The sequence below is a fragment of the Phoenix dactylifera genome, chromosome 7, assembly GCF_051530095.1.
Source record: "Phoenix dactylifera cultivar Ajwa chromosome 7, Ajwa_hap1_PhDact_Kaust_v1.1, whole genome shotgun sequence".
Taxonomy (NCBI): domain Eukaryota; kingdom Viridiplantae; phylum Streptophyta; class Magnoliopsida; order Arecales; family Arecaceae; genus Phoenix; species Phoenix dactylifera.
Genome location: NC_143196.1, coordinates 28045062 through 28116431, shown reverse-complemented (window position 1 = coordinate 28116431; position 71370 = coordinate 28045062). Strand labels below are relative to the sequence as shown.

General features: G+C 41.0%; 4 protein-coding genes across 15 annotated transcripts; 3 read left to right on the top strand and 1 right to left on the bottom strand.

Moving 5' to 3' along the window:
- Positions 1–870: 870 nt before the first annotated feature.
- On the bottom strand, positions 871–7624 carry LOC103720314 (uncharacterized). Of its 5 annotated transcripts, XM_039119943.3 has the most exons (6): positions 7480–7617; positions 6354–6781; positions 6087–6266; positions 5879–5932; positions 5558–5742; positions 871–1271 (listed from the first exon to the last, which is right to left on the bottom strand). In XM_039119943.3, exons 2-6 carry the CDS (start codon positions 6721–6723, stop codon positions 1185–1187), a joined length of 876 nt encoding a protein of 291 aa, XP_038975871.3. In that variant the 5' UTR covers positions 6724–6781; positions 7480–7617; the 3' UTR covers positions 871–1184. The 5 variants fall into 5 exon arrangements, with proteins under 5 accessions (XP_038975871.3, XP_038975869.3, XP_089780521.1 ...); XM_039119941.3 differs by having other exon boundaries at positions 6087–6781; positions 7480–7624; XM_089924395.1 differs by having other exon boundaries at positions 6087–6784; positions 7480–7604.
- An 11254-nt stretch (positions 7625–18878) lies between these two features.
- LOC103720313 (uncharacterized) lies at positions 18879–24371 on the top strand. Of its 4 annotated transcripts, none has more exons than XM_088701473.2 (5): positions 18879–19666; positions 22711–22835; positions 23059–23373; positions 23516–23685; positions 23849–24371. In XM_088701473.2, the coding sequence occupies exons 1-5, from the start codon at positions 19370–19372 to the stop codon at positions 24241–24243; spliced, it is 1302 nt and encodes a 433-aa protein (XP_088557599.2). In that variant the 5' UTR covers positions 18879–19369; the 3' UTR covers positions 24244–24371. The 4 variants fall into 4 exon arrangements, with proteins under 4 accessions (XP_088557599.2, XP_088557598.2, XP_088557600.2 ...); XM_088701472.2 differs by having other exon boundaries at positions 18880–19666; positions 23056–23373; XM_088701474.2 differs by having other exon boundaries at positions 19526–19666; positions 22706–22835; positions 23056–23373.
- A 25462-nt stretch (positions 24372–49833) lies between these two features.
- LOC103720311 (putative WD repeat-containing protein C2A9.03) lies at positions 49834–58623 on the top strand. Of its 5 annotated transcripts, none has more exons than XM_008809955.6 (10): positions 49834–50207; positions 50546–50705; positions 50789–50956; positions 53217–53303; positions 56815–56949; positions 57030–57140; positions 57217–57308; positions 57397–57502; positions 57620–57706; positions 57802–58623. In XM_008809955.6, exons 1-10 carry the CDS (start codon positions 49837–49839, stop codon positions 58213–58215), a joined length of 1731 nt encoding a protein of 576 aa, XP_008808177.4. In that variant the 5' UTR covers positions 49834–49836; the 3' UTR covers positions 58216–58623. The 5 variants fall into 5 exon arrangements, with proteins under 5 accessions (XP_008808177.4, XP_008808178.4, XP_038975863.3 ...); XM_008809956.6 differs by having other exon boundaries at positions 49940–50207; positions 50540–50705; XM_039119935.3 differs by having other exon boundaries at positions 49956–50207; positions 50494–50705.
- An 8568-nt stretch (positions 58624–67191) lies between these two features.
- LOC103720309 (ethylene-responsive transcription factor ERF060-like) lies at positions 67192–69290 on the top strand. The gene has a single exon (XM_008809953.6). It carries the CDS (start codon positions 67886–67888, stop codon positions 68933–68935), a length of 1050 nt encoding a protein of 349 aa, XP_008808175.3. The 5' UTR covers positions 67192–67885; the 3' UTR covers positions 68936–69290.
- The last annotated feature ends 2080 nt before the right edge of the window (positions 69291–71370 follow it).

Genomic DNA, 71370 nt, shown 5'->3' with positions numbered 1-71370 from the left:
CTTCACTATAGTAACATGCACTTTTTTGCTGAACTAAAACTCATTTGCTATAGCTCAACATCAGAAGGCTCCTAAAAACAGATTAAGATTTAGACTGCTCCAAGACACCATTCAATAAGTTGACATGATGGAGTTTTAGATACAAAAAATTCAATCCATTACTAATCATACATACGTGAGTTCACATCATTGGCTCCTTGATAAAGCAGTCTTATATAAATTAAAATGCTTTTTATTAAGAGAAAAGAGCAAGTTAGCAGAGAAATGATTGCAGAAAGAATACGGAACAGCATTGATGAACACAAATACTAGATTTTAATACCCATCAACCTATTATAAAAGATATTAAATCTGAAAAAAGAAAAATCATCTCTTGGTGGAAAATAGTAGATACAAAAAAGGCAGTTCTGAAAAAGCATTTATCAATTTCATAAGGCCAGTCCCTCCAGAAGCATCTGCTGGGATTCAACGAAACTCTGAAGCAATCTTGACACAAACAAGAACCTTAAGCTTTTTACAAGGTAAGGCTTTCGTTGTGGACAAGGGTAAATATTGGATGTCTAGATGGAATGATGTCTATGATGAATTTACAATATATCTTATTGGTGGTGCTGTAGATATCTAACAGCAGGTGACGGGAGCTTGTGTCCATGATAGAAGTTAAAGGTCTCTTTGGGGAAAATCATCTTCAGTGGAAGTGCAAGATTACGTTTTATTAAGCTGGCAGCTGATGACCTAATGACCAGGAATGTGATTTGCTCAGAGTATCATTAAACTAACAAATATACAAATTGCTCCAAGTTCGATAAGGCACTGATAGAGCTTTTCAAATATTGGAACGTGATTATTCTATCAGAAAAAGGCACACTATTTACCATGCAACAGAACTTTTCTGATTTACATTGAAACACCAAATTGATTACAAAAGTAGAAGTTGTGGTGTAATAAATGAAGAACAGGAATTTAGTTCAACTCAGTAATATCATCTGCTAATCATAATTGCAGGAAATATCAAATGACTGGCTGTGAATTTTCTACACATGAAGGTACCATTTGCAGGTGGAAAATTTTAAATCTTAATTAACCCTCTCATTTTCAACAAACATCTCCTTCCAAATAGCATTCTATGAACTACACCTGGACAAACAACTTGCAGATGATACCTCAGAAGCAACGTACGGTAATCACTTCTCAGAACGTACCATGCTAGTGACCTCCAAATTTCTCTTGCAATTCTCCCTCAGTTCCTTTAGCCTAAGAAGAGCAGAATGCTGTCATACAGAAAACAAAATATTCATATCTAGTGAAGAATTTAAGGATGGAAACAATCTCCAATGTCACCTACTCTATCTTTAATACAAGAAAAAAAACATAATTCAAATAGTGGAGAAAAGGAAAAACTCTAGCAGTACTGCCCTTTATTAAGCAGATGATAACTCAGAAAAGCCTAATTAAGATATCTCACTCAGAAAAATGAATCGCCAACATAGCTTAGTTTCCTATTGCTCCTCCATTATCTGGCACCATACAGGCTGCCTTTCTCAGACCAACTGCCATACACACAGCATGTCATTTTTGAGTGAAATTTCTTAGTCAGTCATTGCCATCATCATATGACAGACTGAACCTTGGGCACTTGGACAAAGAACTGCAGAGTTCAAAAGAAATCAAAACAACACAACTCTTCAAACCATAATAAGCAAGCACTATCCCAACTTCTGGGGTCTGCTTTATGACTCTTAATTCACCCAGCATCCCCCATTAGTCTTTGCCTTACCGAGCATGCAATAAAAGATGTTCATGGGAAAGGGAGATGCCAGAGAGGTGAATATAGATAAAATGTTTTGTTCGTGATTAGAAAGGGAATGGACAAGAAAGTCATTTACTTTCCTAAATTAAGAGGTCAATTTTGGATTAATTGCACTACTCACATGTCCTGAGGATGTTATTGACAAATTATCCAATTTAAAATGCAACAGTTAATTGTAAATACAGTAGCAGACTTGGCTTACATACATAGACAATGATACCACATCATATGCACATGCTTACCTAGACAAAATACACAGTAATGGAGACTGGAATATCATATGCATGCAAATACATACAAATAATAAACTATAGCAGAAATAGTGACAATCAGGCTAACATGTAAACAAAATTACTGCTGTAACCTGGTTCAAACGAATGAATCATGCCAAGATTTTCGTTCCTGAGTTCAACAAGAAAATTGAGCAGACCTAACTACAAATGGGTCAACAAGAAAATTGGTCAATCTAACTTGATGTGCACCACACATGGAAATGACTTAAGCATGTAATAGAGAACAACGGGACTACCAAGAGGAGCCACATAAAGCACAGGCCTGACCATGACCATATAAGCTGCATTAAAAAACAAGGACCCCAAGATAGAAAGTAATGGGAATGTGGTTTACCTATAAGAAAGCCTTAAGAGATAACACAGCTTACCAAGTCAACCATTTAGTCCATGACGCGAAAGCAGCATTGCTTACAGGTTGACAAGGTTGATGAAGTAAGGTACTAACATAGTGATTAAGAAAACTAGATGACAAAGTCAAAGTTAACCCAAATGTTGCAAATGATTATAGGCCAAAGTTGGTTTGTTGAATTCTTTAACTCCTATCTTATTTCTTATTCTTACTTCGTGATCTTTCACATCTAGCAACCTTTTGTAATCCTGCCCTCATTGCAGTTGGTATCCTTGGTCGAAGAAGAGTTTTTCTCTTTTTCTAAGAGAAAAGACAGAAGAAAATTTGTTCTCTCTCCCTCTTTTCCAAACTTGCCACATCACCCCACTCCATTTGGATCATAAGGATTACTTTTCTTTTCTTTCTTTCCTTCCTTTTTCTTTCTTTCTTACTTACTTTCTTTGTTTCGTGGATAACAAGGGTTAGTTTCGAGGAGCCTCTAGTGACTCCAACTCTTTCTATATAATCTTTCACAACCTGCCATCCTGTACATAATTCAAGGGCTGGAAACTACTAAAATAATGTTCAAACCATTATGATAGGTTCATTTTAAATTTGAGGGAACATAGAACATTGTTTTGCCAAATTATTTCATAAGGTAATAACCAGCTTTTACAATACAACCATCAAATCACTATAAAAAAAACACATGGCAAGGAGGCACTTTATTGGCTTCAAATTTTGTCAATAGAACCAAGTCTACTTTAAAAGGGTTGTGCATATGGAAAACTGAGTTCTTTCTTCATTCACAATAAAGATCACAGCAACAAACACTTAGATGAGCTACTTAGACTCCACCTTACTTAGGTGGCCACCAAAGAGCCTAAACTAAAGCCTGACGAGCCTATAAAGGTAGGGCTAGAAATGGGCCCATCGGGCCGGGCCGACTTCATGTCCGACTACGGGCTAGGCCTGAGGAATTTCAGGCCATGTTTGGGATTAAATATAGAGCCCATTTGTTTTTCCGGCCGAGCTCGGTATATCATTGGCCCGGCCCGAGCCAGAGCCCGAACAAGGCCCGAAATGGAGCCCAAATTCAGACCCAAACAAGTCTCAAACCCTTCATCATCCTTCCTTAAATCTTTGGGCTCACAACTATTGAATAATGGTGTTTTCAAGCCTCAGTAGAATCTTCTGAAGGCATAATAGTTGGATGTGATTCAAGACATCTGAAAATGATGAAAACTCTGAATTATCAATAAGAAAGCCATTTGTGACTCAATGGACAACATTCCACTCCACAAATTTAAGCTGGCCCAATCCAATTTAGGTCAGGCCCCCAAGCTTGGGTTTTTCAAAAACAATTGGAGCCTAAGCCCGGCCTGAAGCTCGAAAAAAAAATCTAGTCAGGCTTAGGTAGGGGTATGGCTAGGCCTAGCCCAATCCATTTCCAACCCTATATATAGGTTATTACTCCCAGGAAAGGGACATAGGCAATCGGAGCCACTTATGCCTCAAACAAACTCCAATGTCCGATACACCTACACCCAACCCACTAAGCATATTCTCTGAAAAAACTTCATGGATCTAATGTCCATAACACAATAACCAATCTCCTAAACTTACTCTTTAAGCTCATTTTACCTAACCCCTTACACTGCTTAGTTGGAATCTCCTTAGCCTCAGGGCACTTGACCAGATATTGGATATCCTCTTGGTTGCCCATCTACCATCTAGAATGTTTTGAAACACTAAGAACAGAATCTCTACAGTTTTGGAGATTATTTAGAACTGAGCAAATATAAATATGGAACCCAAGTACACCCCCAAAAATATGATGACTGCTGCTTCTAGCCTTATACCGTAAAGACATCAGGCTTATAAGCAAAATAAGAGCACAAGGAAGTTCATTGAGAAAGTGTTTCATATATCTTCTGATACAAAAAAATGGATGTGATGAAGTGAGTGGTGAAATCCATATCAAGTAATTCTTAGGGCATCATATAGGATGCTCCAATTTTAGTTATTAAACAATTCATTTCATGATTGTTTTACTTACACATAATTTCAAGTTATTTAATTTCAACCATTATCAGTCCAACTTACCATTCAATTAAAGCAACACAAATATGAATTCCAATACTTTCGGAAGTAACAGCTATGGACAGAATCAACAGATCAAGAAAATTATTTGAGTTAGAATTTACTTTAGACACCAAATTAGTTTTGTGAAGATGTTATAACGCCAGATGAATTTCTATTTCAGATTTTCAGACTTCTTCAACAACCTGTAAGTCCATCTCTGCCTACTTGTACTTAAGAACCTCCAAATTTACAAGGGATAACCCAAATATTGCCCTGCAGTTCTCCTAATGATTTTCTACAATTTTAAGAGAAACCATCTTCAACTATGCTTTTCAAACTAAACAAACATCTTATTCTCCAATTATAAGAATCAGCACTAAGCCTCTCTATCAAGGTAACTTCTGAAGGCAACAATTCTCTATGTTATTTTGTGAACCAGGGCCTGGTAAATAGTTTGATGTTTCTTAAAGTCCTCTTTATTTCTTTTGCTTCTGTTTAACAAATAGTTGCACACTCCTTCATATACGAGAATGCCCAGCAAAACATCCTTAACAAATACAACTTGGAGAACTTTTGGGTTAAACAAAGCAGTAGCCAACAATTAAAAAATTTGGTATATTTAAAAAAGCATTTTCGTTTTTCTTTCTAGTGGCATTGAAGTGCTAGGTATAAGAGCTTAATGTTGCAAAGGGTATCAGCCAAAAATTTACATCCTGGAAGCTCGTGACTCTGTCAGATAACAATCTACAAGAAGTTCAAATAGAAATCTTATGAGTGGGTTGTAGAATAGCAAGCTAAGTTCTGGATTCCCATTCCAGTGAGCTGTCAATCATACAAGTAGCCAGGAATCCATTTGGCTTTGTTAATTTATATAAAATCTGTAGGTCTTCCTTTTTTCAATTAGTCTGTGATTCACCCAACCCTCTTAATTTATTTAAAGCCTTCAGCAAATTTACATGGGTTACTTCCTAAAGTCATTATCAACAAAAACTCAATAAACAAAAAAGCAAATCAAAAGGTAGATGCATCTGAGTGACTCACCAGATGTGCAGTCTCACGCACAAGGACATTTTCTGTATGAAGGAAAAGTGATCTCCAGCGCTGCATGAGCTCAAACTCTATCTCTGTAGATTTTTTTGAGTTGTCTCGAGCAGTTTTGGAAGTATAATCATGACCATAGCACCTTGCTTCTAAAGACCTAGCGAGCCTTTTGCTCTTCTTCAATGCTAAATAAAGGAAATTTATGAAAAGCAGCAAAAGTCTGCATTAGCATAAATGCACATTTCCTGCTAGAGTAATTGTGAAGTATTGACGACCACTCAAGATATTTTGGAATTCAAGCAATATCTGACACAAGCTTACCAGCAAGCCGGCCTCTGGTATCCTGGTAATGAAGATCTGTCCACATATAAGCAGCTGCCCAAATGGCATATGCATGATACAAATACAGTCAGACACTTAATAAACCAAAAAGCTGGATATTCTATTCATTTTGCTCCTACAACTGTATTGTAACTTTAATATAGTGTCCCCAGATCTTGCTTAACAAAGGCAGGGATCATGGACCTACCTTTGAGACAGAAAGAACAAGCACAAGATTTTTCTGAGCCCATGCTGCCTTCATCATTAATGCTTGATCCAACATTTGAAGCAGCATTGGCATTTAAAAATCCCTCCATGTTAGCCATTTTGAAATCCAATGACCCAAACGGCATCAAGCATTCTAAAAGGCCTGATTCTTCCGACTGGTCTTCAGTCAAACATTCACCACCATCAACATTGTTTCCCTTCGAAGTAACAATATTCAAATTGCTAAAATTTGAAGCAGAAGATTTACCATGATCCATTTCAGGTGCATGTCTCACGGAATCTGTACCATCCCTTTTATGACCCTCTTGACAGGGTTGTTTAGCATCATCAAAGGAGACACCCTTGCCCTTGTGGTCTACCACATTTTCACACATTTCAGATGCAGGACCAGTGTTGACCTTCCTGGCAGTAACATCCTCCACCATTTCACGTAACTTTCTTCCAAAATCAGCATTCCTAAAACCAGTCCGCTGAGTGCCCTGATACCTCCCAATCTTGTTCTCAGCATCATTTTTTTCTGAATCCAATGACAACGGCCTCTTGCCACAAACATTGGTTATATCACCAAAAACAGCCTGGTTGCGAGGAACCACATCTTGGGAACCACCATCACTCATTGTGCACAATTTTTTTCTGGGTTCTCAAATACAAGATTTCTTCCACAAAACAGTAACACTGCTAAAACACAAGAAGTACTGTTAGAAAACAAAGGACATTAGAGTTCAGTTTGGCTATTGAAAACATGGAAAGAAAAAGAAATAAAAGAAAAGAAATAAGGCCATATAACCATCACGGCACAAAATTGAAATGCTAAGGGAGCAATCACATTTCAAAATTCTTGGCTCGAAATCTAATTTTTAGGACGGATCTAGAGATTATCACATTAAAAAAAATCGATTTTCCAAAAAAAAAAAACCCAGGCATTGAATAAGGCAGATGCGCAGAAAGTTGCCTCAATATCCAATTTTTAGCATGGACTTTCAAATAATCGCATTAAAAACCCATTTTTCGCAAAGCCCGATTCACTTAAAAACGTAAATAAGCATAAACACCCAAAAAAAAGAAGATTTTGTTTTCCAGTTGCCTGCCAATCCAAACACAACGCCCGATTCGACCATTCCCACTGAAAACAAAAGGGAAACCGATCAAAGAACCTCGATATGAGCCAGAAAACCTCATCGATCGAAACATCCGGAAAAAAAAAAAAGGTGACGCAAACGTATACCTGACCCACGACAAGAGCCTAGTGTTTGAAAGTCACCCAATTTAGAAAAAGCATGCTTCGAGATCTTAAAAATTTGAACTTGTCAGAGGAAATCGATCATACATAATCCAAAAATACAGCAGGATCTTCTCTGCTTTCAGACACTAACCTTCTCGCAAGCCGCCCTCCGTTGGAGGAGAGAGAGAGAGAGAAAGAGAGAGAGAGAGAGAGAGAGAGAGATTTGGGCTGGGCAATGTGGGAGGGAAAGGGCGCCCCGATCCGCCTTTTCAGAACAGCGAATACGCGGAGAACGCGATACGCGCGCGGTTTTCATTGGATTTTTAGGAGGGAGCAATGACGGGATACAATCACTCGCGGTGACCTAACTTAGGATCACACCTTCTTTCATTCATAGTAGTAGACTGGCGAGTCACGCGAGTGGCGACAACACAGCGCGGAAGAGAAGTGAGAGGTTCAGGTACGAGTCGCGACTCGTGTACTTCAGGAAATAAATGGGAAAAATTAAGTCCGGATATATACGTGGACATAATGAACAATGATAGGAAAAAAATTCGAGAGTTTGTGAGCGTGGATTTAATCCCCTTTTTTTTTTATCACGTGTCAATTGTTGAGAAAATGGGTCCCACGATTTCAATACCAAACACGCACCACCTGGCAACTTGGCTCCCCCAGTGCCCATGCCTTGATAGCCTCTTGCAAAGAAACCTCACTTGGGGTGTGATCCAGTGGATCATGATCTTAGATTATCTATAAATTTTATTTTAAAATAATTTAATTCTGAATAAATTAAAATTATTATATTTGGTAGATTAAAATTTTTTAAATATTTACAAGTAACCTATTTGGTATTTTATGGAAATCCAAAATCGCTCACTACATAATACCAAAACTATCTCTGATATATTCTATAAAATTATTTTTATTAATCATATAAAATATATTATCCTAAAATACTAATATATTTAATATTAATATTAATATAATATATTTATCAATGTATTAATTGTTATTATAGTTTAATATTTTTATTTATACTTATAATATAATCATTTTTAATACTAATAACTATTTTGATTAGAAAAAATAAAGTAAATAGAAGTAATATATTAAATATTTTCATTTATATAAATATAAAATACAATAATATATTTCTACTATAATTTAAAATTATCATTGAATAATAATATGACGATAATATATTATAATATATTAATGGTACATCGATATATCAATTTTTTGTTGGATTGAGGAGCATTTTTATTCTCAACTTTCAGCCCAAGATCACTGCCCTATGGTGATATTGAATTCCTAACCTCAAGGACGGATATTCCATCACTGGATTAGGCCGCGATTTGAGGTTGGTGGTAATTTGAGATTATTGTCACATAGGATCACCATGGTGTAACTAAATATGTTTATCTCATCATCTCCATCCACATTGTCCTTGATCTTAGGATGATCAACCCATATCAAATACCTCTTAAAATTAATTCAGAACCCTAGATCAAACTCTCTTATTTTATTTATGATATTGTATGATATTTCTATTTTTGGGGGGGATGGGATGGAGGGGAAGAACATGTCTACATGGATATTTGAACAGGCTACCACAACGACCAAGATAGATGGTAGTGAGTCATGGGTAATACTATAGTAACCTCGCCTGACACGAGGCACCAACACCCCATGCCCATCCCGGTAGAACTATCGCCATCGGCCCATACACCGTCATAAAAGTGCCAGAGTTCACCTGGGCCCCATCTCCCTTGTTTCACATTACCATGCTATTTTTTCGGCTCCCACCCCAGCCTGCAACATCCTGTCACTGCTCGTTCGGCTGAACCTTAGCCACCGCCGGAGTGAGCTGAGGCTCACGCTGAGCCCCGTGGGGACCCCTGTTTCAGTCTCCCCTGTTCTCTTCCTTTTTCTTTCTCTGGTCTTCCACCACCGTCTGTCGCTGGTCGTCCAACCTTGACCCATCATTGCCGCCATCGAGCCTAAGCCTTCGCTCCTCTCCTTCTCTCGCTCGCTTCCCTCCGTGCTTTCTTTGGCGTTCAATGGGAAGCATGCACAAAAAAAAAAAAAAAAAGAATTAGGAGAAAAAATCTCTATTTCGCTTACTCTCCCCCATCTTTCTCTCTCTATAATTTGGGTGGACCCATTAGAGGGTCCCTTCCACTCGTTCTAACTCAATGTGTCACCAAGTTGACCCTAGCAGATGGAGCGTGCAAGAAAACCGGCCAAACACAAAATTGTTTATATTTAATTTGGTTTTAGCTCAAAAAATCTTTGAATTAGAAATATTGGTATGGTTTCATTTAGGCTTTTTTTTAACTTACTGCTTTTATGCTTCGATCAGTACATGGTTCAGGTTTTTAGCAGCCCTAGCATGGTAGCACCTCGTATCTCTTTGTGCTCACCGCTTGAGATCGCCCTTACTGGAGTTGCCCTCTCTCTCTCTCTCTCTCTCTCTCCCCTACTTCATCCTCCAACTGCTCACTTGGCGGCTCAAGTGAGAACTTGACGCTAGGCCGAGGAGCGGTGGAGTAGATGGCAATGGTGGTAGGATGGAGTCGAGTGAGGCCATAAGATAGATGTTGAGGAGAAGCAGCAGACGGGGGCGTCTTGCTGCACAAAGGAAGGTACAATATTTGGCAGTGGCATCGAAAGCATCAGAGCTCAGGGCTAGTGTCAAGGCCATGACTGGGAGTATAGACTGAAGAAGAAGAGTTTGGTTAAAAGCAGGTTAAGTCTAAAACTTAACCAAGATTAACAACAATATATGGAAATAGACCGAGGTGATTTAAGTAGTCATAGGGATAATTTCAAATACAAAACTGTACCTTAGGTCAAAAAAAAATGTGATTATTGGTTTGATAGTTACAAAGCAACTGTGCTGAAGAACATGCATGGTGGAGGATAATGGGCGACAATTTTCAAGAATGCCAAGAGTGGAAGCCAAATGTGGTGATAACCATCAAAGTGTGCAGCCATTATTTGTGAGTATGAATAAGTGAAAATTGTACTTTGTAAGGCATCTTTTGACAATCAATCCAATGCATCTCTATCTTATCTTCGTTTTACTCTATTCTTTTATCCTAAAGTAGTTGTAACTTAGATTTTTACCGTAACCCGGTATTACACGTCTACTGTAGCCAACACTACATCCTCTATCCATCGTTATCGAACGATGGTGTAACAATAATAAAAGTCTTTGATGGTCAAAGCATATGGATCCATCCTACTTTTTATCATCCCTTCGACCACTTTCCGGCTAATTCCAAATCAATGCACGTTTGTGCACACCAACACTCACAATCTAGCTTGTGAGAAATGGAAAGAGTGCCAACAAGATCCCACTATTAACAACCCATGCTGTGTTATCTTTGCCCTAATTGGACTCCATTTTTTCGCGATCTGATTGAATATTGCCTAGATCAAACTGATTCAAGCTACTAGACACCACTATCAGGTCGGTCTTGCCCTTCTTTTACCTCTTCCTCATATTTTTTCATTGTTGTACCCTTATTCCCACTGCAAACCTCCACTAATTATTGGTCTTGATTTTGTGTAAGGCTGTAATCATTCGAACAAGAAGAGGTCCAACAAAAGGTTGTACATTTTAGTCCTTTAGTTCGTGTAAAACCCTCACCTTTTTATTTATATAATTGGTGATTAGTATGTTTCGGTGTAAGGTAAGAAAATCTGGGGCTTGAGGAGTTTCAACATCAAAATCTCGAATTAGAAAATTAGTAAAAAGATAATTAAATTAGGATTGTATATGGTTGGTTATATGCAGGTTGGTTTTCTAATTATGTCAAATATTGATTTTTAGTTAATTGGATATGTTATGTGTGCACTTTGGATCCAGTAAGTATTTATTTGGATTTCACTGTTGCTAAAGGTAAGGATTCCTATACATGATCACCTGCATAATTATGGATATTATATATACACACACCCCATACTCTAATGATTAAAATAAATAATTTATAAGATCCCCCATACATGAATACCTTTATGAATATATATATATATATATATATATATATATATATATATATATATATATATATATATATAATGTCTGTATTTATGTATTACATATCGATGATTTTGGTTGTGCAAGGGATAAGATTATCGTTTGTCTCATGTCACCTATATGTGTGTGTGTGTTTATATATATTTCTTTATTATGTATATGTATCATATATCGATGATTTTGGTTCACATGATCTTGAGATAGAACCAAGGTAGAAGTGCAGCTCGGAGAACCCTAAAGACGGCTAGAGACGAAATGAGCAGGCTAGTTGTGGCGTTGGGTGCTAGACTCCTCCGTTGGATGGCCTACAAGAAGTCCACTTGTCAAAAAAATTTCGGTGGAAGACCCTCCAATACCTAAGTCAGAACAATGAGACAAGAGTATGGAAGAGAAAGATTTTAGCAAAGCGAGGGCTCTATAAGAAGGGTAGCATATTGTGTACCTCAAGTCCCCCAGGTTGTTCCTCTTATATAAAGGAGCCAACTTTGTTTTTATTTGGGCCAACGTGATATGCAATAATGCCAGGTAGGGGCTGGTGGTATGACCAAGGTGCGGGGGTCAGTTTGTGTGAGCAGAGTGCGGTGCAGGTCTGACGCGGGATGTAGGGTTGTTGATTGTTGGGGTTGTTAGCCCTTTTCGATATATGCCGATTGTTCTCCGCGGCTAGCAACTCCTCGATTAGAACCAAAGTTGTTCATCTTAGTTTATGTCCAAGGACAGGAAGGTCGGTCAGGCCCGAGGTTGAGGTGTCTAGTATTTTTTAATAAAAAATTATAAATAACCAAGTTAAATATTGTACTTTAAACAAATCTAATCAATGCTATACACCATCTAGACATGCTCTGAATTAATCTCGCTACTTAAGACAAGGAGCAAAAAAGGATAAAAAAATAGGCAAGAGGAAAAAATATATAAAAATTGTCTCTTTATAATATATCGAATGCCTTTTTATTTGATAACATGGATAGTATCGTACCATCCTAGTATAAGTACAACAAACAAAGTTAGAAGGGTGAAGGGCGAAGGGCAAGGGTAGAAGACTCTAGATGATCCCACAATAGACTACTGGAATGCTGAGCAACAAAGGATGCCACCCAACTTGCCACCCTGTTTGCCTCTTGGACTGGAGGGAGGCAATCGCATCTTCAGCCTCTTCTAGTCTCCTGAAATGTCTCCCACCTCCACTCTGTACCACCTCTGAAGCCAACGTCTAAGTAGTTGGAGCTCGTGGTTTATTGGATACATCGCATCACTCTGCACCGCCATACGCCACACTGCCTTGATAATGTCCCAGGATCTCAGGTATGAAAGCCAAATCTTCTCAAATAGAAAGGGGCACCAGTAGGGGATAATGGAGTACGTACTAATAAGGATCAGACAATTGTCCGACCCAATACATGGTAGATGACGCACATGGTAATCCAAAAACTATTGGATCCACTCTGCCGTGGCAATGCCCTATTAGTCCTCTCTCAAACCCTTGCTCAACCCTGGTGGTTGTTACACTAGGTGAACCTTGGCCTAGTGAACCCGAGATCAACTAATCTATTAGCATCAATAAAATTTTGAAACTCCCTAACCTCAACCTTGTTAGAGAATGCCCTTTTCCCTGTTTCTCCTGCAGCCCTTCAATACAATTGAAGTTGCCAATCACAATGGTGGGGTAGCCTTGTTGGACTATAAAAGACACCTCACTCCATAACTCCCATCTCACCCTATACTCAGTGCTAGCATAAACCGCAGACAAAAATCAAGGACTGCTATTACCTTTAGAAATCACCATGATAGCTTCTTGGTTACATCTATGCAATACATCAAAATTGGCAAAGCTCTATTTCCACACCACATCTACACCCTCCAACAAGCTCCGAGACTTAATTGCATAAAAGCTTTAGGTTGGAGGAAACTACCATCTGGCTCGCTGAAGGCTTCGACCTGACAATCTTATATCCAACAGAGCACAAACATCTAGGTCATTCAAGTGAACTAACCTCCTAAATGTGGCTAAGAAGGAAGGCTTTCCAACACCTCTGCAATTCCAGAGCAGCAACTTCATGCTGACGAAGGAGGGTCCACAGGCTGGCCTACACCCACTATCTCCTTGTCGGCCCTCATCTTACATAAATCAATTGCTGCCTCTCCCTACGCCTCCTTATCATCGTCCAATCTAAGGATCTGTGACACCAAGGCTGCCTTAAGTTGCAAGACTACTTGGACGTGCTCACCGGTTGGCTCCTCCTAGGTGAGTAAGGCTGACTCACCCATAGTAGATACATGCTCCACGTGCTCGGGCACAGCCTTCGAACAGTCGTGCCCTCCTTCCAATGCTGATAAGCCCAACCCTGGCTGGTGGACTCCTACATTAGAGCTAACTCTCTGGTCCTGCCACTCTGACCCACCCGTACCGTCAATTGCAACTCCTCTACCAGGATGGATTGCCTTCATTGCATCCACAAACTCACCCTCCAAGCATCGCCGCCCATTGGGCTCCATAGCATCGGCCCTCCCACTCGTCACCGCCTCCTCCAGTCCCCCCCACCACTGGCCACAATGGGATTTAGACCTTCCGTCAAGGAGGCCCCTCTGGAGATGATCGAGAATAGTTGAGAACATTGTGATCTGGAATGGGGGAGAGAAATGTGGGCTTCGAAGGGGAGACAAAGCCCTTACATGGGTTGGGTTGATCTCCTCCCGGCTTGCCCATGAACAATCCGTAGGTGGGCTCCTGTCCTGCTTGTTCTGGCCCACACCAGAGCCTGCCTCAACCATATCCACATCCCCAGCATGCTGCCCGCTGGCCCGGTCCACTCTGCCACATCATTGGGCCTGGCCCAGAGCACCACCCAACTCGGCCCCCAACTCTGAGTCAGAGCTAGGTTGACTCGCCCACCCATATCGATGCCGATTCCGAGGAAAGAACCCCCTTCTCCGGCGAGCTCCGGCGAGACACCTTAGATGGTTTTTGCCATCCATCAGAAGCTGGTGAAAAATTCAGCAAACTCGGCTCATTCCTTGGGGATCTCGGTCCTAACAGGACGAGCCTCCTATAGTTGACTCAGGTGTGGACTCGTCTTTCTTCCTCGGTCGCATCATGCTCCCGACGACCTGCGGCTGCCGGATTCTGGTCGTAGCCAGCCACAAGCCGAACACCAGCTTCCTCGCTGGCCCCATCCCCTCCTCTGTTGGGTCGGTCACCACCGTTTCCACCAACATCAAAGCTAGGGAGATCTTGCTCTGTCCTCCTCCCCCAGGGCCGGTACTGGTGGTGGGTGATTGCAGTCATCCTTCCAGTGGCCGATCTGACCACAAAGGTAACAAAAAGTAGGGATGTTCTCATAAACAAAACTCTGCCAAAAGACTATCTCTCGCCCCCTGATTAGGGTTTTGGGTTTGAGCGGATCAAGGGCATTGATTTTGATCTTCACCCAAGCAGAGCAAGGAGTCGGCTGGCCACTGCTACTCTCTCCTTAATCGAGTCCTTCTCCCAATATTCCCAAGGGAGAGTAGGGAGACAGACCTAAATTGTTGCCTTCTTAACCTTGTCTGCATCGAGTCTAAAATTCGGTCTCCATGGCTCCATCGCCAGGAGTTGGCCGGCCACAACCCATGACCCATCGGATAGAGCCAAGTTCCAATCATCTTTGCACCGGAAACGGAACACAATAGTTCTCCGCCATCGGATAGTCCTCCACATCATACTCCAACTTTCTTCAAGTTTTGAAATTGCAAAAAACCCACTCAACGGAAACCCTCCTCCCAAGGCTTCGAGCTATGATCGCCATCGTCTCCCACGCTTGCCTCGCCGCCTCGATCCTCTCCACTAGCAGCTCCACAACATCCGCAAAATAGCGACGAAGATTTTCGATCTCCTCCTCGGAAATTCGATGATTCGTCCACTAGGGTTGTCGAGGGACACTTGCACTACTCCGGACCACGTCCAGATGTCCACGCCTTGCTCCTAGTCCGGCCAGTCCTCACTGCTGAAAGATCCCTTCCGGCCTGCCTTTATGGTCCACCACCATCGCCGATCACCACTTGCTCGCCCAAAAAAAAAAAACCTCAAGGGCGCACGATTTCTAAAGCAGTTTTACCTAGAGCGACTCCTAAGTTGATTCCTTGATTCTGACCGAGCGCCTCCCTCTTTCAAGCTGCCACGCTAAACCACGGAACCAAAAGAGGCCGACACATGTTAAAAAAAAAAAACAGAAGCGCCTGACACCACTTCCTCTCTCCTCACGTCACTAACTTCTCCCCTATTATTTTACTCCAAAAAATATACTCCAAAGCCGCTTCCCACTGAGGACTCCCCGTGACCGACAAACTCTTCTCTTCCGAACCCCAAAACCCGTTTTGTTTTTTAAATCCTACCCAGGCCACCACCAAACTCAAACTCTTTTCCCTTTTTATTTACATTTTGATATCAATCTCATCCTCCACCACCCCCAACAGATATAAAAAAATTTTGAAACCGAACTTTAATGCTTACGAAATGACAGAAATATTTATTCTAGATAAAATAACATTAAGTAAAATAAAGTTAAAAAAATATAATTTTAGTATCAGTACGAGAAACAATTAATGGATTTCCAATAACTATATCCTTTTTGAAGACTTTCTAGAAATCTAAAGGGATTCAAAAGATCGAGACTCACTTGTGAGTTGCATGGGATGGAGGGTGCCAAATTCGGATGACCTTTTTTATTTTTTGAAGGTGCTCTGGAGGAATATAAAGATTGAAGACTATCATGAAGTACGCAAAAGTCTCATGGAATAAATTGTTGTCGTATTGAAAGACTGCCCTTTCGCCCAAAGCAAGTTTGGTTTTTTGCTCTATTTTATGCATGTGGTCTCATTATAATGAAACCGAAAATTTTGTGGATCGGGCGAACAAAATTCTGAAGCAATGAAATGAAGAGATCTTGTCAGCCTTTACAATCACTGCATGAACAATTTGGAAATACCAAGACCGAGTTGTTTTCCAATGCTTAAAGAAAGATCACTTTCAAATGGCCAATTAAGCAAGCAATTTCCTACATGGGTATAAAGTAGGCACAAGACAAGGAATTTATAATTTCGCACACGTGAATTTAGAATAGGCACCGCTGTGGACTATATTCAGCCTGCCTATCAAAGATTGACACTTGGTAACCAATTTTAAATAGATTTGAATTTCGGGCATTTACTGCTCCACAATTTAGAAAATCTATCTAAGGAAAGGAGGTTATGGTTCATAAAGAGGAACGATTATGCCTCATTTCTTGATTTTCGGCTCCAAACATAACGGATTCACACTGCTTTCTTTATCTAACAAGGTCAAAGGATGTGCAAGATTGGAGGGGCCAGCCTCTAGCAAGCTGACTAGAAAGCAGGTTGACCAAAATCAGGCCAATTAGAAAAAGGTTGACCAGCAAAAGACCAACTAGAAAGTCAACAAAAAGGCTGACCAATAAGCTATACCAAGCTATCTAAGCCGATATATCTAGTAGATCATTCTACAAAAAGAAGCTCATATCACCAAAAGGTCAATTTTAATGGGACTCTTATTTTTGGGCTGATTTAGATAAGAAAAGCTAGAAAATAGTTTCCTACTAAAACTCGGACTCTAAAGAGTCCAACTTTGATGGGACATAAATTCTTCATTTATAAAAAAGACTCAAGATCCCGAGATATTAGGGATACCAACGGGCTGGATTCGATGTGTTCAGTGAAAAAGTGGAAACTGAACCCAAAATGCATCATTGTTCTCCAAAACCAAAACTGAAAACCAAAAGTCGTTTTACTTTTTTGTTCATTTCAAAATTTTCACGTATAAATAACTAAATTAACGATATAATCTATAATTTTCATATATCAATTCAACTAAGAAATATAACCAAAAATAATAATACAATTATCCAACAAACACAATAATCCAAGTTAAAAACAAATCCAACTACATCAAAAAAAATATAATGATAAATTTTTTCATATAAAATTTATTAGTTAAGAATCATAGTTTAACAAAACTCAATTCAAGTGGCTAAGCTTAAATTATAAACTAGTTAAGATTGGCTGCACTAATCTTCTTTCTCCATTCCATTCTGATTAGATTAGTAGTTTTGTTTGAAATCAATGTACAGTATTAAAAAAAAAAATCCCAGCATGGAAACTTTTTGAAGTTTATGAATCAGATGTTACAACTACATATAATGGTAAAATGATGAGCAATCTTTAGATTTTTTTTTTTTTTTTTTAACATTTAGGTCTAACCAAACGGAGGACATCTGAACTTGTTCTAACAGCTGTTATATTAAACCATGACCACAGCAATGTCCTGCAAAGCAGGTTACCAGGTCTGCAGACATATTTGATCAAAGCCTGGACCTGACCCTGAATCGAGCAGCCACCAACTCTCTTTTCCCTTTACACTTTTTTTTGACCTGACGTGCCCCCCTCCTCGTCTGTCATCACCCATGACAACAAATAAAAAGTCACTCGTGATAAGCTCGTGGGGTTCAGACCCTCGGTGTACAGTGGATACCAGCGTCCCTCTTCCTTCTTTTATGTAAGCCTTGAAGCATGGAGCCTTTTGGACGTTGCTCTGCACACCTGCCAAAGCTCCGTATATGGCCGGGGAAAGTAAAACATCAAATCCAAACAGTGCCACTTGGAAATTCACGCTTGAAGTAACGCTATCCAAACTATTTAAAAATCATCAATTATTCATGGTTTTCTCCTTGCTCAAATTATTGAGTCACTATTCCATTAAGATCCACTTGATTTTTTTTTTTTGCATGGATTTTATGATCTATTCACAATTAAGTCATGGATTATGCAATAGAAACTTGTATGTTGCAATCTACCAAGTCACATTTTAGTTGTTGGGACAGTGTTTTTGCAGTTATTTATCATCTACACAAGAATAAGTCTTATGTTCTCTCTCTCTCTTTTTTTTTTCAGTATGCAGATTACTGGAATTAATTACGAGCACTAGGTGCATCTCCATGTCATTTTCTCTCTGATTTAGATCTTTTTTAACCTACTAAATTGTTTCTAAATGTAGAACTTGTGATTGAGAAACATGTCAAAAAAGAGCTAGAAAAATCCTGGTTAAGAGATTTAGAATATCCTAAAATTAACACCTGTTAACCATTTTATGCGATACATAATCTGGTTATCCTTTTCTTTCATATTAAATCATACAACAAATTTATGAAGCTCAGGTTCATAATCCACTTGCCAATTAATTGATTGTATCTATAAATGCAGTATACACTTTATTTGGACACCGAATCTTAGAGTATGCTACCATAGATGAACCTCAAGGAATAGGCAGATCAACAAACTATACTTGATTTTAACCATAGTACAAGATAGGGAATGGTCCTAACCCGTTCGAGCTTATTATCGGCAGTTCAATTCATCTGCGGTTCCACAAAGTAATGGGTCAAGCATAGGTACTTTAACTTTACATATTTTTATTTTTTGCTGAATTAATCTTTTGCCTGACAAGTTGATTGGGGCCTGTTTCAATAGTAGCACTAGTGGATTTGGATTTTGGATGAATCTTGGATGGTGCACGAAGAGTGCACTATCGTACTTGTGGGGTAATAAAAAGAATTCCATATCAATTAGAACCAGAAAAAAAAAGAAATCTCTCAACTCAAATCCAAGACGCTCGAACCACGAGGAAGAGCACTGTTGCTGGGTCCACGGCATCCAAAGTGCACTAAGCACCAACTTTTTCTCCCTCGCCATTCGTCCGTTCTGAAGCCGGAAAGGGGCTGCCTTGCTGCCAGGTCGGTGACTTGCCCCCACTCCAACACGTAGTAGATTCCCGCAAGTTCCCAAAAATACGCTCCCAAGATTTCTTTTCTGCCGCAGCGACGACAAGGAGCCCTTCCTCCGCTCGTCCCAACCTTCTCTCTCATATGTATTAGTGTGTATATATATATATATATCGAGAGATGGGCACGGCGACGACCAAGTTTGCTCCTTTTTGCTGATTTCTGCTCTAATGATTCCCGATACGAGCGACGAGGCGGCCGCGGTGGCCGACGGACGCGCGGGTGGCGGAAGGAGGAGGAGGAGAAAGCGGAAGGGGCGGAGGGGGAAGAAGGTGACGCCGGAGGAGATACTGGCATCGAGGTTCGTGCGGGAGTGGGCGTTTCCTGACGTCATTCCCGATGACGAGGAGGTGGCGTTGGGCATAAAGGGGTCGGGAAGGGTGGTGTTTGAATTCCACTCGCATTCGAATTGCAGCGACGGGTTCTTGTCGCCCGCGGATGTGGTGGAGAGAGCGCACAGGAATGGGGTGAGCTAAAGATTTCGTCTCTCCCTCTCTCTCTCTCTCTCTCTCTCTCTCTCTCTCTCTCTCTTCGTTTTCTTGGGGTTTGTATGTAATGCGCAGGAACTGTTTGCGAAAAAGTTCGTTGCTTGAGTCTATAATCTCCACTTTGCTGTACGAGATATAAAAATCTGGTTTTTCCGCTTCTTTTTGGCTACACGTAAGTACTTGTGCAGCTTAATTGTCTGTCTCTTATGGGACGGTCTATGAATCTTTGCTTTGTGCTTAGGTAGATCACCTGGAATATATGAAATGAGTCTCTTTTTACTTCGGTTTATTATAGTTCTAGTAATTATGTGTTTAATCTGACGTCCTCTTTCACTTTTTTGAGAACACGGAGGACTGTACCAGCTTTTGCTGCTCCGTGATTATCTGAAATGGTTTTTTTTTTTTTTGCCATCATGTAGGCGATTTAGAAAACTTTCTCCATCTTTACTCTGTTTTATTTCAGATGATTTGATTTTACGACATCTGAGATATTATACGCTGTTTTAATTAGGTTGGCTCTGATTATCATGTTTGGTCTATAGCTGGTCTGTTTTTATTAGGTTTCTCAATGTACGGTATGCATTCTTTTGACTTCGTGAGTTATGCCTTTTCTTGTGTTGTTTCTGTATGAGTTGTTAGGTACGCATACTCTTGTCTTTTGTAGTTTATAGCTGGATTCATTCTCTTTGTTCATCTTTTGTCCTCTTGTTAGAATACGATGAATGAGCCTCAAGAAACAAAATGTGTTTTGGGAGTTGGAGGTGGCTAGCGATAAAAATTATTATGCTCCAAATCCGGAGCATGGCTTGACTGTGCTATCGAAGGGTATACCCCAAGATAGCACGAAGCCAACATTACATTTATCTTTTAAATCCATCTCAAATAAAATATGATAAATAAAAGTTCAATTTTTTTATCCATTAAATGCAACCAACATTGGTTCAGAACGCCTAAATCTAACCATAAATACAAAGCCCATAATTCTCCACATTCAAAAAATTATTAACTACGAATTTATAATCAATTTAAAATACTAAAATTTTTCTACAAAATCGTCCAGCTTGCTAGCGCGAATTGTAAGCCTTGGACTATCCTTCATTCTTATCGATCCTAATCATCTGGAGAGAGAGAGAAAGAGAAAAATAAAAATAGAGATAGTGATTTTTGCTTGATTTCTTGGAGAAATCTGACCGGCAACAGGTCAAGAAAGAAAGAAGAGGCCAGCGAAAAAAGATTCGGGGTTCTTGCCGGCTCCGATGAGCATTGCGGCCCCAATTTTCGGCGGGCATGATGATAGGATGCGATGATTTCGAAGAAAGAAAAGAGAGAGAAAGGAGCTCGATGATTACCGGTGGAGGTCTATCGAGGGGGCTCTAAATAGGAGTGGAGGCTAGGCTTATCCTATCCTCCAACGGAGTTTGTGATGGAGGAAGACTCTTCCTCCTCCACCGTGATCAATTAGGGCTCTGCCCTGTTTTTGACTGAAACGGCCCTTCAGGCCATGATTGGGTGCTGGCCGGGCCAACAGGCTAGCCCAATAAGGATGGGCGCCACATAAGTGATTGGACCTTGCATCAAAAGAAACGTGAACTCATTTGGAGAGGTGTTATATCTATTATCCTCAACAATTATTAGGCCTTGGAGGCTCACTTTATTGTTCTAGAGGTTGATTTAGGGTTGAGAATTTTTGTTGATTGATCTTTTCTTCTGAATGATACTTTTCTACCTTTGTATTGCATATTTTATGGTCATTCAGGTGAAGGAGTTATGAAAGGAGGGAAAAAAAGACAATGGTACCTTGACATGTTGTGCAATTCTTCAATCTAGAACTGATGGACATAATTAAACTTCCATGAAAGGAGCAACATTAACTTAATTCTGGACCATGACATGTCAATTCCCTTTGTTATAACAAGGAAATCTCATCTAAACATTATCATTTAACCATTATTTATCTTGGGGAATTTGAGGTCCAACTATTTCGTCCATAAAAAGAGATATTTCGAGCCCATCGTCCATTCTCGGTGGTTTATGCTAAAGCACCCCCTCTTTTAGGATTACTTTAATGTTGTTAATTCCCTTTGTTATAATGGGAAAATGTCATCTAACCATATCATTTAACCTTTATTTATTTTTGACCGTCTTCCAACCACTATCTAGAATTTAAGATCCAGCTATTTCGTCCATAAAAAGACATATGTCAAGCCCATCCCTCATTCTCAGTGGTTTATGCTAAAGCACTCCCTCTTTAAAGATAATTTTTATGTTGTCAATTCTCTTTGTTATAACAGGGAAATGTCACCTAACCATATCATTTAACTCTTTATTTATTTTGACCATCTTTCTAACTAAGGTACGCCATCTCGGTACCAGGCCCCATACTAGTACCATCCAGTCACTGTAACGGCATGCCTAGCACGGGGCTGATTCAGCGTACTGAATGTCGGTACATTCCGTACCGTCCGGTTCGGTATAGTATGGCGTATGTTGCTCCTAACACTATTTAGAATTTGAATCCAAATATTTCATCCACAAAAAGACGTATGCCTAACCCATCACCCATTATCAGTGGTTTATGCTAAAGCATCTCCTTCTCTTTTAAGATGATTGCGATGAGAAGGAGAAGGAGAAGGAGAACGAGAAGACATTTCCATTACTCAGTTTCTTGCATTCATTAGCATAAGAGATATTCTAAATCTAATTTTGTTGGCTGGCTGGTATGTGGTTGCAGAGCTAGACTTATGACGGGCTTGTTTTGTGGATTTTGGTTTTAAGCTAGATAAGTCATGATGCAAATAATGGGGACTGTTGTACTGTTGTTACTGTTTTCATGCTCTTTTGATGATTTTTTCCTATTTTAATTTAGAAATAAATGCTGTGAGAGTTCAAATAAATCAAGGGCCAAACATTATTGTGTGCTCTCATTTTTCAAATAATATTGCAATCCATGATTTCTTTAAGAGTTATTAGGTTTTAGTTAATGTATAATGAAACATGATGGAATTACCGTGTGTTCAGAACAGGTGAAAGTACTTGCGTTGACAGACCATGACACCATGGCTGGCATAGAAGAGGCCACAGAAGCTGCCCGCAAGTTCAACATCAGGATCATTCCAGGTGTCGAGATTAGTGCAGTATATTCTCCACGGTAATCTATTTTGAAATATTGCATCCAAATACTTTGGAGATAACTGTGGTGTCACAAGTAATTTGCTTTAATTTTTGATTTTTTAGCCTAATTTATTTTCATACCTCGGTTCTGTTTATTAGGAATCCTTTTTACTTACCAGCTTGAGTAACTGATGTCGAAAAATATCTTATGTAGCTTCTTTGTAATGCACTTGCTTATTTGCAATCTTAACAACTAGAAGGGAAAACTCTGAAGCTGAGGAACCTGTTCATATCCTTGCATACTACGGTTGCTGTGGGCCTGCACAGTTTGAAGAACTGGAGGTTTTACTAGCCAGTATTAGGGGTGGCCGATACCTCCGTGCAAAAGAGATGTTGCTGAAGCTAAGCAAACTCAAGATGCCTCTTAAATGGGAGCATGTTGCTAAAATAGCAGGGAATGGAGTGGCACCAGGAAGGTTGCATGTTGCTCGAGCCATGGTTGAAGCTGGTTATGTAGAGAATTTGAAGCAAGCGTTTAGCAGATATCTATATGATGGAGGACCTGCCTATGCCACGTAAGAGTTTTACCTGCTAGCAAGAATTTTTTTTCTTATTTATTTTTTTATTTTATGTTCCTTTTAGTGATACATGATGAAGTAATCTTTCACATACATATCACAAAAAGCTGTTTCATATGTGGTAATTGTTTTTATTTAGGGGTTGTGAGCCATTTGCAGAGGCTGTGGTGCAGTTGATTTGTCGTACTGGGGGCGTGGCGGCTCTGGCTCATCCATGGGCATTGAAGAATCCGAGTGCTGTTATCAGGAGTTTGAAAGCTGCTGGCCTTCATGCTATGGAGGTTTATAGAAGTGATGGGAAGTTGGCTGGTATGATGATTCGGACTCTACATGTTTTAATGACTATTTGTTATAACTGTTGTTGGAGGGGCATATAAAAGAAAAATTATATATGGACCTTACATTCTTGCTTAGGTGTTTTTTGCATTTGGTCTTTCATCTCTTGTGTTTTGATAAGAAAAATCCTCTGCAGGACTTAGTGATCTAGCTGATACTTATAAGCTTGTGAAGCTTGGAGGATCAGATTACCATGGAAGAAGTGGACAAGTTGAATCTGATCTAGGGAGTGTTGATCTTCCAGTGCTTGCTGTTTATGAGTTCTTGAAGCTAGCCCGACCCATCTGGTGCAGTGCTATAAAAGAAATCCTATCAACATTTGCTGAAGAACCCTCTGCTATCAATATAGAGAAGATAATTAGATTTGGAAATTTGAGCAACCTTAAGGGGTGTTCGACTATGATCTCTGGCAAAGATGTTTTTGATCTATGTCTATCTTCATGGCTAACAAGTGAGGAAAGGGAGGCTGCTGAATTTGAAGCCATCAGGGTGAGACTTTCACAAACTGTTATTAGCGGTAGGGAATTTTAAATGACTGTAGTAGTGGATGATTCCTGGGTATTTTTTCTCCCCAGTGATCTGGTCAAATGTGGTCGAACATTTTTTTAATAGCTGGATGATACCTATTGCGTGCAATCAAAGACGCAAGTTTCTTGGAACTGAAAGCTCTGTTTTTTCTTGTAATCTGGAGAAAATAGAAAACGCAGAAGCTTGTTGTGATTGGACGTAACAAACAACTGTTTTGTTGCACAAGTTATGCATGGGATTCAAGTTCATACCTCACAGTTTTTCTTTTATTCAAATCATAAAATATATTTTATCGAGATATGGTTTATACATTTGTAATGACCTGTTATTCTTCTCTCCTGTTTTCCTTTGCACGTAAAGTTTAATATAAATCAATACTTTGTTTTAAATGATATATCTGTAAAGGTTGTTGTCTGTTTTCCTGGAAATATATTTTTAGATTTAGGAAATAACAGGAGCTCATGGTGGTTTGTATTGGTTCTGTTGAATGATTTCGTCTTGGTATTGTTGCTCTACAGTTGATTTGTGCTATAGCCTTGTATCTTGCTATTCCTTTTGTAAGAAACGAGTGTTATCCTCCCCCAATTTTACCAAGATTTCTGGTGCTTTTTTGCTTTTCTATTTTGCTGGTACAGAATTTGGACTGTCGTGTTTGATTCTTTTAAGATGTTTATATATTAAAGTAGATAACTTTTCCAATTTATGTAGTGCCTCATCAGTATACAATCATTCAAAGCCTTGTGCTATTGTGCCTGCACAAGAGCGTGAAAACAAAATTGGCAATTCAATCATATATTCATAATTTTTTTTCAGGGATAAGTATTAGTGCCAATTTGCATAACCAGAATAGTATGCGTTACTAATTAATACAAATATATCAGATTTATTAAAACAGGATAGGTCATTGCATTTGCATTATCGCCTTATCGGGGTGATTTTGTTTATTTTTCATTATCGATCTTGAACCTTGAAGTAAATATGAAGGCAATCGCCGTCGGATTATAAATTTGTTAGGAAACTTGGGACACAGCATACCACTATTTCTTATTGTTGGGGAAATATAAATTGCCCCGAAGCACATAAATGCGTCGCCGGCATGTGACCAAGACGCCCAACACAGAGGCGCCCGACCTGAAGACGCCCGGCTTCAGAGGCGCCCGACCTCAGAGCTCCTGACCAGGCGCTCGACCTTGAGACGTCCGACCTCAACATTCTCGACCTCGGAAGCCCGGCCTCACCATCCACCCGCCGCGGTCATATCCTTCTACAGTTCAAACGGGGACCATACCCTACTACCGCTGTCAACAATCAATGCGTATGGCCTCTGTTGATCTCCGGCTCACTCAACAATCAATGCGCATGGTCTCTGCTGATCTCCGGCTCACTCAACAATCAATGCGCATGGCCTCTGCTGATCTCCGGCTCACTCAACAATTAATGCGCATGCTATCTACGGAACTCAAGCCCTCCACGATAAACAGTTGACCCGCTCGGCTACGTCCGAGCAGCCATGACGACTCATTGGCTCCGGCCTGATCTCCTACGGCAATGCATTAATTCACACGATCGTCCATTAATTCATACGATGTGCTCAATCATGACGGCAACCCGTTCGCCCCGTCACATCACAGGTAATTCTATACCCCTCCATCTTAGAGGGGGTTGGACTCTGAAACTCCTGAGACATATTTCCTCTCCTCCCATACATTTGCCCCCTCTGACTTAAGCATCGGAGGGCCGGCGCCAGAAACCCCGGCCACCGGCTTTGTGCAGGTCCCCCGGAAGACGCCGCCCGCCGACAAGCCGCCATCCGCCATCTCACGCCGGAGCTCCTCCTTCTTAGCCGACGGCCGCCCCCGGGTCCCATTTCCAGCAACAGTTGGCGCTAGAGGAAGGGCCCGAGTTATGGCCATGAAGTTGAGAAGCAAAGGAGCCTCCAATGCCTCCCGGCGTCTCCCACCAAGTCCTGGACACTCTGTCCAGAACTCGCCACCTCCGGCTAACCCAGTTCTCCAGGTCCAGCCGGAACAGTTCAATATCCTGGTGCAGCAGTTTCAGCCTTGGCCGCAGCCGTCCAAGGCCTGCAACGTAAGGAAGCCCCACCTATGCCGCCTCCGCAGGCCCAGGTTCAGCTAGTGCTTCCTCCAAACGGACCAGTGCGCCAGGGCCAAAATCTCCACGGCTCCTCGAGGGCCAATAATGAAGAACGATGCTGTCGCCAAGGCTCAGCCCGGGCATCTCCCCGGAGAGAATTGCCAGGGAGGAGCATAAACAGAAAGCCGCAGCTTTCGGAAGCCGAGTCAGCCCCGAACAGTCATGAGCCAGAGCAAACCATTGTGGCAATCCCCCAGGCTGGGGAGCTCGACAAGAAGGTCGAGAACCTTAAGTGCCAGATTGAAGCGCTTCACAGCAGGAAGGCAAGGCGTGAGGGTGACTTTGAGTTTACCACCAAGTCCTCCTTCTCCCACCAGATCGAGGATGAGCCGGTCCCACCAAGGTTCAAAATGCCCCAAGTGGAGCCCTACAATGGAACTACCGACCCCCTCGATCATTTGGAAAGTTACCGAGCCCTCATGGCATTGCAGGGGTCCTCGGAGGCTGTGCTCTGCAAGACCTTCCAAGCGACTCATCGGGGAACGGCTCGGCTTTGGTTCTCTGGACTGAAGCCGAGCACGGTATCCTTTTTTGAGCAGCTCGGCAGGAAGTTCGCCACCAACTTTGCTGCCAGCCGGCGCCAGCGGCAAATGTTGGATTCCCTCCTGAACGTCAAGCAAAAGGAGGGGGAATCCCTCAGAGAATACCTCGACCGCTTTACCGCTGCAACCTGGGAGGTCCGCGAGCTCGACCAGTCGATAGCTATGTCGGTACTAAAGACTGTGGCTCGCTCCTACAGATTTCTGTTTTCCATTGAGAAGAGTTTCCCCGCCGACTTCACTGAAATGCTGGCCCGAGCTCGGAAGTATGCAAAGGCCGAAGAAGCTATCGCCTCCAGGCGGGGAGCGACCGAGCAGGCCTCAAAGAAGCAGAAAAAACGCTGTGAAGAGCGCGGCCACCCGAGAAGCCGATCCCCCCGCCGAGACAAGAACCAGCCTCGGCTGAGGAGCCCACCTCGACAGCGGGAACAGCTTCGACCAAGGTCTCCGCCTCGACCAAGATCTCTGCCGCGGCCACGAATGCCCTCGAGGAGGTACGAGAATTACACCCCCCTAAATGTTCCCCGGGCAGAGGTCCTAATGGAGATAGAAGGTCGAGACTATTTTCGACCTCCACCCCCGATGCGGGATATAGGAGCTCGGCGCAATCCTAGGAAGTATTGTCGTTTTCACCGGGACCACAGCCATGACACGGAGGATTATTTCTAGCTTCGAGACGAGATCGAGGCGCTTATCCATCGCGAGGTACTCAACCGGTTGTGCGAAATCGGCGTGAGGAAAGGAGGCCAGTGGAAAATGCTGCACCGTCCGAAAATCCAAATGACAACGGGCCTATCACCGGCACCATCAACACCATTGGAGGATGAAGCTCGGCTGAAGAACCAATCGAGGGAAGGACCCCTCCGAAGCGCCCACGCACCTCCGAAGCCATCTCATTTGCGGACAAGGACTTGGAAGGAGTTGAGACTCCTCATGATGACGCTGTGGTCATCTCCATGATTGTAACCCTGCTAAGTGCGCATTCGGAGTCACCTCGGGCAAATTTCTTGGCTTCGTAGTCACCCAGCGTGGAATCAAAGCAAATTTCGAGAAGATCCAAGCGCTGCAAGAGATGGTGCCACCAAAGACGGTCAAGGAGGTACAGCGGCTCACGGGATGGGTCGCGGCTCTAGAAAGATTTGTTTCCAGGTCGGCCGAGCGGTGCCTCCCATTCTTCACAATCCTCAAGCGACCGAAGAACTTCCTGTGGTCGGAAAAATGTCAGCAAGCTTTTGAAGAGCTTAGGCATCTCCTTGCTTCCCCTCCATTACTCACAAAACCAAAGCAGGATGAGCTCCTCTATTTGTACCTGGCCGTCTCCCCGGTTGCGGTAAGCTCGGTCATGGTCCGAGAAGAGAGCAAGCTTCAAAAATCAGTGTATTATACCAGCCGGGTCCTGAGGGATGCCGAGACCCGATATTCTAAACTGGAGAAAACAATTTTTACCCTGGTCATCTCGGCTCGGAGGCTCCGTCGCTACTTTCAGGCCCACACTATGGGCATACTGACCGACCAACCTATGAAGCAGATTCTGCAATGCTCGGATCGCAACGGGAGGATTGCCAAGTGGGCATCGAGCTCGGGGAGTTCGACCTCGAATACCGTCCGAGGCCGGCGATCAAAGCTCAAGCACTCGCCGATTTCATAGTGGAGTGCACTTTACCGGACGATCCTAAGCTCCTACTCATGCCAATGGAGGAGACCCCGAGGCAGCCATGGGTCCTATATGTGGACGGCTCCTCGACCTCGGGGGGTAGCGGAGCAGGTCTTATCCTTACAAGCCCAGATGGAGTAGTCGCGGAGCAGGCCCTACGCCTCGAGTTTTCAGCCTCGAACAATGAGGCAGAGTACGAGGCGCTCATCGCCAGGCTCAAATTGGCAAAGGAACTGAAAGCAGAGGACCTGAAGGTCTTTAGTAACTCCCAACTGGTCGTAAGCCAGATTCTGTAAGACATTGAAGCAAGAGAGCCATCGATGCAGAGATATCTCCAAAAGGTGCAAGACCTTACATCCACCTTAGGCTCCTTCAATATCCAGTACATTCCCAGGACGGAGAACCTAAGGGCAGATCAACTGTCGAAGCTGGCGACTTCCCGCATGAGCGAGCTTCCTAAGGCGACAATGCTCGAATATCTCCAAACGCCCAGCACAGAGGAGCCTGAGCCAACCCTCTGCGTCGACATCGAGCTGAGTTGGATGGACGAGCTCGTCAACTATCTACAAAATGAGGCCCACTCCAACGATTAGCTTGAGGCTTGCCGAATCAGGCGTCTAGCCTTCCGATACATATTATATGAAGGCAAGCTTTACCGAAAATCTTTCACCTCTCCCCTCCTCAGATACCTCTGCCCGTTAGAGGCGGACTATGCTATGCAAGAGGTTCACGAAGGGATATGCGGAAACCATCTGGGAGGCCGAGCACTGGCCCACAAAATCTTGCGCCAAGGATACTATTGGCCCACACTTCAAAAGGATGCAACGGACTTCGTCCGAAGGTGCGATCCATGCCGACAGAACGTCAACATCCAGCGCCGACCTTCGGCTCCGCTGACCTCGATCGACGCCCCCTGGCCATTCGCCCAATGGGGGATTGACATCATGGGGCCATTCTCCTTGGCTACCGGGCAGAAAAAATTTCTGGTCGTCTCCATCAACTACTTCACCAAATGGGTCGAAGCCGAACCAGTGGTCCGGATCTCCGAACAGAAGATGCGAAACTTTATTTGGAAGTCAATAATCTGCCGATTTGGACTCACCCGCATCCTTATATCTGATAACGGCCGCCAGTTCGACAACACCCATTTCAGAGAATTCTGCTCTGAGCTCGGCATCGATCACCGCTTCACCTCGGTAGCCCATCCACAGACGAATGGAGAAACCGAGGTAACGAATCGCACCATCCTCCAGGGGCTCAAGGCTAGGCTCGACCGATCCAAGGGGCAATGGGTCGATGACCTCTACAATGTCCTCTGCGAGACCTCCTTCAACTTGGCATACGGAACGGAAGCTGTCATCCCTCTGGAAGTTGGACTCCCCTCACTAAGAGTGGAACATTACGACGCAACCTCCAACTCCTCCCAACTCAGGGGCAACCTGGACCTCATCGAGGAGACAAGGGAGGCAGCTCGAGTTCGTATGGTAAGATATCAACGAAATACGGCGCAATACTACAACTCCTGAGTGAAGGCCAAGCTTTTCAAGGCAGAAGATCTTGTCCCCAGGAGAGCAGAAGTTTCTCAGCCCACCGAGCAGGGGAAGCTTGCCCCGAACTGAGAAGGACCCTACCGGATCGCACGAGTCCAACGACCCGGAGCATACAAGTTGGAATCTCTTAAGGGGACCCTTATTCCACGAAGCTGGAATTTCGAAAATCTTCGGATGTATTACCAGTAAACCCTCCAGGGGTCCTCGGCGATTGGAAATACGATTCTCGTCCCCTCTCATGTTAATTCATTCACAGTTCTCCTTTAATTATTCCGTGCTCCTCCTGATATTGGGACACTTGTGATCTTCAGAAAACTCGACCAAGCTCAGATGCCCGACCAGATTCGGATGCTTCAGCCAAGCCTGGAACACCTCGCCACGTCGACGTCGAGCTCAGTCTCGATCTCCCTTAAAGACTCTGACCAAGATCGGGATGCTCCGTTGTTCAACAGTGAGCCCAAACTCTCTCGACCTCGGGAAGCGTCACCAGGTCGACAGCGAGCCCAAGCTCCCTCGACCTCGTGCTCAATTCTCCGACTAAGGTCGGGATGCCCCACTGAGTCGACAGTGAGCCCAAGCTTCCTCGACCTCGGAAAGGCCTTCAACAACGGGGTAGTACCTTCGCGGACCTCCGAGGCCTTCAACAACGGGGTAGTACCTTCGCGGACCTCCGAGACCCTCAACAACGGGGTAGTACCTTCGTGGACCCCCGAGGCCCTCAACGATAGGGTAGTACCTTCGCGGACCCGGAGACCCTCAACGACGGGGTAGTACCTTCGCGGACCCCCGAGGCCCTCAACAACGGGGTAGTACCTTCGCGGACCCTCGAGCGTGCAGGCGTGCCTAAAGCAGACAATACCCCGTAGGGAACACAGCATTCTCCCCTGCTCGGTCGGTGTGAGCTACGCTGTTGCGCGAGACTCCAACTAAAGCACCATCCCTACAACAGATAACACCACTTGTGGAAACGGACTACATGCCGAGGAACGCCCCTAAAGGCCAATCACAAAGCGGAGTCGCTCACCTCCACTTGAGATGCCCGGCTCCGATGGTGCAAGAGGTATAACCCTACCCAGCACCTATGTCATTGCATTTACTTGCTTATATTACAAGACGGTCGGCAAAACCCCGACTAAGCTCAGAACCCCCTGACCAAGGTCGGGATGCTCTCCTGAATCAACCATGAGTCGAGGTTCCCTTAACCCCGCGCGTACTCTCCTCACCACTAATCTCCGAGACAATCTTCACTTGCTCCGGAGCCCTTTGAACGAGAGCTTGGCCGAGTCCGAACGTCGATTTAAGCCGACGACGGCCTGTAGCGACGACCTCGAGCTCCGCCTGATGATACTCTGGCCAAGCTCGAAAGTGCCAAGTCACTCACCGTAAGTTCCGATTCTACTTGTTGATACTCCGACCAAGTTCGAGATTAAAAGGTACGAAAGCCCCAACGGTAGCCCGACCTCGGTTTACGATCTCTTTGGGGCCCAACCCTAAAGCTTTGACAAGCTTACTCTGGAAGCCGAGCCCAAGGACTTGGCCAAATTTTTCAGAAGGAAAATCTAAATGCCTAGTAGGAGCTCTTTGAAGCCCGACCTTAAGGCTTTGACAAGCTTACTCTGGAAGCCGAGCCCAAGGACTTGGCCAAATTTTTCAGAAGGTAAACCTAAAGGCTTAGTGGGACTTCTTCGAAGCCCGAGCTCAAAGGCTTAGCGAGTTGTCCTAAAGTTTAAACCCGGAGCCTTAACACGATCCCTATCAAAGCTAAGCCTGGCAACTTAGCGAACGCTACCGGAATCTAAGTCTATGGATTTAACTGAGCTTGAAGACTTAGAGAAATTTGTAGGAGGGAAATTCAACTTAAGCAGCCAAGGTAAAAGTTTACCTACTATGCGAAAAAGAGACAAGCATAAATTTGGAAAAAGGAAGTTCTTCATTAATAAAGGCCTAAAGGCCGAGTACAAAATTGAGGTTCGGCCGTATTCAAGAGTCGAACTCGCTTACAAAAAAGAAAAACAAAAAGAGAAGGCTAAGTCCTAGGGAGCTGCAGCCGCATCGGCATCGACCTCAGGGTCATCCACGATGATCACTTGAGGGTCCTCGGCAGGAATTGGCTCGGGACCTTCTAGCTCTTTGGCGAATACTCCACTTTTTAATGATTAGATCATCCCATGCCCGGCGGCCTCAGATGGGGCCTCGCTAGCGGCCTCGGGGATGCCCCCGGCAACTTTCCCAAGGGGAGTCTCTTGGGCCGCTTGCTCGGCTGCGTCAGTCTCGGCCTCGACGACCTCCTCCTCGGCCTCAAGGGTTGCGGGAAGATCGAACTCGCTCTCTTCGCCGATCCCCGACCTAAGCCGAATACCCTCAAGGTCGAGCTGGGGGTAGAACCTATGCATCTGCCTCCAAAAATTTTCGAAGCCGTGGAGAAACCCATCCACGGCCTCCTTCTCCAACATGTCGCGGAACTCCTCCGACTCTTTGAAGAGTTCCACTGCGTTCTGGACCTGCTCCAGCGCCCTCTTCTCTCGAGCCTCGAGCTGCTCGACTTTCAGGCGGAGAATCCTGCCCTCGTATTTGTGGCCGATGGCCTCGGCACGGGCCTCGGCCATATGCGCCTCAGAGGCGCACAACTCCGACCTCGTCAGAGCGTGCGCGGCCCTCTCCTCCTCAAGTTGATCGACTGCCGATCGCCGCTTGGCCTCGGCAGCCTCCGCCTATGCGGCCTCAGAGTCGGCGAGCCTCTTCTCGGCCATCTCCAGCTGCCTCTGGAATCGCCGAGCCTCATTCTGGCATCCCAAGGCTATGAATACCAGTGTGTCGATCTCATGGAGATGCTGCAGGAAAAATAACGATAAGTAAACGTGGAGGAAATACCAATAACCAAAGCAAAAAATGAGAAGGCGACTTACTCGGGCAACATTACAGTATGTCTGATCGACGATATCTTCGAGCTCGATGGCTTCGAACTCGGCCCGGTCGGCTGGGAGCAACGCGCGGCAAAATACTGCGCGTGCGACTTCGCTGTCTCGGAGGGCCAAATTGCCCTCATGGATCGGGGACTCCGGGTCATTGGACCCCATCCCGGAGCGATCTCCGGCCCTCGACGAACTCGGCCTGTCCGAGCTTGAAACTCCGGGGCCCTTGCTCGGTTGGGGGCACGAGCATCGCAGGCGAACGACTGGCCGACCAGGCCGCTGAGAGATGGGGACGGGGCAAGCAGGGGGCGCCGAACCCGTCAGCCCCTTAGAACCCGAGCTCGCCCGCTCGATAGCCAGGGCCTCTATCCGGACGGATCCGGAAGTTCCGGCCCCAGAGCCTCTCGCCTCAGCAGGAGCAGAAGTTGAGGCCGACTTGGCCGACCTGGCCTTCTTCTTGAGCTTGGAAAGAGCCCCGCCAGCTTCGGCCGCTCTCCTCTTAAGACGGGAGAAAAGCGCGGTGTTGCTCGTCACCATGTTGGGAATGTCTGGAGAGAAGAAAAAATTTCTAAGTGTTAGATCAGCACTAAGAAAAGGAAAGAAGCAAATAAGACAAAAAATAGCAAAATGAAGGAGGAGCAGTGCGACCGCTCTTACCCTCGGGGCGCGCCGAGCTCAAGCCGATGTTCATCAAAGCCTCCTCGCTCAGAAGGCCGGTTAGAAGGATATCGCCCCCAAGGCTGCGTAGAGTATCAAATGCCCTCTACTCTGTTGGAAAAAATTTAAATGCGCACGCGGCCCGAAATTTGGCCGCGTGCGCGTTTGAGAAAAAAAAAAAAAGGGTAACGCCCAACGGGCGTTACGCTTTGGAAACGGCCGCGGCCGCGGCCGCGTGCTCGTTTGAAAACGAAAATGCCAACGGGCATTTTCGTTTGCATTAAATGGGATGCGTGCGCCCGTTGGCGCACGTTGCGCGGACACGTCCGCGGAAGGCACGGACGCGTCCGCTGAAAAGACCATATTGCCCCCGATTAAATCCCTATATAAACCCCTCCATTTCATCTCTTTAGGAGTACGAAAAAAATATAGAAAAATAGTGGAAAAACTCTGGAGAAATTCTTCTTCCCCTTAGCCACTTCCGATTTTCATTTTTACATTTTTATTCAGTTTTATTTTATTCTTTTCATACTGCTCTTTGCTGGATCTGCAAGTCCGATCGGATTCGTTTTGACTTCTTCCGAGACGTGCCGAAGAAGAGGTTGTAGGGTCGTCGTATCTCCGAGAAGAATTGCCGGGTGACCCGTACGTGGGGGCAAATACTTCTTTGGGACAGCGTCTACGCGCTTCGACCTGCTTTCAATCAGGCTACTTTCTTCTACTTTTATTTTTAATTTAATATTAGTAGATTTGTAGGATTTGAAATTCTATAACATAAACTTATTAAATGCATAGATTAACTTTGTGCTAGAATAGATTTATTTTGTATTAAAATAGAATTATTTGGATGCCGAATGATATGCATGTATATTATTTCCTTTAAGATTTTTTATTAATTGAATTTATAGATTTGTTTATTTAGTTAGGAGATATATTGCTAACAATCCAAAGAAGTATTTGTTTTTTGTTAGTAATATATAATTAATTAAATTCTTTATTACAATTGTGGCATATTAGATTTTAATTGCAATAATTATTTTTGCTAGCACATCATTAATAATAAATTATTCTAAAGAGTTAATAATTTGGTTAACCTCCAAGAGGTTTATTATACCTCCATTTGGACTCCTCAAGGAGTAATTTCCAGATCCCATTCAAACGGAAAATTCGGAAATTGGTTGATATATAATAATTAATCTATTGAATTGACTTATTAGATCTTAATCAATTATTCTAATAAAAAAATAAATCTTTTAATTCATCGAATTGACATCTTAATTACAATAATTGATTTGCTACAAAATTAGTAATTAATTATTCTAATAAGAAAATAAATCAATTCTACTATATATAATTTATTGAATTGATAAATTAGATTTCAATTACAATAATTGTTTTGCTAGAATTAAATTTAGTAATCAATTGTTACTAATTCGAAAAGGTCAAACAAAAAAAAAATTCAAAAATTAGTTAATTCGTTTAAATTTGCATTTAGGTTATTTTAAATATTGAATTTGTGTGATTTCTAGTGATTATATCCACTAACTAATAGTGTCTAAGAAAAGCTTGTCAAAAAGGCATACGTGCCTAAGAAAGGCTGGTACTTAAGTGAGCCTAGTGCTCCATCACCGATCTGGAGCTGATCTGGCTATTAGTTTTTTGGATATATCAATTAGACATCCAAAGTTCAATATAAATATTAGTGCAATCTTTTGACATAGATTTTTTTTTTTGCCTTCAATCAGATTTCTGTCACTATTCTGTAACCCTGATCCTATGGCCTCAAACACTAGTGACCATCTTAGTGCCAAACCTGAAAATTTTGATGGCCATAACTTTAGGAGGTGGCAGAACCAAATGCGGTTCTGTCTCACCACATTAGGGTTAATCTCAGCCATAGGTGAAAGTACGACCGAAGTTGATAACGGGTCCAACCCAACTACCTCTTCCAACACTGAACATTCTGCCTCCACTAGCACACCCTCTAGGACACCTGATGAGATAGATTATCATTGTATCCATAGAATCCTAGGTGCTCTTTCTGAGAGGCTGTATGATATCTATTACACAGCCAAGAATGCCAAAGAACTCTAGGACACCCTAGATAGCAAATATGGTCTTGATGATGCTGGGGTAAAGAGGTTCAAGGCCTCCGATTTCAATAAGTTTAGGATGGTGGACTCAAAGCCTATGAATGACCAAATTCATGAATTTGAAACCCTGATCCACCAGCTTAGGGCTAATGGAACCAATTTGGATGAATCATTCCAGGTAGCCTGTTTGATAGATAAACTACCTACTTCCTGGTCTGATTTTGCTAAGACCCTGAGCCATACCCAAGGAATTCTCACCCTAACCCAAGTCTTAAACTCCATTAGGATTGAAGAGCAGCATAGGCTTAGAAATAATACCTCTACTGGACCTAAAAATAATGCGTATAATGTAGAAGCTCCTCCTAAGAAAAATCAGAACCGACCCTTCCGTAAGAATTTCAAGAAGAAACCCTACAACCCTAGAAACCCTAACCACCACTACAATGGGAAGCCTATTCAATCCCAGGAGCAGAAGAAGAAGAAAGAGGAAGGTGGTGCTCGTTTCTGTTATGTGTGTGGTCGGACCAACCATTTGTCTCCACAGTGCTTCTATAAGAAGACTGCACCTCTTCAATCTAAGAAGAAGGGTCCACATACATCCAGTGCTCAAGTCAACATGGTGACTTCCGGCGCTGGCTCCTCTGAGATAGTTTTCAGGTCTGTTTTCTTCACTCCTGAAGTTAACATGACTTTACAAGCACTTGATTGGTGGATTGATACCGGAGCTGGTATTTATATTTGTTCGGATCGCTCCTGGTTTTCTTCTTACCAGATCTCAAGTGGAGGAGCTGTGATCATGGCAAACAGCTCGGATGCGCGTGTGTTAGGAGTAGGACGTGTGGACTTAAAGCTTACATCTGGAAAAGTCCTGTCCCTGCACGGCGTCCAACATGTTCCTGTTGTTAGGAGAAATCTCATTAGTGGTTCCTTGCTTGTCCAGCAAAGCTTTCGTCTTGTTTTTGAGTCCAATAAGGTTGTAATTTCTCATGGTGTAATGTTTATTGGAAAAGGATTCCTTAGTGAAGGATTGTTCAAGTTGAATGTAATAGCTCCTTTAATAAATGAAAATCATTTGATTATGAATATAGAACCCCCTTCTATTTGGCATGGTAGATTAGGTCATGTAAATTATAATTCAATTAAGCAACTTATGAACCTAAATCTAATACCAAAAAGTGATCTTAAGAACCATGAGAAATGTCAAATTTGTGTAGAAGCTAAACTCCCTAGGAAGCCTTTTAAATCCGTTAATAGGGATTCAGATCTATTAGAGTTGATCCATAATGATGTTTGTGACTCTGGTAGAACTTCTAGGGGAGGTAACAGATACTTTGTAACATTTATAGATGATCTATCGAAGTTCTGTTACATCTACCTAATTAAAACTAAGGATGAGGTGCTCAGCAAATTTAAAATTTTTAAGATTGAAGCTGAGAACCAACAGAAAAAGAAAATTAAAATTCTTAGATCAGATCGGGGAGGTGAATATACATCAAATGACATAACTCAATTCTGTGAAGATCATGGAATCATTCATGAAGTGACTGCACCCTATTCTCCCTAATCAAATGGAGTAGCAGAAAGGAAGAATAGGACTTTAATGGATATGGTGAACTCCATGCTTATAAGCTCAGGAGTGCCAGAAAATTTGTGGGGGGAAGCTCTTGTTTCAGCCTGTTATATTCTTAATAGGATTCCCTCTAAAAATAATGATCTAACCCCATATGAAGTTTAGAAACATAGAAAACCTAATCTTAGCTATTTAAAAGTGTGGGGGTGCTTGGCAAAAGTAAAAATACCTGATTTTAAGAGAAAGAAAATAGGCCCTAAAACAGTGGATGCCATATTCATAGGTTATGCAGCCAATAGTAATGCCAATAGATTTCTGGTGATAAGTTCAGAAGTAAATGATATTAGTAACAACACTATCATAGAAGCTAGAGATGCAACATATTTTGAAGACACCTTTCCACTTAAGACTAGAGTAGATAGCGGTATAGCTAGTAGCTCTAGTAGAATAAGGACAAGAGAAATAGAAGTAGAAGCAGAACCTAGGAGGAGTAAAAGATCCAGGGTAGAGAAAACATTTGGAGATGATTTTTATACCTTCCTAATAGAAGACTCTCCAACTACCTTTGAGGACGCAATGAAATCTTTAGATTACCTTTTTGGAGAGAAGCTGTGGACAATGAGATGCAATCAATTATCCAAAACCATACTTGGGAATTGACTGATCTTCCTCCTGGTTGTAAAACAATAGGATGCAAATGGATCTTTAAGAAAAAACTTAGGCCTGATGGCTCTGTAGATAAATTTAAGGCTAGATTAGTTGCCAAGGATTTTACTCAGAGACCTGGTGTAGATTTCTTTGATGTTTATGCACCTGTAGCTAGGATTACTACTATTAGGGTCCTTATAGCATTAGCCTCCATTCATAAATTAGTGATTCATCAGATGGATGTTAAGACAGCTTTTCTAAATGGAGACTTAAATGAAGAAATTTATATGGACCAGCCAGAGGGATTTAAAATCTCAGGCCAAGAAAATAAAGTTTGCAGACTAGTCAGATCTCTTTATGGTCTTAAACAAGCACCCAAGCAATGGCACTTGAAATTTGATGAAACCATAATGACATTTGGATTTGAAATCAATAGCACAAACGAATGTGTATATCATAAGAGAGTTGGACACAAATTTGTGATCTTGTGCCTTTATGTAGATGATATACTGATCTTTGGGACAGATCTTCAGATAATTGATGAAGTAAAACAATTTTTAAGTCATAAGTTTGATATGAAAGACTTGGGACAAGCTGACTTAATTTTAAATACCAAAATAATTAGAAGTGCAAAAAGTATTGAGTTATCCCAAAGTCATTATGTTGACAAGATACTTAATAAATGTAATTATTCCGATTGTCAGCCTGTCTCTACTCCATTTGATCCCTCTACTCATCTTAAGAAGAACTTAGGAACTCCTGTCCTTCAAAGCCTATATGCTCAAATCATAGGCTCACTAGGATTCCTAACAAACTACACTAGGCCAGACATAGCATATGCTGTAAATAGACTTAGTAGATATACTGTAAATCCAAATAGAGATCATTGGACAGCATTAGAGAGAATTCTTAAGTATCTTAAGGGTACCAAGTCCTATAGTTTGCACTTTAGTGGGTTTCCTGCTGTTCTAGAAGGCTATAGTGATGCCAACTGGATCAGCGATACCTTAGATGTTAAATCCACCACAGGATACGTCTTTCTCCTAGGAGGTGCTGCTGTGTCTTGGAAATCCACCAAACAAACCTTAATATCTAGGAGTACCATGGAGTCTGAACTGATAGCTTTAGACACTACTAGCACTGAGGCTGAGTGGCTCAGAGATCTACTTATAGACCTTCCTGTAGATGAGTCACCTTTACCACCTGTCTCCTTACATTGTGACTGTAAATCTGCAATAGATAAGTGCAACCAAGAAAATGCCAATGTAAAAATGAACAGGCACTTAAAAGTACGTCATAAATCATTGAGATATAAATTGAAAAATAATGTTATTGCCTTGAATTTTGTAAAATCAGAAAATAATTTGGTTGATCAGCTTACAAAAGGTTTATCTAGAACAGTGGTTCTAGAGTCGTCGAGGGGGATGGGGCTTAGCCCATAAAGATAGATCACCACGGTGGGAACCCAACCTTAAAAGGTTCAATGGGTAGAAACAAACCGAAGTGTGACTAAGAGGAGCACTATTTTATGTTGTCCTCATCCCTATGGCGCTAGTGCTCATAAAAGCAAGCGGTAGGATGAGTTCGTTTGTATAACTCTTAATGAGTCCGAGACCCAAGAGGCAGGAGCTTCCTTGCTAGCATCCTTATTAGGACTCACCTATATGTGCAGTCGTGAGGCCGCGATTATGGAAAATGGGCGATTCCCTAAAAAGCACATGAAAGATACCTGCGCATGGCCATAATAGCGCAACCCGCTTAGAACCTTGATCGGGCTATATTATGTGTGCTGTTGATTTAATCTGAGCCATGGACCGAGGTTCAAGGTTAAGACCACCTTGGCTCCACAGATGTAATCAATTGTCACTAAGTGAAGGTTCAAACCGAAAGGTACCTACACCTATTACATAATATAAGATATCCAGCATTTTATTTTGATTTTAAAATTATTTAAATTTTTGTGGGGGATTGTTGGGAAAAATTTAAATGCGCACGCGGCCCGAAATTTGGCCGCGTGCGCGTTTGAAGAAAAAAAAAGGGGTAACGCCCAGCGGGCGTTACGCTTTGGAAACGGCCGCGGCCGCGGCCGCGTGCTCGTTTGAAAACGAAAACGCCAACGGGCGTTTTCGTTTGCATTAAATGGGACGCGTGCGCCCGTTGGCGCACGTTGCGCGGACGCGTCCGCGGAAGGCGCGGACGCGTCCGCCGAAAAGACCATATTGCCCCCGATTAAATCCCTATATAAACCCCTCCATTTCATCTCTTTAGGAGTACGAAAAAAATATAGAAAAATAGTGGAAAAACTCTGGAGAAATTCTTCTTCCCCTTAGCCACTTCCGATTTTCATTTTTACATTTTTATTCAGTTTTATTTTATTCTTTTCATACTGCTCTTTGCTGGATCTGCAAGTCCGATCGGGTTCGTTTTGACTTCTTCCGAGACGTGCCGAAGAAGAGGTTGTAGGGTCGTCGTATCTCCGAGAAGAATTGCCGGGTGACCCGTACGTGGGGGCAAATACTTCTTTGGGACAGCGTCTACGCGCTTCGACCTGCTTTCAATCAGGCTACTTTCTTCTACTTTTATTTTTAATTTAATATTAGTAGATTTGTAGGATTTGAAATTCTATAACATAAACTTATTAAATGCATAGATTTACTTTGTGCTAGAATAGATTTATTTTGTATTAAAATAGAATTATTTGGATGCCGAATGATATGCATGTATATTATTTCCTTTAAAATTTTTTATTAATTGAATTTATAGATTTGTTTATTTAGTTAGGAGATATATTGCTAACATACTCGTCCGCCAAGAGCTCGGTGATCCGGTTGAGGGCCTTTAGTCGGGGATCCCCCCATTTCAGGTCAAATCCCCATGAAAGCTCGAAGGAGAGGAAGAAAAACCTCCCCTTCCACTCATGTATAGAGGAAGGGGCACCTCGGAAAAGTGACAAACCTCCCCTTCCACTCATGTTTGCTGATCTTCGGCTCACTCAACAATTAATGCGGATGCTATCTACGGATCTCAAGCCCTCCACGGCAAACAGTTGACCCGTTCGGCTACGTCCGATCAGCCACGACGACTCATTGGCTTCGGCCTGATCTCCTACGGCAATGCATTAATTCACACGATCGTGCATTAATTCATACGACGTGCTCAATCATGACAGTAACCCGTTCGCCCCGTCACATCACAGGTAATTCTATACCCTTCTATAAAAGGGGAACCCTTCCATCTTAGAGGGGGTTGGACTCTGAAACTCTTGAGACATATTTCCTCTCCTCCCATACATTTGCCCCCTCTGACTTAGACATCGGAGGGCCGGCGCCGAAAATCCCGGCCACCGGCTTTTTGCAGGTCCCCCGGAGGATGTCGCCCGCCGATGGACCGCCACCCGCCATCTCACACCGGAGCTCCTCCTTCTTAGCTGACGGCCGCCGCCCCCGGGTCCCATTTCCAGCAACACTTATCAATTGCAATCTATCATCATAAATTTATTCTTTTATTACAATAAGTTGCATTTTGGTATCTGTAGGTTTTCCTTTCGGGTTTTCTTGTTCAGTTTGGTGGGTGTGATAAATTCTTGTCTGCTGACTAATAGGTCCATCCTAAATGTTGTATAAGAATATAGGACTCTGCAAGATGCTATGGTGGCTGGTAGTCCCAAGTGCATTTTATTTTTCGACTTTGTTCTAGCCAAGTGCATTGTGGTTATGAGCTAAACATGGATGCTTGCTCAAGTATGAGCACATACTGAACCTGATATGAAGCATCAAGTTATATCCATGGAAATGTCTAGAATAATTTATTATGTTGTTTGCACTGGGTATTTTTGTTTGTTGACCTGATCAACTATAAGGATAAACGTAATTGGGTAACATGTAGTGGATTTTTTGTCCACAGAATAATTAATTATCAAAATGTTTTAATTTGGAAAACATGAGCATGCTTATAGAAATGTGGATAAAGGCTTAATGAAATGCACAGTTTGATCACTACTAAAATGTTTTTACATGCATTATCCAGAAAATGCTACAAAGCATGAATGCATGCAGTTGTAGGACTGCAATGAGATTTGGAAAACTGACTTGACCCTGTCTTTTATTTGCTTCTACAAATCTCTATTGGCATTTCTGAGCTCTTTGTAATCTATGAGTATAGTTTTAAAAGTAGCCCTAAAAGAGTTAGCTCGAGAATTTAGTTTGAGAACAGCAAAGGGGAAGATGGTTGTTCGATAATGTGACTTCTACTTTGGAGTTGGTTTTCAGATACTTATTATCCTGCCATGTTCTTATTGATCTACACTAAAATGAATGTATCTTGGTTTGTCATGCCTTCTATAGTGCTTGTGCCCTTCGGGCATGTTAGTCGTCGAGTATGAAATAGTTGGCATACTCTAATTTGATACTACTATGCCGAGAAGTATATATCTCATGGTTTATGTTATTCTTGATTATTATAAAGATAGTTATATAATAAAATGTTGATGGCCTCCTGTTTTACATTTTGGCTGTTGTTGCCTGTGGAAATGCTTTTTTCTCAGATAGGTTGGATTATAATGATGTGTCATCCTGTACAAACTACTTTGCGGTGTTCTTGGAGATTTGGTAAGTACTTCAAAATTTAAACTTATGATGATTCCCCTGTATCTGTTACCTTGCAACGATCTAAATAAGTTTTAAAGGCCTGTGGACAATAACTGGGTGCATGCATGGATCTCTTGATCTTCGAGTCACTTGGTACGTAAATTGCTCGAGTGACAAAAATATTAGAGCTTATTTTAAAGTTTATGGATCGGACTATAATGACAACCATCGCTATGATTCATCAACCAGATATTTGAACTCTGGTTTCTTGTCGCCCTCTAAAATGCTAGTTGTAATTAGTATGAAACCTTTTTCTTTTCCGTCCGATAAAAAAGGGGAGGGAAGGGTAGAATGTAAAACATATAGAACCGTATCTTCAGCAAGTACTTTGGTTCGAAGAGACATAGATAAAATATCATAATTTATATTTTCCAAATGTATGTCACAATCATGTATTTATTTGTCATATTTTGTTAATCTTTTCTCATCTTACTTTTTTTTTTTTTATGTGGTGCTTTATGTATGTTAGGGACGCATTTGGTTTGCATGAAGAGGAGAAGGAAAAGTGCAGTCAACAAAATGATGAAAAAATATCTTATATTTAGTTAGAGTTTTTAAAGAATAGAGATGGAAAGTTGGCTTTCCCATAAAAAAATCAATATAGGAAAAAAAAATTAATATGGAATGTGACAAAGTCTAATTCCCACCGATTGAAAAGTGAGATTTTTTTTTTCCAAATATAGTCTTAAGCTTTTAGATATAATCGGATAAGGTCTCTCTCTTTATTAAGAACATATAACATATGTTTTACACAACTTTTTCAAGAAAGTAGATATTCAACCAAACATAAGTTATTCTGAAATGTACCACTTTTTTTATAGTCAATAAACATGCAGAAACCACTTCTTCAGACATCAGCTTTCTAGAAAAAATATTTTAATAATTTTTTTTTTTGCGAACTAAATGAGTATATTAAATATTTTACAAAGGCTATTGCAGCTAGCACCTTATCTTCCCAATTCTCATGTTTCCCACCGGATACGTACTTGCACGGGAAAAAATAACAGAACTTTTATCCTTTGCTATCCTTTCCTAGGACAACCTATCCTTAGTCTCCGACTCTATATTGGCCCCTTTAGTGTGCTATGCTGCGGCAACATTGGTAGAGAGGAAAATAAATAAATAAAAGGTGTTTGTTGCAAGAGGGATCTTACGAGTGGCTTACAGGGATGAAGGTTTTTTTTTATAAAAAAAAATTCTTCTAATGATGACAGTGAATCCTTCTCTACAATATTTCTAAAAAAACTTTTTAATTCAATTGGAGAATATATATATATATATATATATATATATATATATATATATATATAGAGAGAGAGAGAGAGAGAGAGAGAGAGAGAGAGAGAGAGAGAAATGGACTGGGTTGCCGATTAGTATATAAAAAGTTTTCTCAATCCACACAAATCTAGCCGGGCAACTCAGTATTCAACTATCTCCATATACTAATCCCCTCGTGCCATGCAGCGGAAACTATTTTTACCTAAATGGTTGGATATAACATTACAAGTGTGAATTAGATCGTAAGGCTTCTCATAATATATGTACAATTTTGGGAACACAAAATATTTATTAGCATCTCTCTGCTCTCTACGGATCCTCTTCAATATTTCTGTCTTCAATAACCCCACTATTGATCTCTTTTCAGATCCCTTTTCAGTTTCTTATTCACTTAGAAAGGTGGCTATCGTATACAGCTCATGTACAGTTACAACGGCTATAGTGTCTGGTTATATACTGATATACAGTCACGTCACTAACTAAGTTAATGTACAGTTAAGCTAAAGCTAAACTAACATTATGTTATTGTAAACAACAAATCACCTTCATTATCTGAACCTTCAAAATGGCGTTCTTCTAAACAAGGAACGAAGAAGATAAAGCCCGTAACGTGATTGGTAAACGAGGAATTGTTTTCCTCCCATCCAAGGTATGGTCATTGGGCTTTGCGTATCCCCATCACAGCATCACCTTTGTTTCACAGCTTCCTAGGTTGTGAGCATCTTTAAAAGAAAGTAATTTTGTCTTCGAAGGGACAACTATGATGGGAAAGTTACTTTCTTTTTGATGAAGGAGGGGAAAGCTACTTTCGATTCCACATTTAGACCCTTCTACGACATCGAGCGAACCCATGCATGGCTCGGACCATTTCCATTCAAATGGTCCTTTTCAGAGAAATGCTTGCGTGATGACGTAGGTGTACCAAATTCTTTTCACTATGTATATATTATTCTATGATGTGATGGCCATAAAAGAGGCTCTTAAATACAAGACAAGTGGGCAGGAGTACCGGAGTACCATGACAATTACTAAAGGTGCAATCTTTGAACGAATCTTTGTTACATCAAGCAAATCTAGAAAGAAATTTAACCATAGGATTAATTCCATGCACATTGTCATGTTCATGTGGACCATCCACGCTGTATACCGGATCCATGTACAAATATTATATCAAATTTCTGTTAGGTGAACTAATCTTGTTGTAGTTTCACATGAAATAAAGGACCTGGACACAGCAGTGGGTATCTCATTTATGTGGCCATAACAGTTACAATGAGAAGCTGAACACCCCCAAAAAAGTTATATTGAGAAGAAGGTAGCTTTGTTATTTTTTCCTTGCAATGAGACATACAAACTATACCATACATGTGTATTCATGGTTGTGTTTTTTTTAATTTTCCTTCAGTTCTTACTTAAACAAATTATGTACCTCATGTGACAGTAGTTTAGTTTAAATAGGTTTTTTTGCACGTTACATCAAATATTTTGCTGATATTGCATATAATTCGAGCTGGAAAATATTAAACTATATTGTAATAAACACCTTGGGTTAGTTTTCCATGAGGATGAAGGCGTAATTCCAGGCATTAAAGGAAGAATGATTGAAGTTTCCTCTTCTTTTTCCCTTCTGGCTAAAAGAATTACCGTCCCATTTGTGATCTCTATTAGGTGGATAAACTCCTTTCTTGTCTTCTTTTGGATTTGAAGGTGGACAATTGATACAAAGTGAAACTCGTCTCGCAAGCAAATAAGTGAACAATACGTTAAATTGCACTCTAGAGCGCATCAGTTACAAAATTTATTGAAATTACTACCACCACTACAAGTCGAATTTCAAGCTCAAACTAATTCCATGATGTCTACACCGATTATTTTTTTAATGCACTTTGAATTACATCAATTAGAACTTGGATAAAAAAGTTATGGCTATTTTGTTGAAAAACTAACAAGTTGATCTATTCCCGATCAAGTTTAACTTATTTAACCCAACCCTTCAATCTTTATTATATCTCGTCTATTTGGTTGCTTTTTCTGGAGACAAAATGGGAACAACCTTTCTCGAATGGCTTCCTTCGACTCAGGATCTTGCATGTTGCATCTGTCGCATTGCAGAGAGCAATATAAATTTGGACTATAATCACTATCCCGCATGTTGGGTAAGTATCCCATGGTTGGGATAAAACAATATTTTCATTGCTCCATATGTTTTGGGACTATAATGAAGCAAAAAAGAGAGAGAAACACACACACATGCACACACATATACTTATGTCTACATGTTTAGGCTCTGATATAACATTTGGTTTAGCAACACTATGAGCTCGTTTGGTTCGCGAAAAAAGAAGAGGAGAAAGTATGGTCAACGGAAAAGTAAAGAAATGCCTCTTGTTTGGTTGGAGTTTTCAAAGGAGAGAGACGGAAAAGTTGTATTCCTATGGGAATATGATTCTCACGTTTTATAGAAAAGTTTTTCCTATGAGAAATATGGACAAATTACTTTTCCGTGAGCAGGAAATCGAAATATTTTTATTTTTTTTCTAAAAAGGTCCTTCAACTATCCTTATTTGATCCAAAGCATTAAATACCTAATTTTTATTAAGGGTATAATAGGAATTACACACAACTTTAATAGAAAAGTGAATGATCAACCAAACATAAGCATTCTGGACATCTGTTACTTTTTCTTGGTCAACCAAACATGCCAAAAGTACTTTCTCAGGCATCATCTTTTCATAAATCTGCTTCCCAAAAATTATATTCCTATGAATAAAAATGCTTTCCGCGAACCAAACGAGCCCTACATTGATTCTTGAGCAAATGGAATGATATCATCCCATCAATAAGCATCCACAATATATATCATGAGGGATGCGGCTTGGAAGACTTACATGACAGACACAATTTTATATATTGCAATAGGCATAGGCCAATCAAATGCATTACGATAAGAAAAAGAGCTAGTGATATGATTAATTACCTAGCACCAATTTCTTGGAGATATGTAAACCTTATTTTAGTGGTAATTATCTTATTGATATTGCAAATATCAAAACCTCCTTGGTTAATTGGATCACATAGTTAATCTCCATCATGATGGCCTTAGGCACTTCAAGATGAAAACATAAATTGATCAATAAGGCCTGTCAATACCATAATAGCTTAGCGAGAAAAAAACCTTGCATCATGTCTTAGATATTAGGTTTGAATAATCTATGTCCAGGTACTTGCTCGAACCCATAGTAACATTCAAATTAAGCATTAGCCTTTGTTTGACCCATGTTCTGTACCTTAAGCCTCTTGCCACAATCATGATAATGCAATATTCAAGACCTAGATAATTGTAATTGAAGGAGGATATTATTTCTTGAGTGCAACTCGACAAGGAAAGGAGTAGTTTTCGTATAACGTCCTTTTCTAAAATTCTTTCTTTAAAGATGACAAAACATCTCATGGCAAGTATTTTTATCTATTTTGTTTAGAAGAAAAAATACCTCATAAATCATTTTGTAAATTTTTTTTATGTATATCTTTATTATTTGGCCATGGGCCCCTTATGAGTCGACTTCTTCTCTTATTTTTCCTTTTTTGAATAAAGGTAATTGATTACGAGGATTTTTTAGTGGTATGCGGCCTTTGCATTTCTTAAGATGGTGAAATTAGCTGTTTTAGATCGGCCTTTCGGGGGAGTTGGAGAAATTGATGAATCGTACAAATGATGCAATATGCCATATGAATTTCCTGGTGGGCTTAATTGGTTGAAAACTAAAAAACTTTACCTGCAATGGGACCAAGGTTGACAATGTTAGTGTTGAGTTGTCACTCCATGCACGAGTATTCTATATACGGATTCAGCCCGGAGATTAACTTATGGAAATCTGCATAGTCTGTCATCTTGTGCACAAATTCGGATGCACCATGAAGTGGCATATGGATAATTTTTTTTTTTTGCTGAAATAGGTGTATCATACATAGTGGGTACGAATATACCTAAAAAAATCAAAAAATAACAAATTCCAAAATGCATCGGGTAGTCCCCCTCCCCCAACCACAGAGCTTTTCCGAAATGGTTAGTCACATATGATGCTATCTAATCTGCTACCCTGTTGGCCTTGCGATATACATACTTAGCCTGCAAGGCCATCCCACCCCTCACCATCGTCTGAATATCCCTAAAGAGCGGGGGGTAATCACCCACCCTTTCCATACTTTGCCGAATCCAGCTAATGACAGTAGCGAGTCGCCTTCGAGCACTAAGGTGCTCGCTTGTAGCACGTGTCAAGCATACCTTAGGCCAGTCTAAGCTGCCCTCAACTCCACCTCTGAAACAGGGGTATCGAAGATCTGGTACCAACCAGCCACAACCATTACGGAGTTCGGACCCCTAATGATGAAGCCCGCTTCTCCCCTGCTGCTGCCATCCAGTACATATCCGCTAAAATTAATCTCAAGAAAACTCGAGGGTGGAGGCTCCCAGGTGAAGACTAATGAGCGAGACTCTCTAAGAGCAAGAAAGAAACCCAGATATCCCGAGCTGTCAAAGTTCCTCCCAACATATATGACTAAGTAATCTAGCTCCGGACTTTCTCGACAACGAACCTTGATGGGGGGTAGCCCTCATCAAATGTCCACGCATTTCTGTATAGTTGATCTGATACGCTATACATGCATATGGCCAAAGTGCAAGTCTTATCCCAGATGGCCCATAGACCCAGCCCACAGATTTAATAGGTGGGTGATTAGCGATCCCAGTGGAACGGGAATAACCAATCCGCATTCTAGGCGGTGGTCAGCGTACCAAATTCCCGATTAACCCCGGCGTTTACCGCGGCTCCCTCGCGACGGCGATTGATGCAAACCTCCTCTCACGGCGTTAACAGTGGCCCTCGGCATAGGTCGCGGGCCGTGCGACGTTATCACGAGCCGCGTGTCCCACACCTCTCTTAGAACAAGCCACGACAGCCGGCCAGGTGGCAACCGGTGGTTCGCCGGCCCCATAACGCCGTGGCGGCCTTCACACGAGCCGGCAGAAACCGGTTGTGAACTTCCATGCGAGTCACCACAGAATGTAATTTTATAGGGCCATCGTACAGGTACGGAAATAGGAGAGCCCATCAACAAAATCAGGCCACTTGATCATTGGACTTTTGGTGGATACTCTTTGATTGTACGGTGTAGATTGCTTCGATGAGTCTAAAATTAAGTATTCATGATGGACTGCACAGTTGTTTCCTGTATGAGACTCGCATCAAACCGACAGAATTAAATAATAATACTTTATTTAACTGGAATATACTCACATGCGGTAAACTAACCTCCAATGCCGACCTCTCTTGGAAGTTGGAACATTCCGTCATAAATTGTGCTGCGTATTGCCTAGGGCGGTGATCCACCTGACGGTCCAATATAACGGCTGAAAAAATACGAGCTTCTTTCATTCGTTTGCAGATCACCGTCGGTACGTTTAACTGGAGTCTCTTTCTCGTGTCCTGACCCCTGAGCTTAGCCCTAAGGCCTAAGCTCTGCGGTGAGAGTGTTTTAACTTTGCCGCATGTGACGATAATCATCGTTCCGTTACGGCTTCAACCCGCTTCGTGAGCGATTACAGCTCACAACCAGTGGAAGGATAAACGCATAAGAGTTATATGAGGATTTCGATCTGCCGTCCGTCTGGCGGCGTCGAGCCATCACGTCAGCTCTTTATGCCGTCATTGTCAAGGAGAACTGACGCTCTGACGAGACGATCGGGATACACGATCATGATCCCGTACATAATTTCCTATGCGGGGGAAGTACGGAGACAGTGCCGACATCCAGCTTAACCAATTGGTATGCTCCACGCAAGAAACGAACAATGCGAAGTAAAAGCAAAACAAAACAAGATCATGCAGTTTGGCGATGTGGCATCTTTTGATCAGATCTGCACGCTGCGATGACGTTCTGGGCTCCTACAGCGGATCATTCCCTCCAGGCTGCTCCCCCGCGTCTATAAACGGCCCATGGCTGGGGGCTTCTCCGGCCCTCCTTCCGTCGATCGACATCGCGTTCCCATCTTTTTCTCTCGATTCATCTCCAAAGAACTCCAAGATTCCAAGCTCCTTTCTCGCCAAGCCAACGTCCGTTTCCCAAGCTGTCCGCCCCTTTTTCTCGTTGGTTATACTCTCTCTCTCTCTTCTCCATTCGATTCATTTCGCTCTCTTGGACTCGAAGCATCCAAGGAATCAATCTCGCTTTCGCTCAGCTTTCCACGTTTTCCCCACGGAAACAAGGTACGTGCCCTATTTTTGATGCGAAGGTCTGGGTTTTATCTCATTGAAATCGGTATCTTAACCTAAATTTACTGTAAATTTTACCTTTTTATACCCTTTTCTGTGTAAACAAACCATTTTTTGCTATTTGATTTATTCTTTATGCTTATGGAATCCACTTTTCTAAATTTTGTTGTCAGCTTTTAAATGAATTTAGTTCCATAATAATTTCAAAGCTATGTTGTTCGTGTATCCATTTTTCCATTCAATTTCTATCTTTTATCTTATTTTTTTTATTTGTCTATAGTTGGAATGAAATTTCTCCATCTTTAATTGATTGGCTTGTTCTTGAGGCGTAGCGAGATGGCGATGTATTTGGACAACGATTTGGAGTTCATGTTGGAGGGCTACATCGACATGCTTGAATTCGACGACGATGAAGACGACAATGATCCATTCGAAGTGATCGATCAGCAGCAAGAAAGATATGATTTTGACTTCGAAGGGGGCGATGACATGGTGCTCTCTTTTTCCCTCTTTTGTGATGGATTTGATGTGTTGATGAGAAAAGGATCTCATTTTTAGGGTGTTTGGCTGTTCAGGGAAGGCAGAGGAGTGACACCACGGCTTCCGAGGCTCGGAATGGGAAGGACATACAGGGGATACCGTGGGAGAGGCTTAGTTTTACGCGAGACCAGTACCGGGAGATGAGGTTGAAGCAGTACAAGAACTACGAGAACCTATTCCAATCTCGGGTCCAGCTGGAGAAGGTAAGCCTCGTCCAAAGTGCTTATTTTGCTTCTTTTTTTTTTGTTTATTTTGGATGAATTAGGTGTTTGAGGTATTGGGAATGATTGATTATTCTTTTTAAAAAGAATAAAAAGGTCGGTGTAGTGAATGTTAGTATTTGGGACTATTTATGGGGGTGAATTTTCTGATTTGGGTTCACATTTGTTTCTTTGTTGAGGAAGGACCTAGTTTAATGGGCAACATTTGGTTATGGTTAATTTGATTCCTTTCTTGTAAAATGAAGTTATGGTGCAGCATTTCTATGATGGTTGTGGATGGATTCGGGAATAGTAGGCCCCCTACATAGAAGACATGGGATTTGTCCATTCAATGGCAATTATAATTACTTCAAACCTAATAACACAAACTGTTGGTCCAAAAGATGCAGGAAGGGGGGAGAGCAATCTTCTTATTATTTTTCCCCCTTTTTCTTCTCCACTTATCTAAGTAGAGTTCTTTGCCCCTTAGTATGACATGATTGGTGAAGAAGGGCAAATATATAGAGTTGGAACAGGGTTAAAGATTATGGCTATGTTAAGGCAAGTAGTTTGTTTTATCACATATCTTTTCTGGTAAAGACTTATGGAAGTCAAGAGGGCTCTTGCGGCTAACACCTACAAGTTGGGAGATGCTTGATAATAATTGTTGTGAGACAAGTATAATTGGCCCTTGCAAAGAAATTTAAAAAAGATCTTCCCTGTCCCTTATGTAAATGTGCACAGATGCAGGCAAAGAGAGGGAGATAGAGAATGCACCACATACAAATAGAGCAACTCTGGCTTGTTCACTTGCTCCGATGCAATACACCAAGCAGTCGTTCAAACAATTGCTTAGAAACTTAAGCAACTTGGCTAAATTCCCCTCTTTTTGTCCATCTTACTCCTTTAAGCTTCAAAAAGCAATTTTGTACATTATTCACTTTTGTTACTTGGAAGTTTTACTTCATAGTTACAATTTAGTATTGGAATTTATCTTGTCCTGATCAACTACATCTTTTTGTGAATAACATACAATTTGCTGCTCTTTACGATATTAGAAATTAATTCATGTATGCCATGTGCAAAGAGTTAAGGACTTGAGGCTAGGGTAGTGATAGGCAGTTCTCGTCAGGTCAAAAAACCCTGAACTCATACCCGATCCATTTATTTCATATGGAACCATGCCCAACCCGCCAACCCGATTAGAGCTTCATTTGGTAGTCATGTATAAGTGAAAACAAATGAGGGTCTTGAAGAGTGGATCTATGGTTCATGTCCAAATAAAGTGAGAAGAGAGGAACTTAACATGGAGAAGGGTGTGATAAATTATGAACAAGATTTCCACTTTGATTTTTCACCAGTATTTTTGTTCTGCCTCTCAACCTCATGGTGCATGGCCTTCTTTATAATGTTAATTAAGCCTTGACTAGCTCTTGGTCTGCCACATAAATACCACTATACTTAAGACCTAGGACTGGGTTTTAAGGGCTTGTTCGCCCATAATTACCTGTCATGTCCAGGGCTGAAACCCAAATCCAATCAGTGTATGGTTGGTTTGGTATGGTCTTACCCAATTTTGACATTGTCATTTAAAAAGTAACAAAAAAGAAAAAAGAAAACTAGCTTTTTTTTTCAAGGAGGGATCAACTGATTAGTAGGTCCGAGTCAGCAGTTGCCATCCATAGCTTTAGGCCTTTGTTGCTGAAAATTTATCTGCCTCACAATATCGACTTTCAACTCTCCTAACTTTGCTATCTTTAAAGTCCGGCGTAATCTTAGTAGAAAATTTTTGTATACTTCTATTCTGTAGTATCTGCCTTTTTGCAAGAGGGTAGGCCCTAGACACGTCGGCTAGGTTGCTCCATTGTGATTTGGGTGTCATAGGTTTGAAAGATGGAAACAACCTCTCCGCACGTAGAGGTAAGGCTGCGTACCTCTGACCTTCCTCATAACCCATATTGGCAGGCCTCGAGCACTAAGATGCCCCTTTTTTATCTGCCTTCTTATATGCTTTTGTAGCATCCAGCTAATTATCTATATTAAGCTTTTGCATCCTTTTCAGTTTTATCTTTATTTCATTTTATGTTATGCACACATTTCTCGTAGTTCTGGTTGAAGTAATTATTTTAGTAGTCTTAATCTTAATTTAAGCTATTTTTAATGCTTCGCTATTATCTCTACTCCAGTTGAACTGTAATGTCTCTAATGATTTGTAAGAATTTACTTTTCATTGATGGTACTTCTACATGCACTCTCTGAGCAGGAATGCAAACAAGTGGAGAAGGGGAGCGGTTTCTATGATTTTCAATACAATACAAGGCATGTCAAGTCGTCAATTGTGCATTTCCAGGTACTTACTGATCTCCAATAGTTCTCCATTTCAATTGAAAGTCCAGAAGTTTGGGCTATGATTTGTTTACTAATTTTGTCAATTAAGAGGGTGCTTAACTGAGTAGTTCATCATGTGCTGATGGAATACTTTTTGCCCATTGTTGTAATCAGCTAGTTACCTTAGATCTTTTGGAAGTTTCTAAGAAAGCTAAACTAATGAAATTGCAGAACTAAATCTGTAAATACAAAACTATAAAAAACAAAGACATGAGCCATGTTGATGGTGTATGATTGATAGCGAAAATCATTTAGATATTCTGAGATTCCAGGCAAAGTTGTGTTATTGTATTGTCAGAATGGTTGGGGCATGTCTATGACTAGCACTGTCAAAAAGTGCTGTTAAATAAAGAAATGAAGTCTGTTTACCTGTTGGATAAATACATATAAATATTTCTTCTTCAGTTTCTAAGGTGCCACCAATAAGAGATTCATGTAATCATTAGATTGTGAACAGGATCACGCTTCCTTTATATTTCAAATTTATTATGGACTTAATTTTATGATTGTATTTAACTAATGTGCCATTAACTCATAACTAGTGTCACATGCAGCATATCTTCACTCTTTTGGTTGGAATCTTCCAATTTTGCAGGTCATTGGTACATATATTTACATATTACATGGACATGTGATTTGACTATTAAATTTCTATCTTTAATGAAGTATTTAGCTTTTCGAGGACCATTGCGATTTAGGAAGGTAAGGAATTTAATTATTTATGTTTGAAATAATATTGAACAGATACAATATTTGTCAATATTTGTTTTTTATTTCTTAGTGGAGTTCTAGGTGCATGCACAAGGTATGCCTATAACCCTGATTTTATGTCATTCCTACTGGAACTTATATTTACCACTTGGCTTGAGAGCTATGGTTGTATCTGTTTGTGAACATTGGCCTTCATTGCTCAAAATGAGGTAAATTGCAGCAAACTTTACAGGAAAGACATGGAAAACTGGAAGAATATTTATCAGTTATTTGAATTCTGCTGGAGAACTTAGTTGGAAAGCATTGCATGCTACTTCAACCTGGAAACTCCTTTGGTTTCTTGTTGGTTTCTCATGTATTTTCCATGTAATGTTGTTTTCCTTTTCCTGCTTTCGGACATTTTCTAAGCATTTTTCTACTTATCTAGGGCTTCCTACATTAGTTTCCCACAAAGGCAGATGTTCTACACTATGATTTTTGTCTACCAACCAATATCTCTAGAGTACCTTGCTAATAATCTATTTAAATGGGTGCAATGTAGAATGTTTAATTTATGAATAGTGGATTGGCTTCTCTCTCTCTCTCTCTCTCTCTCTCTCTCTCTCGTTTAAGCAAGGACTGTTTCCCTCCTTACACTCACTACAAGAAAAATTTGAGGAGAAGAACATGTAACTTGTGCTATGACTGTTGATTTCACAATGGGAGCAATTTATCTTATGTTTTATCTCATTCGATGTTGTCTGGTTCATGCTGTTCTGCTTCATTGAACTTTAACCATTTGATGTGACTGTTAACCCTCATGTCTAAAATTTAGCAGCGGACTGCCGTATAATTTGTTCTTTCAGCACTAAAGCAGGCGGAAGTGCTTTATGCGCAGCTGGCACAGTAAGAAGATCCTTTTGATATGGTATGATGGGATATATGTCTGTATCTAGCAGGCCCCCTCTATGAAAAATTGATGTTCCCTCTGTTTGTAGGCATGTTTGGGACATAAGAGGCCATATAACATTTTTTTCTGCAGGATTTTCAAGCCTTGCTGTTTGAACTTGGCTGATGCCATCTCTATTTTATGGATTTCTATAGTGTTTTACTTGATAAACTGACCATTGATGTCTATTTTTTGTATTCAATATTCAATAGATTTAATTATCTTCTGTTTTTTTAACTTTCATCCTACATGTCTGTGTCTGCTAAGTACATTTGCATTGTAATCTTCTTGGGCAGTCTTCACTGTGTTAGTTCCTTTCTATGCTAGTTTCTTTCTCATGTATAGAATACTTGGTCATCTTTGGGTAGTAGCTCATGCATTCATTTGAGGTGGATCAGTTAAATTAGTCACATGCGCTCTTACCTGGCATCTAATACTTTGGTATCAAGACTCCTTAAAAATCACTGGCTAGTCATCTTGTATGGTCATGAGAAGAATCTAAAATTACACTTAGCTAGGGGGATGCAGGCATCATTCTTGCTCCATTGTTGCAAATAATTTGGTTTCCCGTGCATGCTGACTGCTGAGAAGATTATCAGTCTCTTAACATGCAAAACTATATACAGGCAGTAGCCTGGGTTTTGGATGATTATTTTCTTTTTTTTAAACCTTTACTAGTACTCGGAGCCATATGATAGATTTTTTTTGAGGTTTTTCTTGGGTCAGGTCATTCATATGAGTAGTGTGTCTACTATCAATTTTGTTTATGTATCATACATATCTGGAATGTATATGAAATCATGAGAAACATGACCTTCATTTGGGTCATCTAAACTGCATAGTATTAATATAATGATTTTCTAAAATTCAGTTAATCTGCAACTCAGAATGCTTTTCTGGGTGCCTTTCAAGTTTTATTGAAAAGCAATTAGCTCTATATAACAATGTTTGACATTGTAAAACTGTAGCACAATCCAGTTGTGCCTGTGTGGCATCAATCAGAAAGTAAGGAGTCCAGTTCGTGTTTATTTATTGGAAATTAGCTTGGTGTTCTTTTAGGCATGTATGTGCATAATTGCCAAACTCTTTCATTGGCTTTCTCATTCTATTCCAGCAGAAATTTATTTTAATAACATTTACCGGATACTTACCTGGTACTAAATGCCTGTTTTCCAGGTTCCCAGTCCACATGTTCCTTTTGACTCATGACCCCGATGGTTGTGTTGTTCACTGACATTTTTAACTTGTCCAAGTCTTAAATTCCTCTTATGTTGGATCTTACAATCCTTAACTCTCTGTTTTTTGCATTCTCTAATACATACCGTTTTGGTCTGTTACATCTAAGAATGTCATGCACCTCGATCACAGTAAACATTTCTTCCTTTTAAAGATTAATTTCTAGAGAAGAAAGAGAATATTCGCTCCTCATCTCACTACCATTAGATAGCACAGTAGATGGATCTAAATGGTGCTGTCTAAGTGAGATATATGCATACAAAACCATGGTCAGAGTTGTACACACTAGGGCAGTCTTTGCGTGACGATGGTGCTGAACTTTTAGATAACCATAAATGAATAAGGCTTAACTATATATATATATATATATATATATATATATATAAAAGATAATGGTTTATGCTTATTGAAACAATGTAACTTGTTAACTCTGTTGTCGGAGTGATACTTCTAAAACATTACAAAAATGCCATAGTAACACCAATTCGTATTGAAGTTATGGTGGACTCTAGAACTTCGACTGTTATTTTATAATGGAAGTTGTGTTCTTCTCATGCAGCTTGTAGTGATTTGTCTGACAATTGGGTCTTTTTTGTAGTTGAGGAATCTACTGTGGGCAACCACGAAGCATGACGTCTACATGATGCAGAACTACTCAGTTATGCACTGGTCATCTTTGCGCCAGAGAAGCAAGGAAGTACTCAATGTAGCTGGACAGATTGCACCAACCGAGGTTCTCTTTCTATGCTAGATTTCATATTCATTAATATTTCTGTTTGTTACATCACTGAATTATACTTGGCTGTCCTACAGCGAAGTCGTGGATCTTCAGTTCAGCCTGTTTCAAGGGTACAGGTCAGCACAATGGCTGTAAAAGATAACTTAATGGTTGCTGGTGGTTTCCAAGGGGAGCTCGTATGTAAGGTGAGATGACTTTGCCCGAGGCTAAAAATTTTCAAGTTTATAGACCAATGTCCTCAAGTTTGGGTCTCCATTTCAGTACCTGAATCAACCTGGAGTGGTCTTCAGTACAAAAGTAACTAATGATGAGAATGCCATCACCAATGCAGTGGAGATCTATCAAACCTCTAAGTAAGAAATAGTATACTTCTCAACTTGTGGTGCTTTAGCTCTTGCATTAATATTTCTGCAGAATGCCATCTAATTAATCATCCTACAGTGGTTCCACCCATTTGATGACCGCTAACAATGACTGCCTTGTGAGGGCCTTTGACACTGAGAACTTCACCTTGCTCAGTCAATTTCCATTTTCTTGGTCTGTGAATGTGAGTGTCATTGATTACCAGTTGAACTCTCTTAATTCTGTTTGTTGTTAATAACTTGCTAATCTTGATTCTGAACCTCTCTTTTGCTATTCTGATGTAACTCATTGCTCTCTACAGAGTACTTCCGTTAGCCCTAATGGCAAGCTTCTTGCTGTTCTTGGGGACAGCGTAGACTGTCTTATAGCAGATTCCAAGTCAGGAAAAGTAAGCGTTGTTTCTATATTTCTGATTTCATGATGTGTATGGTAATCATTTCCCAGCCTCATCCTTTGGTTTTCTATTATGGTATCATTGTTTAGGTAATTGGAAATCTCAAGGGACACTTGGATTATTCCTTTGCATCAGCTTGGCATCCAGATGGACATATCCTGGCTACAGGGAACCAAGACACGACCTGCCGGTTATGGGATGTGAGAAATCTATCAGAGTCCTTTGCTGTACTTAAGGGGAGGATGGGCGCAATCCGGGGCGTCAAATTCTCTGCAGATGGCCGTTTCATGGCCATGGCTGAGCCAGCTGATTTTGTTCACATATATGATGCGAGGGCTGATTACTGCAAAGCCCAAGAGATCGATCTTTTTGGGGAGATTGCTGGCATGTCTTTTAGCCCTGCTACTGAGGCTTTCTTTGTGAGCACAGCAGACCGCACCTATGGGAGCCTGTTGGAGTTCAGCAGGAGGCATCATTATCAATATACGGATTGTTTCCTGTGATTGAGAGAAGGCTTGATTGGTAGTTTTCCCCTGCGGACCGATGAGCTCTATTTATCAGGTCAAAAGAAACGGGGGTAGTAGATGTGTCACTGGAATTCTTCTATGGTTTTGGGAGAGATTTTGATAATTGATCTTATAGAAGGTGGTTTTCATTTCCTAAATGCTGCATAGGAAAAGTTTGGAAAGTGATCTTCCTTCTTGTACAGGAGTTGTGGTAAATAGGTTTCTGTAGTCGTGTAAAGTGGTTGGTGTTCATCTGGAGGACATCTTGTTTTAAATTGGATCCTCCCCACTTTTTTTATTCTTCCATATATGACTCTCTTTTCTCCACTATTTGTTTACAGAAGCTGCTTGTACTTACAAAATTTTGGATGTGTATATCTATAGCTCTACAGAGTTGTCAGCTCACAACCTGTCTGAAATTATTGGTGCTTTAGGGTTCTGTTAACTGGCCATATTGTTTACGGTGCATTTTGGTCTGGCTTTACTTAAAAGTGTTTTAACTAGCATTCTGATAAATGAGATCAAGTTGCGTTTGTGGGCATATTCTAATTTAGTCAGCATATTTCATTTGGACAAGAAAATGGAATATAGTTCATATGATCTCGGTTCCAGCGTCTTGCAATGAGGTACATTAGTCTAAACATCATTGCGATGCTTATCGCATTGGTGTTTCGCAATGTAGTTCATAACATGCATTCTTCTTTTAGATTTTTTTTTAAATGTCCTCACTAATTTGGCCAAGACATTTAGGGATATAAAAGAGTTCACATGATCTTGGTTTTTTCAGATGTTTTGGGAGAGGTAGTTAAACTGTTTACATATGTTGCATCATTGGAACTTTAATTATTCTAAGGAATGGGATTATTTGGAACTCTTATTAATCCATGGAGTACTGGGGACTTTGGGAATCAAATTTAAACAGTAGCATTTCAAGAGCCAAGACCAACTCATGTAGGTTGGTATTGATATCTGAAAGTGCGTCAAATTTCGGTGATGAGTCGTCTAGCTCAAGAATTTTCTATGACTAGTAAAACATGCAGTCTTTTCTCAGAAACTGGGGTGGTCAACCAAAATCATAGTTATAAATAATGGTGTCTTATAATGGTCGTTATCGAGGGAAATAATGCAGAAAAATATATAAGGGCTGTTATCTTTTTGTTATAAAACTGTTATAACACAAAATAATGGCTAGTATTTTCCCATTATTTCTTTTACACTTTCTTCTTAATAAAATAATATTTACTTCAAATTATCGATTTTTCTCCCAAAATTCTCTTCAAAAAGTGATTGAACAGTTGAATAATCTGTTTCAATGTGACAAACGCGTTATTTCAAATTATGATACAAATAACTTCACCCGTCAGCATCATGAATGCCATCATTATTGGTTACAATAACTTGCTCTAATGGAAAAGACTGACAGAGATTTGAATAAATTACCTGTCAACAGAGTAAGGCTTCAAACTGCTAGAGCTAAGCCCCAGTCATCCAAGTTGTAGACCAATTTAAAAGCAACAAGGAACGTTCGTGGCTGTTGAGGTTTGTCAGATTTCCTCCTTTTGTGTTTGCCTTATCCGACAGGTCAGGCAATAGGAAATTATCATTAACTGCTTCTCATATGTTTTAATCGCTGAGGTTGACAGCATTTCAGCAGCCTCCTTTAATTTAGCTGTGAAGAGGCACTTCTGCCATGGAATTAGATGTCATTGATTTTTCAGAAACCAAAAACTTGAAATCGCCTGTAAATTTCTGAACTTTTCTTAGTTTCGAACCTTTTGTTTGACTAGCTTCTGGCAAAATTTCACCCACGTCAATCAGTTAAATGCATGCATATTAACTAATCTACTGGCAAAGGAAATTTAAAGAGATTCTAAAGATATGCTTTGTTTTTCAGTTTTTAAATAGGATTTTTTTTTGAATGAATATGACATAATACTTGAAAGAGATGTATATGGATGACAATCATCATTTTAAAGATCGTAAATGCTCAATTTTTTTTCATTGTAATATCATGATGAATTGTTTGGATTCTTTAAATAATATATCTTGATTTAATTATAAGCCTATGCATTGGGTAGATCTTAAATACATATATAAGATCAAGAAATTCAAATAAAAAATTTTTGGCCAACTTTTTTTGGTGAAGTTCTGGACCGTTACAAGTATGGTTACAGTTAACATATAGTTAGTAAATCAGGATACCGATGGGTGACAAGGGTCAACCTGCAGCTAGGCTGATTTCATCTTGTTCTGAGTGAATCCATGGGTCGAGCATGTAATTTTACTTTCGAATAAAGTTGGAATAATTATATCATCTATAATTTCATGCAACTTTTTAGGGTTTCCAAAACAAGTCCAATTATGACATGTGCAACCAAGGGAAACTTATGTTTTTGCTAGTGTGTGATGCTCGCTTATGCTGTTCGAAATCAAAATTCTTGGTCAAATACATACCAAATTCATTGCATGGCATTGTGCAAGAGATTTTTTTTTTTTGAATTGTATATTTTTTTAATATACCTCTAAAACCCACTACTGTTGGTGATGCAAACTCATGGGCCCTATGTACCCCTCAAAATAATTGCATACATAGAAAGATGTTAGTTGCATTGTCACACAACTGACATGCAGCAAGTTTTTTCTTTTCTTTTCTCCACTTAAACTAAACTAGAAGGAAGTAAAAAGTCAAAAAAAAGAAAGCAGGACAAGCATGCATGTGCAACTGCCCCTCCCTTTCTTTAAAGCCTCACGCGGTGTGTAATTTTTTCTTCTTGATAAACAAAACAATTGGATAAATATTGGTAAGTTAGAAGAGTCGAATGAGATTTTTCCATGTCATTATCAATACCTTTGGGAGGAAGGAAAGAAGGAAGGAAGAAAGGAAGGAGTCCCTGCACTAAGGGCAACGGCACCCCTGGATAAGAAAAGGAAATTTCTTTCCCTTCTTGAAAATATGCAGCACTAATATCCCTCCAAGTGTGGGACTCCTTGCAGGGAGTATAGTTAAATGCGTCAGCTTGACTCACTGGGAGTAATTATAAGTTTTCAATGACCTTGACTACATTCAATGGTAGAGCCATGTTTTTTATTTGTCCAGAGGCATCTTATACTGCATTAAAATACATATTAGCCATGCCATATATGATTTATATTACAATTTTAAGCATTCAGTATATATTTACTTAGAGACCTCTCGCAAGACTAGTTTGATGACTTGCATAACAAATCAAAGTTTATATTCTCCCTAGCAAGGGATTGGAATCTGTTTTTTATTTTATTTTATTTTATTTTATTTTATTTTTTTACGTCAGCGGCTTATGTAGGGCGGATATGAATGCGGCCAACAAAATTAGAAAGCAAAATACTAAATAGCACCGGCCCATGGTCTGTCCAGATGAAGCTTCTAGAATGGTGAGCGCAAAAGAAGCCACCCAGTCTGCCGCACCATTCGCCTCCTGATAGATGTGCATAGCCTGATGGGAGGCGTACTCCTCTAATAATCTATGAATGTCGTGGAGCAGCGGCCGATTTTCAACTAAGCGGCCTCGATCTCGGATCCACTCGATTACCGTAGCTAAGTTTCCTTCGAGAAGGAGGCAGTCCGCGCCCAGTATCCACTTCGCAAAGAAGACACCCTCTTAGGTAGCTCGAAGCTCGGCGCACACCACTAACGAGTCAAAGATCCGCCGACCTCCTGCCGCTGCCAGCCTGGCGTCATGGTCTCTGATGACGAACCCCACACCATCGCCTCGTCCATCCTCGGCGACAGCTGCCATCGAAGTTCACCTTAAAAAAGTTAGGGGATGGAACACCTAGAATCTCTCTTTAACAAACAAACGTAATTCCATATAAGATATCAAGAGCTTGGGATGAAAATATTTGAGTGCTTGCCACCAAGGTGATAGCCTGGTGGTAAGAGGACGATAATTCCGTTCAAGTTGCCTGGGTTCGAAACGCGCGGACGTCGATTAAATTTGGGAATTGGATGCCCCACGTCCGGACGGGTTGTTGGCAGTTATGCTTTCCTTCCACCTGTACCTGGGTGGTGCAAGGTGTGACGTACTTACCTTCGGATGGAGAGAGTATAAGTAAAATAGTGTCTACCCGCATGGAACATGACGGAGATGCAGTGGGGGCTGCTATGCAGGGATAGACTGATCCTTTCCTTCCCCAACCCTTTTTCTTAAGCAAAAAAAATAAATAAATATTTGAAGTGCTTTGAAATTGTGCAAGATACGATCCATTAGTTGGTATCGCCAATGAGAGAGACAGAGAGAAGAAAATTGAAGGACAGGCATGCACGTGCTGCTGCTCCGCTCTTTCTTGCGAGTCTTCAAAAAAAAAAATAACAAACAACAAAAAGTGCCCACGCGGTCTGAACGCGTAGCAGATTCCACTCCAAGACGACAACGACGACGACGCCGCAAACAACCGCAATTTATTGCACCCACGTGTCACCCAGTGCGTTCCACGATGGAAACGCCGTCCCGCCTTCTCCCCGCCGTCACGTGCCGTCCGCTCCCTCGTTTGATTTCACCCTTTTGATCTCAATCACACGGCCACTGATTTGAGGCTTTCCGCGGGAAATCCGTTAGATGTCACGACGACGGCGGCGGTGGGAAGGGGTTTGAGGCTTAACAGATCACCTCCTTTTTTGCCCAATTGGCTGTGACCATGGGTTAGATTGCTAACCTTGGAGTAGGGTTTGACGGTGTCTAGATTCAGTTGATGAGCGCCGTAACAGCTTGGTTTGCGTATTAAATTCTTTCCATCTTGCTTCGGGGCGAGGGAAGTTGTAGCCGACATCAAGAATGTTAGTTTATTACCAAACGGACGTTAAATCTCCGTAGAAGCCGATACGTGGAGAGATATTTTGGGACCAACACTCCTTGCTAGCGACCACATGGAGATGCAGCCTCATATGGCCTTTATTTCACAATTAATTAATATATATAAAAAAGTAGATGAAGTATTAAATTTATTCTATTTTTCATATGAGTCATTATTTTATGGCTAAATAATTAGATCAATTTAGTATTATTTAATTATTTTTAATTTGTTCAAAATAGTATAGCATTAAGAGTAGATTGATTGGTTTTGCTTACACCTAATAAAACTATGTTTATTGAAGTGATATATTTTCATTCGAAGAAAACAAGGAACTAGCGCCAAATTCATCGGGAACTGTTTTTATTTTTGGAGGAAAGATTCCTTCTTCTGTATGTCCTTCACAGCCCTCTCCGATCTTTACTTTCTTTTGTTTTTGCTTGGATCTAGGTCTGCTCGCTTGACCTTCTTGATAATTTTGGCATTACAAGCAAAATTATATGTATTTTTTTTAAATCGATTTTTAGTAACTATTATTCGATATATCATATAATGTATAGCTTTATTAAATAAGCTACTTTAGATAAATACTAATAAGTTAATTTCTTTTGGATTATTTAAGAAAAAAAATCACTCCTATCAAATTGTACCTCATAGTTTGCATGTCATACATAAAATCTATACCTATTACCTAATTTTACGTCGTTACTTATGAAAATGAATGAAAAAACTAGTGGATCGATCCTTCTCTTGTAGCCTAATGCAAAACAATTGATTTCATCTCATCTTGCATATTTCCTGCTAAAGATTAATTGAATTGGACTGGATCAGGCTGAATATAGTGGAATTAAAAACTAGACCGGGCTCTGTCCGGTTCATTGTCCAGCTAGGTTTACATTCATCAAGGATAGATCCAACTCACGGCCGTTACATGTTATTACCAAGCTTACAGCTGTTTTAACGCCCAATGCTGACACGAATGTACTAAACTAAACCAGGAAAGATATAAAAAAAAAGTAGAAGAAAACCTGGGGTCAGGGGAATGGGGTCATGGTGGGACAAACCGAGGGGGAAAGGAATCATGGTGGCGTGGAAAGAAAGGGAAAAGGCCTCCGATTGGTTTTCGTAAAATCCAAGGCCTCCTTCCCACGCGCCGCAATCCAAGAACGCTCGTCTTCACACCTCCTTGGCCCCTTCTTTCTTTCTATTAGCTTGACTGCTTGAGTCCCCTATTTAATCATAACTTAAACCACCCTTCAACACTCTATATAGACCACCATTGATTAGGTAATCAACCCCCTACTTCCTTTCTTAATTATTCTTCATCTTTCTTCTAAGAATTGTTATTATCTTATTATCTTGGTATAACAATGGCTACTTATTATAATTGTCATTGTTATTAACAGTATTAGCTACGAGGCCTCAACTTATTGCTCCTTGCCTCATCTTATAGAAAAAATTAAGAGTGCCAATGAGCTAAGTAGCTAATTTGACCCTCGATTTAACTTAATTGTTTAAAATATCGAGCTCAAGTAGTCGAACAATTTTCGAAGTTGAGCTCAAGTGCTAAAATATTCCCAAATTGCATATAATATTATATATTATTTTAATTATTTTTAACTTATAATTAAGGTTTAAATTTGAGCTACGATTTGATTGATATTCGAGTTAAGTAGATATTAAATATTATTTTTTTTTATTTTTTTATCAAGTCGAACTTGAGTTTCGATATAAAAGCTCGATCAATCTCGAATTAAATTTCGAGCCCGAGTATTTTAAATTAAGTAGCCGAGTTCAAGCCACTAGCTATTCGGCGCGGCATGATTATACCACTAAAATAAAAAAAATAGAATAAAGTAATAATATCTCTTACATATAAAATAAAATGGGAATGGCTTGAGCCGTGCGTTACGTGGATCAGCGGCAGGAGCCGTTTAAGAAGGCTCGCGTGCTCCTCGTAAATCCAAATTCACATGCAGCGCGTGCATGACTTCAAAGCTGAGATGGTGCACGAGAACGGTAAGCGGGTAGCTCCTCTGAAATTTCTGCACGTTGACTGAGAAATTTCTTCGTGTGACAATGGATGCACAAGATATCCGGTCCATGTCCTTTGCAACTCCAGCTGTGGTTTCGCAGTATGTGGCTTTTGACAAGAGCGAAAGGACACCAATGGAGACATCTGGCAACAAGTGAAAAAGCCTCATGAATCTTGTTTGGGAGTTCAAAAGCTTTAGCATTAGTAGAAATAGATAGGTTGACGAAAGACTGTAATTGGTGAGATGAGTAATCACCAATAACACTTCGCCTTTTAATCCGAATGATACCATCTGCAAAATAGCTTGGTGCAGTACAAGTTTGGTGTTTGTGCTATATTGGCACCTTCCTACTTATCCATTACACTATCTTTAGTTTAAGCAGTCACGAAATCGTATATACACGATAGAGTGTATACTAAATTTGATGAAACAGGTGAAACATGAGCTGATGGTTCAATAAGTCTCTTCTTAACTTACAGTATCACATGATAACTAGCTGAAGAGAACTGACGAATTTGATACAATCTCACTTGCATCAATGTTAGCTACCTCTTTTGATTAATTCATGACTGTGAAATGGCACCCAAGAACTTGAAAGCGGCAACAAAGCTGTTAAGAGACATGTGACCGAACGAATGAAGCACAAGCTTAAATTATATGGTCCTCTCACGCCTCTTCTTCCCAACTTTCTCACATCTAAGAAGCTTTTTCAAAGGCTCTCATGTCTCTTGCGTAGAACCTCTTCATGGCCGCTTTGAAGCCATCAATCACCTCAGTTCTTACCTTAAGCCACGTACACAAACATGAACATCGATCCCCAAGGATCTTTTTAGCACCTAATCCGAACCAGACACCAAAGTGGCGTCCTCTGCATCCCCCATTCAACCCGTTCTCATTATCTTTATTGTTAAAAACTCATCGTGACGTTGCCACGTCACTTTCAGGATTTGACAAATCATGTCGATATTGATAATTATGCATCCAAGTTTTTCAACATATAAACCCTAAATTTACCTTCAGTTATGCATGCATAAAGCCTTTGATTTAAAATTTACAATTATAATTTATTTACATTTTAATTACCACACACTCAAGTCCCATTTCATGATGGAAATAGAAATTAGAAAAGGAAAAAGCTGTATTTTAATTATTATTTTAAACAAGAATATTTTTTTATTATTTTAATTATTATTCAGTTTTCTCTCTCTCACACACACATATGTCACAAAACTGGGAAGACTAATTAGAAAGATGCATATAGAGACAGTAAATTTTGCTAGAACAACTAAAATTGTTGAAAATATATTCTAGATCCTTATCAAGCTTACATATACAGTAAAGCAAGAAGGAAATTAATATCTTTTAGTGTTTATGAGTTTTTTTTTTGTTTCAATCTTTTTATGCAAAATTTGACCCCTCATGAAAGAAAAAAAAAAGTCAGATCTTATTTTTTAATAACTTATACTTTACGATCAAATAAATACATAATAAAATTATAATTTTTTAAAAACTAAAAATGAGTGCAAACTCAAACAAAATTAAGAACTAAACTAAGGCCGGTGCCCAATAACTTTACCAATTATATTAATTAGCACTCTTAACTTCATCTTCAATTTAATGTGAATGGTAAAAATTTCGGTTTCTCTATTCTGAAAAAATGGGATTCTTTTGACTGTATTCGCACAAACACAAAAAAAAAAGAAAAAGAAAAAAGAAGACGAAGCCGAGCTGCAGCCAGAGCCGGAGCCAGTCACATTTCCCACACTCCACAAACCCAAAGGCCGGAAGCGTAGGAGGTCACCTACACCGTCAACGAGCCCAAACCCCTGTCACAACCTGACACGTGTCCATGTACACGGAAACCGGTAAACCTCCAGACACCTGGCAGTAATATGGGACACGTGCCAAGTTGTCATTGGTTAGATAGACGCCATTTATTGCTATTAGCGTGACATCAGATGACGAAATCAGAGCAGGACATTGCGTGTGAATTAAGGGCATAATTAATAGTAATTAAGATCAAAATTAAAATAATCACATGATTAACAGAAGTAAAGAGGGATACGGAGGCCTATATAAACAAGCTACTAGTCCCCTCTTCTCTCCCCAGAGAGAGACCTCCACCCAAGGGCTAAATCCACCACTACCTTCGGTGAGACTCGAGTGATTCCTATTCCTCTTCCAAGGAAAAGAGGCTCAAAGGTTTGTTCTCTAAACCCTTAATCTCTTATTCTTCTTCTCTCTCTCTCTCTCTTTTTGATCTTCTCTCTGAATCCCTTTCTGTAATCTTCTGTGTTCTTTCGAGGAAGGAAAAAAAAAAAATCCAATTTTGAGGTCCTTTTTTTGGTTTTTGGACAAAAAAAAGGAAGGCTTAGAAGGTTTTTTTTTTCTTTCACTAGGGAGCCAGAGGATTCAGAAGAGAGATCCAGAGCTTTTTTTTTCCTTCTGGATTTCTTCCTCAGTTTTTCTTCCACCCCCTCCTAGTTTCCTCTCTTTAATCAGCCAAAGGGTTGTTTTCTATACCCTTGTGGTTATTTATTTTCTTTGTGGCTTTAGATCAAAAGAGGCAACTTTTTTACTCGCAACCTCTTTTTTAGGTGTTTTCTCTGAGAACCCAGTCACCTGTTCTTTGGTTTTGTTTAAGAACCAGGTGGGTCTCAGCTTATCCCCCTCTTCCTTAGAATTCCAATCTTTCCTTCGTTTATCTTACTTCTCTTCTTTTTCTCTTAAAAATCCGATCTTTCTTTCTTTTTCTCTCTGTTTTTTAGCTTCAAAGTTTCATTTTTCTTTTTAGCTTAGATTTCATGGCTGCAGCTATAGATTTGTTCAATAGCTATCCAGTACTCTCTTTAGATCCCTTCAACGAGGAGCTCATGAAAGCACTTGAACCTTTTATTGGATGTGCTTCCACCTCCTCCTCCTCTCCCTCCCCTTCTTTTACCTCCACCTCGGAGACCACCCCCTCCTCCTCCTCTCCCTCGCCCTCTTCTTCCACCCCTTCCCCTTTCCTCTCCTTTTCTTCCTACCCCTTCAACCCCACTTTCCCCGTCCCCTCTCCCTCCTCCTCCCACCAAAATCCAATCTTGGACTGCTCCTCCTCAGGCTTTCTCGGCGCCGGCTGCCCCGGCCCGATTGGTCTCAACCACCTCACCCCCGTCCAGATTCAGCAAATCCAAGCTCAAATCCAACTTCAGCAGCAGCAGAACGTCCTCGCCGCCCCGCAACTGTCGCATGTCGGCGCCGCGCCGCGCTTCCTCGGCCCCCGGCCGCAGCCCATGAAGCACGCCGGCTCGCCTCCCCCACCGCGCCCCGCCAAGCTCTACCGCGGCGTCCGGCAGCGCCACTGGGGGAAGTGGGTCGCCGAGATCCGGCTCCCCAAGAACCGGACCCGCCTCTGGCTCGGCACCTTCGACACCGCCGAGGAGGCGGCCCTCGCCTACGACAAGGCCGCCTTCCGTCTCCGCGGCGACTTCGCCAGGCTCAATTTCCCCCACCTCCGCGACGAGACCGCCCGCGCCGCCGGCGGCCCTCTCCACTCCACCGTCGACGCCAAGCTCCAGGTCATTTGCCAGGGCCTCGCCACTCCTCCGAAGCCGGGCGCCCCTCAGCCCCCCATTCCGGATGCCGCTGCCACTGCCAGCCGGCGACCGAATGTGGCGAAGGGCGTTTCGGCCTCGGAGGACTTCAAGTCCGAGAGCTCGTCGGAGGCCGGCGATGACTGCTCATCCGGCTCGTCGCCGGCGTCAGATATGCAGCATTTGGACTTCACCGAGGTGCCGTGGGATGAATCGGAGAGCTTCGTGCTGCGGAAGTATCCTTCTTGGGAGATCGACTGGGATTCCATCCTTGCCTAATTTCACTACTTAGCATATATAGCTTTGCGTCGTTGTTGTTGTTGTTGTTGTAGTTTTTGGTTTGGTGATTGGTGTCTCCAGTGGCTGTAGCAAATGGGTTTTTTGACATTTGCCGAGCTGCTGTAGAGATTTCAGTTAGGAAGGCTTCTCTTGTTCTTAGTGTCCTCTTAAGGCTTTGGGGTTTTAGATTTGTATGTTTTATTTTGTGTACTAAACCTCCTGGTTTGCTGGCTTTTTTCCTTGGCAAAACCAGTGGGGGAGAATGTTATGTTATAGTACTGTAATCGTACTCCTTGTCGAGTATATTTGTAATTATTTCCATGTATTGGAATGTGGATGTGCTTTCTAGTGTGTATATTTGCTGTTATGTTAAGAAATTTTAAGTTCAAATACACTGCGTGCTCTCGTGAGGACTGATCAACAAGTCATGCCTTCTAAACTCTTCTACTAATGCGGGAGGAACAGCCGCAAGTCTAATGATTCCTTTGATGTTAATTAGCTTCGTATTGCTTCAATTCTTTTCCCTTTTTTTGTTGAATGATGATCATATTTAGTAGAATATGTTTGTTAGTTAATTTCAGATTTTTTTTGTGTATTGGCTGTTTATACAACTCTAATATGAGCATAGCCTTCTATATTAGAAGCAAAAAGACTACATAAAGCAAAAAAAAAAAAAAGAGAATCTCTGAAGTCAGAAATTTTCTTTTTGAATGATGAGAAGCAAACAAGGTGATCCAATCAGCAGTTTAATTTGTCTTTTGAAAGATATGGCTGATCTAAATAGTTTGGCACTCTCTGACTGAAAGATATGCCAGATCTGAATAGTTCGGCACCTTCATAATTTTTAGATTTATTCTTCAAACTTCTAGCTGAATCTCAGTCCTCAAAATGAAAAATATTTTGTAACGCCAAGAATCCATGAACCCCAGGAGGAAAAGGAGAAAAGGGAGGCATTAGAATGAGACTGATAATTCATAGGAATTCTTCCAGTATTTGATATTTTAGCATAACATATTGTAAATGTGAAGCTAGACAAAATTGATGCGGCAAAAATAAGTAGGCGACTGTTCTCCTCACTTCCCTTGTGTGAAGGCTAGTACGGAGACTTAGATGGACTTTTCTTACAAGAAAAAACTTCCTCTCCTTTTTTTTTACCTAAGGAAACATCCTCTCTGCTAGATCTCCTTTTCAAGATATGGTTCTCATCTTCTAGCAAGCTTTGGTACTTTCTAGGTAGCTGGGGTTGGGCCGTGCAATTATTACATGCCAACCAGAACCAGTACCCGAACAAGCTTCTCCCACATGAAAATTTCTCGTCCAATTATTCTCCTCATTTCTACCAAGCTGTAAACGTACCACTAATGCTTGATTTGAAAAGGCAAGGACTAATGTTGGCCTATCATTGCAATAATATGCCGATTTACATGCTTCTAAGGCTGTGAGAGATGACAATTCTATGATCATAGGATGGCTGAAGCTGGACTTATGAGCCTTTGTCTTTTGTACTGTGGAGACTGTTGAACAGTAGTAGCTTTGATATTATATTTGGACTAAAAATGACAAGAAGCATCCGGAGTTCCTCTGCCCTATCCTGTGAAAAAGACCCTGTGCTCATCTGGAACCAGCCAGACCCCACGCTCACCCCACTTTGCCTTTATCGGTTGCCCATCCCAAGTCCCAACCATCAAAGATAAGGAGACTCTGGAGAGGCGTTCCCCCACCAAAACCACCCAGCCAACCACAGCCTATTTCTTTGTTCTTATTCTTCCTCAATTTCCTCAAGAAACCCCATTGCTTTCGAAGGACTACTTGGACCAGGTATCCAGAAGCGATCGCCTTTCGCACAACTTGCACAACTTGCACAATTTGACGAATTTTTTGAAGGACTACATTGAAGCATCCAACCTGTGACTTCAATAAATATCTACTTGGATTTGAATCATTTAAAACAAGGGAAGTAGCTTTCCTTAAACAGTGGAGTAGAAAAGTGACCAATAAGTGGGCATATGATGATGCTTTTCATATTGACAGGATATATTCATCTCAGATAAAGAGGGTCGTGATTCTTTCATCAGCAGTAGGTAAGGGTGAAAGTGGATCGGATAATTTCCATCTGGATCTATTTTCGTATCTGAATCTATCTGAATATGAATAGAAATTTGAGCATTTGATTAATATCTGTATCTATATGCATATCCGTCAAAAAGAAATGGATATGGATATGGATAGACAACTATTTGATCCGTATCCGAATATTCGATTCTATTTGTAATCCGATTTAATTTTATGTAGCACTCATAAACTTTTAAGAAAAAATAAATGACCACATTGATATGCTATCAACTTGATTTATCATCCACTTAGTAATATATTTGATTTTGTAGTTATAAAGTTTAATTATTCAAACTATATCCATATTTTTGATATCCGATTTG

Excerpts from the sequence above, each read along its gene's own strand:
- LOC103720314 (XM_039119941.3), bottom strand. The coding sequence starts at position 6,723 with ATGAGTGATGGTGGTTCCCAAGATGTGGTTCCTCGCAACCAGGCTGTT. Across the intron at positions 5,933-6,086 it reads TTGTTCTTTCTGTCTCAAAG|CTGCTTATATGTGGACAGAT; the intron begins GTAGGTCCATGA and ends CCATTTGGGCAG. Across the intron at positions 5,743-5,878 it reads TACCAGAGGCCGGCTTGCTG|CATTGAAGAAGAGCAAAAGG; the intron begins GTAAGCTTGTGT and ends TCCTTTATTTAG.
- LOC103720313 (XM_088701472.2), top strand. The coding sequence starts at position 19,370 with ATGATTCCCGATACGAGCGACGAGGCGGCCGCGGTGGCCGACGGACGC. Across the intron at positions 19,667-22,710 it reads AGAGAGCGCACAGGAATGGG|GTGAAAGTACTTGCGTTGAC; the intron begins GTGAGCTAAAGA and ends TGTTCAGAACAG. Across the intron at positions 22,836-23,055 it reads AGTGCAGTATATTCTCCACG|AAGGGAAAACTCTGAAGCTG; the intron begins GTAATCTATTTT and ends CTTAACAACTAG.
- LOC103720311 (XM_008809955.6), top strand. The coding sequence starts at position 49,837 with ATGTGGCATCTTTTGATCAGATCTGCACGCTGCGATGACGTTCTGGGC. Across the intron at positions 57,141-57,216 it reads AAGGGGAGCTCGTATGTAAG|TACCTGAATCAACCTGGAGT; the intron begins GTGAGATGACTT and ends TCTCCATTTCAG. Across the intron at positions 57,309-57,396 it reads GAGATCTATCAAACCTCTAA|TGGTTCCACCCATTTGATGA; the intron begins GTAAGAAATAGT and ends ATCATCCTACAG.
- LOC103720309 (XM_008809953.6), top strand. The coding sequence starts at position 67,886 with ATGGCTGCAGCTATAGATTTGTTCAATAGCTATCCAGTACTCTCTTTA.